General features: G+C 42.1%; 2 protein-coding genes across 2 annotated transcripts in view; both read left to right on the top strand.

Moving 5' to 3' along the window:
• The window catches only part of ABHD10 (abhydrolase domain containing 10, depalmitoylase), a 21,583-nt gene extending 15,286 nt beyond the window's left edge, over positions 1-6,297 (top strand). Inside the window, exons 4-5 of the mRNA XM_040337863.1 lie at positions 2,595-2,732; positions 5,628-6,297. Of these exons, the coding sequence (XP_040193797.1) occupies positions 2,595-2,732; positions 5,628-5,969 (480 nt within the window). The 3' untranslated portion in view covers positions 5,970-6,297. The remainder of the gene's footprint in view (positions 1-2,594; positions 2,733-5,627) is intronic.
• A 6,852-nt stretch (positions 6,298-13,149) lies between these two features.
• On the top strand, positions 13,150-62,976 carry PLCXD2 (phosphatidylinositol specific phospholipase C X domain containing 2). The gene is made up of 4 exons (XM_040337862.1): positions 13,150-13,510; positions 45,024-45,481; positions 58,990-59,231; positions 62,643-62,976. The coding sequence occupies exons 1-4, from the start codon at positions 13,426-13,428 to the stop codon at positions 62,797-62,799; spliced, it is 942 nt and encodes a 313-aa protein (XP_040193796.1). The 5' UTR covers positions 13,150-13,425; the 3' UTR covers positions 62,800-62,976.
• Positions 62,977-72,089: the final 9,113 nt, after the last annotated feature.

The following is a 72,089-nucleotide window of genomic DNA, read 5'->3' as shown; positions in this document are numbered from 1 at the left end:
TTTCACACTGCCAGCGCCCGAAAAATGCTGGTAAAGCGCTGCTAAGACCCCTTTCACACTGAGGCGCTTTTCAGGCGCTTTGGCGTTAAAAAAAGCTTCCTCAATGGGAAGGGGGCTTTAGGAGCGGTGTATTAACCGCTCCTAAAGCGCTGCAAAGAAGCTGCATGCAGGACTTTTTTTGACGCCCTGCCAGCTCAGCGCCTCAGTGTGAAAGCACTCAGGCTTTCACATTGGGATTGCAGATGCAGCTTCTTTCAGGCGCTTTTTTTTAACGCTAAGATCACTTTCACACTGGGGTGTTTTTTCAGGCGCTTTAGTGTGAAAGCACTCGAGCTTTCACATTGGGATTGCAGATGCAGCTTCTTTCAGGCGTTTTACAGGCGCTTTTTTTAACGCTAAAGCGCTTGAAAAATGCCCCAGTGTGAAAGGGCCCTTATACTGCCCTGTCCCCCTTACTGACATACTAAGGCAGGCTGCAAATGATGGGCATTGGCAGGCTGCATTTAAAGGAACCTGGTGAGGCTGCATTGATCTCCTGTACCACGTCTCTGACCATCTAGGTACTGTTTTTGGTTTTCGGCATCTTGTATTTTTCATTTTTGGTATCGGCACCAAAAAAACATTTGTTGCATCCCTAGTTATAAGGAGTTTGATTAAACCTGTATATGTTGACTTTTCATACAATGGTTCCTCCTGCAAACAGGCAGCAGTGTTCAGTACACAAGAAATTAATGTAAAGACCGGTGTGCAATGACCTCCTGCATGTGGTTTTAAAAAAGTTTAGAATATTTACAATTTTTCTTGTTGATCACAAGTCAGGGTGAGTTCAGGTTTCATGTGAACTTAGGTTCAGACCAAACCTGGAAAGAAGCTCTCACTTCTGTCCACTGCCACCCAATCACTCGCCGCCAGGGTATTCCCCAGGCCGCAGCAACCCATACACAAAGCTGGAAGGTGGTTGATTGATATTTTAGGTCAATATCACAAGCATACCAATCCCTTTTTGTACATTCAGCTAGGAGGTGGAGAATGCCATGGCCATAGTTGATTGGATGGCTGTGTACAGGAGTGACTGCTTTCTCCTGGGTGTGGTCTGAACTCAAATTCACACCAAGCCAAGAGTTCATCCAAGTCCTCATTCTTTTCACCTCTTGTCCAGCAGTGGGCAGTCTTTGGTACTGCATAGAGCAGTGCACATGTTATGACATCTGCTTTGCTTCCTGACATATTATGCTGTGAACTGATATGGTGATACTTGGAACAATGGGTACACAGGAATTGGTGGCGTGGTAGTAAGATCCAAGATTGGTGAGTTCAGCTTTTATTAGGGTGGAGTTCTGTTTAGATTTTGTATGGACTGTATGTGTATTACACTAATTTTATATTTATATATATATATATATATATATATATATATATATATATATATATATATATATATATATATATATATATATATATATATATATATATATATATATATATATATATATATATATATATATATATATATATATATATATATATATATATATATATATATATATAGTACAGGCCAAAAGTTTGGACACACCTTCTCATTCAAAGAGTTTTCTTTATTTTCATGACTATGAAAATTGTAGATTCACACTGAAGGCATCAAAACTATGAATTAACACATGTGGAATTATACATAACAAAAAAGTGTGAAACAACTGAAAATATATTCCATATTCTAGGTTCTTCAAAGTAGCCACCTTTTGCAGCAAACACATCTCTAGAACTGGTAAGAGGAGACTGTGTGAATCAGGCCTTCATGGTAGAATATCTGCTAGGAAACCACTGCTAAAGAAAGGCAACAAGCAGAAGAGACTTGTTTGGGCTAAAGAACACAAGGAATGGACATTAGACCAGTGGAAATCTGTGCTTTGGTCTGATGAGTCCAAACTTGAGATCTTTGGTTCCAACCCCTGTGTCTTTGTGCGACGCAGAAAAGGTGAACGGATGGACTCTACATGCCTGGTTCCCACCGTGAAGCATGGAGGAGGAGGTGTGATGGTGTGGGGGTGCTTTGCTGGTGACACTGTTGGGGATTTATTCAAAATTGAAGGCATACTGAACCAGCATGGCTACCACAGCATCTTGCAGCGGCATGCTATTCCATCCGGTTTGCATTTAGTTGGACCATCATTTATTTTTCATCAGGACAATGACCCCAAACACACCTCCAGGCTGTGTAAGGGATATTTGACCAAGAAGGAGAGTGATGGGGTGCTGTGCCAGGTGACTACCTCTTGAAGATCATCAAGAGTGTACCAAGCAGTAATCAAAGCAAAAGGTGGCTACTTTGAAGAACCTAGAATATGAAATATATTTTCAGTTTCACACTTTTTTGTTATGTATAATTCCACATGTGTTAATTCATAGTTTTGATGCCTTCAGTGTGAATCTACAATTTTCATAGTCATAAAAATAAAGAAAACTCTTTGAATGAGAAGGTGTCCATACTTTTGGTCTGTACTGTATTTATATTATTGATAATAATAATATTATTTTATTATTATTATTATTATTATTATTATTATTTATTTAATTTTTTTTTCTTTTAATTTAAGATATTAGTTGGGTCAAGCATGGGAGGATGGCTAATGTTGCTTGCTGCACTGGCTCGTCCAGAAAAGATTGCAGCCCTTGTTGGTGTCGCCCCTGCTGCGGATCATTTTGTAACTGCATTTAATCAACTTCCATCAGAGGTAAGTGTATCCATTTTAATGTAGCAATAAAGTATATGTAAAGCCAATAGGGAATAGGGGAAGGTTAAAACCAATGTTGTGGATTTTATTTATAAATTCCATTTTTTCCCATCTCTTGTCTCATCATGGACTCGAGAGGAATTGAGAGGATATTTTTCCAAAGTGAGGGAAATCCACTTTCCACCAAGCCTCGTTCACACAATCTAATTGTTGGCAGGAGATTGTCTGACAGACTGTTGTCCTAAAATCTGACCGATGGTATGCTCATTTTCACAATTGTTGTCCAACTTTCTGCCAACAAATATTGAATGACATTCTAGTACATTTTTGGTGGACAACGGTTGGTTGTCAGGTTTTCTGATGGTCAGTACACAAGTCCGTCACACAAATTGAAAGCACAAACACGCATGTTCGGAATCCATGCTCACCAAACAGGAAATTAGCAGAAGGGGCCCAAAGGGTGGCGCTCAAAAGCTGAAATTCCTCGTAGTACATCACTACGTTCGTGTTTGTGGCACGACAATTGTGTACCGTTAGTATGCAAGACAAAATCCAGGCACATGCCCTGAAGACAAAAATCTGACACTCGGTTGGCCAACAATTTGATCGCGTGTACGAGGCTTTAGACTGGGTTAACTCTATGGCGCATTGGATGCGGATTCCAATTGGCATGACAGGCAAGTGTGACTGGCTCTCAATGAAGCCGATTCACACATCTCTGGGGTGGTCGCGGTGCGCACAGCAGAAGAGTCCTGTGCATCTTTGGCTCTGTTTCAGGTCCGAATTCAGCGAGAAATTTGTACCTTATTCAGATGTGAAACTGTGAATGGGGACACTCCGCACACAGTGTGAACCCAGCCTTGTATAATAATCATTTGAAGATTACTCCTCCTTTTCCACTTTTGGTGGCAACTCAGTTTTAGGTTTACCCTAGCTTTCATTCCCGGTGAAATTGGTAAGAGCGAGTGAATCTCCCTCATTTACCTCCATGTGTTGCAGCCTTGCTAAGCAGATGAGCCATTGCTGGCAAGTGACATTTCTCAGAGTCTCTGGCAGCAACGAAGCAATAAGGCTCATCCATACAGCAACAGAACAACACATGAAAGTAGGTGAGTATTTTTGCTGCTTTCCCTCACAATCCTAAACAGTATCTCTAATGTGCCATGGCACTTATGCAACATTGAATTTGTATGTTTCAATAATCATGGTGGCAGCTAAGCATCAGTTTGGTTAGTTGAGCAAATTTTTTTTAGCTTTTTATTATGCGAACTGGTCGCCCTTGCACCTTTTATGTTCTCTATTATTGATGCTGTGTTTCTTAATGGTTCAGGGCCTTTTTTGGGGCCACTTCATGTACAGTGGGGAAAACATTTTTTTACCTGCAGATTTATCATAGGTGTATTTCAAATGATAGAGACAGAATATCAACCAAAAATCCAGAAAAAACACACGATACAAATGTTATAAATTGAGTTGCAATTCATTGAGTAAAATAAGTATTTTATCTCCTACCAGCCAACAATAATTCTGGCTGCCACAGACATGCTACAGTAAGTGCTCATGTGGTACACAGATTAGTCCTGTCATTTTAAGAAGGCGCTCCTAATGACAACTCGTTATGTGTATAAAAGGCACCTGTCCACACAATCTTTCTTGCATTCAAACCTTGCTATCATGGGCAAGACCATAGAGCTGTCAAAGGACGTCGGGGACAAAATTGTAGACCTGCACAAGGCTAGAATGGGCTACAAGACCATCAGCAAGAAGCTTGGTGAGGAGACAACTATTGGAGCAATTATTCACAAATGGAAGAAATCCAAAATAACCACCAATCACCCTCAGTCTGGAGCTCCATGCTGGATTTTGCCTCATGGGGCAAGGATGACCATGAGAAAAGTGAGGGATCCGCCCAGAACTACACAGGAGGATTATCTCAAGACAGTTGGGACCACATTCGCCAAACAAACCATTGGTAACACAATATGCCACCATAAATTGAAACCCTGCAGGCCTGTCCGAAGTTTGCCATCGAACATCTAAATGATACATAGAAGGATTGGGGAGAAAGTGCTGTGGTCAAATGAGACCAAAATTGAGCTCTTTGGCATTAACTTGACTCACCGCGTTTGGGGGAAGACAAAATTCTGACTATAACCCTAAGAACACCATCCCTACATTCAAGCATGGAGGTGGAAACATGCTTTGGGGCTGTTTCGCTGCTAAAGGTACAGGCTGACTATGCCCCATTGGGGGGCCATATATTGTAAAATATTGGATGAGAACCTTCTTCCCTCAGCCTGAACACTGAAGATGGGTCGTGGATGGGTCTTCCAGCATGACAATGACCCAAAACAAACCACCAAGGCAACAAAACAAGTGGCTCAAGAAGAAGCGCATTAAAGTCATGGCGATGGCCTAGCCTAGCTCCACACCTTTAATCCTATAAAACATTTTTGGAGGGAGTTGAAACTTTGAGTTGCCAAAGTTTTATTATGTTGTATATAGTTGGTTTGTGTAGTGGTTTTTATCTTTTTAATCTGTTATTTTCATAATGATGTACTGTACAAAATCTGTTTGTTTAGACTTCTTCATCTTAAGGGAGTTGTAAATTATCAATGTGTAGAAAGTGCATTGCAATGTATAATCTTTGATGCTGCTCTTCTTTTTTGTACCATCTACACTTTTGAGCTGTTGTAATATCCATTTCCATTGTATTTCATATAAAACTATAAAATATATATCCATGCCATTTCCCTCCATAAGGAGATGCTAAAAGCACCAGGCATGTTTTAACTTGGAAGTTTTATTTTTTTGGCCTGTTAATTGATTGTAATATTTACAATATAAATTGGGTGTATTTTATCTTTTTTTTTTTTTTTATTTTTCTCTTTTCAGGAAAAGAAGGCAATTGAAGAAACGGGGGAATGGAAATTGCCTTCAAAGTATTGCGAATCTGGATTTTACGGCATACCTTATTCATTTATTAAAGAAGCTGAAAACCATTGCATACTAAATGGTCCTATACCTCTAACGTCTCCTGTTCGACTTATCCATGGCATGAAAGACGAGGATGTGCCATGGCATGTGTCCTTGCAGATCGCTGACCGAGTTATTAGTACAGACGTAGATGTCATTCTTCGTAAACATGGTCAACATCGGCTGAGTGAGAAAGATGACATTAAACTTCTAGTGTATACAATTGATGATTTAATTGATAAACTTATAACACTGGGATAAAGTGAATACAATAAAATACACTGTACCATAGGCAATAGTCTACACCCAAGTGTTCTTCCCGCCAAGCATCCCATATTATATAGATGTTTGCACAGGTCAGGGCCACAAAATGTTATGTGGGAATGGAAAAGACTGTTTACTATTTTGACTTCAGTATTTACAGTGTATTTTTATACCACCCCAATCTTCCTCATTTTCTACTTGCCCTTTAGTAAATGTGAATTTATTTTTTTTTTTAATTGTACAGACTTGCTTGCAGCCACTTTCAGTACCACTACTTATTTTGTGTATAGGCCGAAAAAATTATAATAAAATAATATATCCACAATTTTTTTTTTTTTTTTCTAAATGTGTTTTAATTTAATACAATATTTTCAGAAATTAATGGGAGGATAGCTGAGAACAGTAGATAATTGGACATATGTGCATGTTTGCTCCTATCTATTGCCTCTGAAGCCTTATTCTTTAACCACTTAACCCCCGGACCATATTGCTGCCCAAAGACCAGAGCACTTTTTGCGATTCGGGACTGCGTCGCTTTAACTGACAATTGCGCGGTCGTGCGACGTGGCTCCCAAACAAAATTGGCGTCCTTTTTTTCCCACAAATAGAGCTTTCTTTTGGTGGTATTTGATCACCTCTGCGGTTTTTATTTTTTGCGCTTTAAACAAAATTAGAGCGACAATTTTGAAAAAAATGAATATTTTTTTTGCTATAATAAATATCCCCCAAAAATATATAAAAAAACTTTTTTTCATCAGTTTAGGCCGATACGTATTCTTCTACATATTTTTCGTAAAAAAAAAATCGCAATAAACGTTTATTGATTAGTTTGCGCAAAAGTTATAGAGTTTACAAAATAGGGGGTAGTTTTATTACATTTTTATTAATATTATTTTTTTACTACTAATGGCGATCAGCGTTTTTTTTTTTTTTTTTTGGTACTGCGACATTATGGCGGACACTTTGGACACTTTTTTGACACTTTTTTGGGACCATTGACATTTTTATAGAGATCAGTGCTATAAAAATGCATTGGATTACTATAAAAATGCCACTGGCAGGGAAGGGGTTAACACTAGGGGGCGGGGAAGGGGTTAATTATGTTCCCTGGGTGTGTTCTAACTGTAGGGGGGGGGGGGGGGGCTCACTAGGGGAAATGACTGATCGCTGTTCAGGCATTTCTCCCCTGACAGGACCGGGAGCTGTGTGTTTACACACACAGCTCCCGGTCCTCGCTCTGTAATGAGCAATCGCGAGTGCCCGCCGGCGATCGCGCAGGGGAGCCGACCTGCCGCCGTAGAACTGCGGCGGTTGGTCGGCAAGTAGTTAAACAATTTAATAGTAAAAACAGTAGACATTGGCCACTCACATTTTGGTGGTTGAAATAAGCATGTCAATTCCCAGACAAGGGAGGGAGGTCATCAGGTCCGTCGATCGATTCCTGGTCCTGCTGGGGCGCTGTGTTGCTGGAAGTGTAGCTCACACCGCTGGTGGAAACCATGTTCCTGGAGAACTGGAACATGGCTTTTGTTCCCCTCTGATGGCAGCCCTGAGAGTGTAGTCCTCACCCCAGCTAAATTTATCCTTTCCCGGCCCCTGGACCCTTTATGCTATACTATCAGAGTTTGGACTCTCACCGCTTTCTGACTGTACAATTTATGATGTACACCAAGTTAACCTAATACTGACTTGATACCTGCTGTTCTGGTCTTTTGCGCATTTTTACTTGTATACAATACCTGAATGAAGGACTGTTATTAAAGGTAAGTTTATTACTAAAATCTAAGTCTATATTTTAGCATATCTTTTCTGCAGTGGTTACCTGCACTGAGCCATAGACTTCTGTCTGAAAGTGCACCACACCTGCAGGATATAATGGAAGTCTAGAAAAGCCACAGGTGCACTGCACATCCATGTGAAACCAGCCTTGGGCCCCTTTTCACAAGATTGGTCTGAGTCAATTGGACCCTTCATTCACCTCCTATGGAGCGGCAGATGTAAATGGACTTGTCTGTTTACACTCGCCTACCTTCAATCTGATCTGCTAAAAAAAAAAGAAAACAGAAGGGGACACCTGGGTGGATCTGGTCGGAGGGTCCAGAGTAGAGTGGGCTGTGCCCGTGTCTGCGCTGCATATACAGTGTGGACATGGACCTGTTATCTGCCCGCTACGCTTACCGGTTACCAATTCGCTTAAGTGGCCCTCGTTCTTCAAAAGGTTGAGCACCGCTGCTCTAGATTCTTGCTTGGTACAAATAAAGTTGATTGCTCTGTCGGGGGCTATGCCTCCAAATTAGACCATTTACAAACCTACAGAAAAGCCTTCCAGGTACCTCCATCACAAATTCCTGAAATATAAGCTTTATTTGACTTGCCTTCACGTCACCTAGACACTTATGCATTCCATGATATCTAATACCACTATGTTATAAAAGAGCAACCAACTTTTTTTTTTTTTTTTTTTCTCCATAGTAAACCCAAATAGCTATGGAGGGGAGAAAATAGGGGTTTGAATAGGTCTGTATAACTTCTGGAGTAGGAGAAAAATCAGGTAAATTATTATTTTTTTTGGAGATGCCTGCCCAACAGCTGTTAGGAACACCATGTCAAAGTCTTTGCCAGCAGTAAAACCAATGGGCAAAAAATGTGAACACGTTTTGAGACGTGGAAGTTTAACGTGCAACAATGCACATGGGACTCTCTCAGCCGTGTGCATGTGGATGCAAAGGCACGTCCACAGAACGCTTTGTGTGGTGGAAAACGAACACTGGACCCACTGTGAAACATGGTGGTCTCAGCAGCATCATGTTGTGTGGATGCTTTTGTTCAGAAGGGACAGGGAAGCTGGTCAGAGTTTATGGGACGATGGATGGAGCCAAATACAGGGCATGCTTAGAAGAAAACCTGTTGGAGTCTGCAAAAGACTTGAGCCTGGGATGGATGTATACCTTCCAGCAGGACAACGACCCTAAACATACAGCCAGAGCTACAATGAAATGGTTTAGATCAAAGCATATTCATGTATTAGAATGGCCCAATTAGTCTAAACTCTGGAGTTCTACTAAAATAAAAATATTAAAAGTCAGCAGCTGCTAACTTTTACTAACTGGACACTCACCTGTCCATGTTCCAGCGATGCAGGCGTACGAAGCCCCGCTCGTCTCCCCCTCCTCTCTGCGGTGCCGGCATCGGGAGTGTGGCTTCACAATACTCATGTACTAATATCACACACGCTACCTCACGAAAATGAGTAGACTCCTCACATTTTTGTAAATATTTTATTATACTTTTCCATGTAACAACACTTAAAAAATTACACTTTGCTGCAATGTAAAGTAGTGAGTGTACAGCTTGTATAACAGTGTAAATTTGCTGTCCCCTCAAACTAACACACAGCCATTAATGTCTAAACCGCTGGCAACAAACGTGAGTACACCCCAAGAGAAAATGTCCAAATTGGGCCCAATTAGCCATTTTCCCTCCCTGGTGTCGAGTGACTCGGTGTTACAAGGTCTCAGGTGTGAATGGGGAGCAGGTGTGTTAAATTTGGTGTTATTGCTCTCACGCTGGCCACTGGAAGTTCAGCATAGCACCTCTTGCCAAAGAACTCTCAGGATCAAAAAGTAAATAAAACTGTTGCTCTATCTAAAGATGACCTAGGCTATAAGATGCTTACCAAGACCCTTAAACTGAGCTGCAGGACAGTGGCCAAGACCATACAGCAGTTTAACATAACAAGGTCCACTCAGAACAGGCCTTGCCATGGTCGACCAAAGAAGTTGAGTCCACATGCTTGGCGTTATATCCAGAGGTTGTCTATGGGAAATGGATGTCTGCCAGTGCTGCCAGCATTGCTGCAGAGGTTGAAGGGGTGGGGGGTCAGCCTGTCAGTGCTCAGACCATACGTTGCAAACTGCATCAAATTGGTCTGCGTGGCTGTCGTCCCAGAAGGAAGCCTCTTCTAAAGATGATGCACAAGAAAGACTAAGAACATGGATTACTGGAACCACTTCCTGTGGTCTGATGAGACCGAGATAAACATATTTGCTTCAGATGGTGTCAAGCTTGTGTGGCAGCAACCAGGTGAGGCGTACAAAGACAAGTGTGTCTTGCCTACAGTCAAGCATGGTCTGGGGCTGCATGAGTGCTGCCAACACTGGGGAGCTACAGTTCATTGAGGAAATAATGAATGCCAACATGTACTGTGACATACTGAAGCAGAGCATGACCCTCTCTCTTTGGAGACGGGGCCGCAGGGCAGTATTCCAACATAATGACCCAAAACACACCTCCAAAACAACCACTGCCTTGCTAAAGAAGCTGAGGGTAAAGATGATGGACTGACCAAGCATGTCTCCAGACCTAAACCCTATTGAGCATCTGTGGGGCTTCCTAAAATGGAAGGTGGAGGTGTGCAAGGTCTCTAACATCCACCAGCTCTGTGATGTCGTCATGGAGGAGTGGAAGAGGACTCCAGGGGTAGCCTGTGAAGCTCTGGTGAACTCCATGCCCAAGAGGGTTAAGGCAGTGCTGGAAAATAATGGTGGCCACGCAAAATATTGACACTTTGGCCCCAATTTGGACATTTTCACTTAGGGGGTACTAACATTTGTTGCCAGCGGTTTAGACATTAATGGCTGTGTGTTGAGTTACTTTGAGGGGACAGCAAATTTACACTGTTATACCAGCTGTACACTCACTACTTTTACATTGTAGCAAAGTGTAATTTCTTCCGTGTTGTCACATGAAAACATATAATATTTACAAAAAATGGGAGGGGTGTACTGACTTTTGTGAGATACTGTACCTATACTACCCTTCCAATAGGGTCCAAGAATAAGCTTGCACTAGGGTAATGATCCAAACGAAACTGTGTTTTTTTCCTTTGAAGCCTTTAGAACAATTAAAAATGAGGTATACTATGAAACATGAGTCCAAAATGCCAAACCTTTCAGATAGCTTGTCTCTGAAATTCAAGTACAGAAGGAGATAGTTACATAGTTAGGTTGAAAAAAGACACAAGTCCATCCAGTTCAACCATAAAATAATAGTAATATCATACAATCCCATATACAGTTGAACCTTGGATTACGAGCATACTCCGTTCCAGGAGTATGCTCGTAATCCAAAGTACTCGCATATCAAAGCGAGTTTTCCCATTGAAGTCAATGGAAAATAAAATAATTTGTTCCGCATTGACTTCAGTGGGATGCAATACCGCATGCGGCCAGAGGTGGGGGCGCCAGAGAGTGCCGAAAACAGGCTATTTCCTGCGCCCGCGTACCTCAGGCCAAATGAGGTACTGCAGGCCAATGTTCGGCTTTTCTTGGATCCTGCGCTCCCGTACCTCAGGTCAAATGAGGTACTGCAGGCCAATGTTCGGCTTTTCTTGGATCCTGTGCCCCCGTACCTCAGGCCAAATGAGGTACTGCAGGCCTATTTTCGGCTCTGCTCGGCTTCTGCGCCCCCGTACCTCAGGCCAAATGATGTACTGCAAGCCTATTTAGCTTGAATTCTGCTTGTCTTGCAAGTCAACACTCACAAACCGAGTCAGAATTAAAAAAAAATGTTGCTTGCAAATCAAAACGCTCTCACACCAAGTTACTCTTAAACCGCTGTTCCACTGTACCCAAATCTATACCCACAGTTGATCCAGAGGAAGGCAAAAAAAAACAGCAATGCATGATCCAATTTGCTACAGAGGCAATCGGAGATAGAGTTGTTGGAGACTCGGATATGCTTCAGGAGACCTGAAAGTTCAATTGGGCTTTACATATGGCTGCAGCACTTTCTGAGTCATTGACCTGGAAGAGACAAAAACGGCGGCCACACAAAATATTGACGCTTTGGGCCCCAATTAGGACATTTTCACTTAGGGGTGAACTAACTTTTGTTGCCAGCTGTTTAAACATTAATGGCTGTGTGTTGAGTTATTTTGAGGGGACAACAAGTTTACACTGTTATACAAGCTGTACACTCACTACTTTACATTGTAGCAAAGTGTCATTTCTTCAGTGTTGTCATGAAAAGATATAATAAAATATTTACATAAATGTAAGGGGTGTACTTACTTATGTGAGATACAATTTTTTTTTTTTAAATTTATATAATCCTTTTTTTTTTTTTTTATGTTGTAGGGTATGTAATAGATGCATATTGGCACCCAATTTAAGGCACCACCTAGCATTTCTATGAAAAAGTAAATTTTACTAGAACTTGGTCCAAAAAAATAAAAAAAAAAGTACATTTTACTAGAACTTGGTCCAAAAAAAAAAGTACATTTTACCAGAACTTGGTCCAAAAAAAAAAGTACATTTTACTAGAACTTGGTAAAAAAAAAAGTAAATTTCACTAGAACTTGGTCCAAAAAAAATAAAGTACATTTTACTAGAACGTGGTCCAAAAAAAAGTTAATTTTACTAGAACTTGGTCAAAAAAAAAGTACATTTTACTAGAACTTGGTCCAAAAAAAAAGTACATTTTACTAGAACTTGGTCCAAAAAAAAAGTACATTTTACTAGAACTTGGTCCAAAAAAACCTCACCTGGTAAAACAACCCATTCAGTTTAAATTTTATTTTTTATTTTTACTAGAAGTTGGTTAAAAAAAAAAAAAAAGTAAATTTTACTAAAACTTGGTTAAAAAAAAAGTAAATTTTTCTAGAACTTGGTCAAAAAAAGTACATTTTACTAGAACTTGGTAAAAAAAAGTACATTTTACTAGAACTTGGTAAAAAAAAAAGTACATTTTACTGAAACTTGGTCCAAAAAAAAAAAAAAAGTAAATTTTACTAGAACTTGGTTAAAAAAAAAAAAAGTAAATTTTACTAGAACTTGGTCCAAAAAAAAAGGTAAATTTTACTAAAACTTGGTCCAAAAAAAAACTCACCTGGTAAAACAACCCATTCAGTTTAAAAAAAAAAAAAAGAAATTAAAAAGTAAATTTTACTAGAAGTTGGTTAAAAAAAAAAAAAAGTACATTTTACTAGAACTTGGTCCATAAAAAAAAAAAAAACTGATTCAGGATCTTCTAATACAAATGAATGGATTTCTAATACTTCTGTGACAGAGGATATTTAGAATGAAATGGGTTACTGTGAGCTCATTGTAAAATAAAGCGTACAGCTGCCTGGACCGGGATTAACCTTATTTCACCTCAAGGTGGCGTGCCAGCAGTCATGGCTCATGATGTCACATCTTTGTGACAGGCTGGATGAGAGGTACAGCCCAGCTTACTCAGCAAACAGACATAAGTCGCTTAGCTGTGCAGTCATGCTCAGAGCTGTCTGTGGTGCTGACAATACGGAAGGCTGCTTTCCCCCAGTGTTCCAGGAAATACAATCAGACAGCTGAACTGTATAGATCAGCCTCCCCCTGAATCAGAGATGCTGGGATACCAACACATATAGACTGACCTTGAATTGAAAATTTCTGAAAGACAAGAGGAGTAAATAATGGCAGTGAAAAGTTATGAAGATTGGATGGGCACTCTGCCAGTCTGTCTGAGTACATTGCCTCTATCTACCTTAGCCATACCAGGTACGTCTTTTTTTTACCTTTTAATAAAATAAAATAATTATATTTTATTTCTGTATTGCCAATTGTATATGCTTCATGTATGAATGGTATGCAGTCCTGAATACGTTGCAATTAAAGGTGTAATTAACATTGTTACATTCATAGGATTACCGCCGGAGGAGGAATGTGAGGTGTGTCATGAGCTATCATCATTTCAGTGAATGATTCACTCCAATATTATGTGACAGCATGGAGCTTGTAGTCGGCAACACTGTGATTTTAGCGTAGCCGAAACAAACAAACAAATTGTGATTTTGGCATTAGAAATGTGGTCATTTACATAATTTGTACTGTTTATGTTAAAAATGACATCTATGATGCAGTTAAAGAATATGTTACAGCAACATTTCATATTCGTGATATGTCCCTGCTGTACTATGTACTTGTATGAAAAAGTATCCTGTTCACTTTGTATTACTTTCTTTATGTGAAATCCCACTGCTTCGCTATTAAAAACTGACCACACTTAGCATGAGAGCACACTGTGGCTGTGCTGAGAACTCAGCCTTCATTCCTCTAATGATCAGACTTGTGCTGACATGCATATCCCCCCCCCCACAGCCAATTACTGGGAAGATCAGTGTGCTGTTGTTTCTCCTTCCCCAGCTCTCTGAGCTCTCTATGCACCTGAAAACAGAGGGTATGCGATTAACTTATTTTTTAAAAAAAGAGGGGAAAAATGAATTTATATATTTTTTTAATATCTATACACAAATGTCTTGCCTTTCATTTATTTTTTTAAAACTGAATGGGTTGTTTTACCAGTTTTTGTTTTTGTTCCCCCCCCCCCCCCCCAACATAGTTTAATTCCTTGTTGGTCCTGCCAGTAGATTTATTATTTTTCCATTTCTTTGCCATGGTGACAATTTTCTGTGCTGGAATTGTGCAAGTAGAGTCGACCCTATGGAAAGGTGGTCTTAGATAAACATGTAGTTAAACAAATAATTAATTTTTTGACACATTCACTTTTAAGATCTCATCTAGGTGAAGATTATGTATCCAGCCACCCTCTACATCCTGGGATGTCTACAACCGGCATCCAATGCCCCGTACACACGATCGGATCTTTGTCCGACCACATTCACATCGGAATTCCGTCGGAGGAAAAGAGAACATGTTCTCTGTGTAAACTTCGATGGAATTCATCGGAATTTCCGAAGGAATTACTCTGACGGGGAATACACATGGTCGGAATTTCCGATGGAAATAGTCCGTCTGACTTTTTAAATCGGAAATTCCGATCATGTGTACGGGGCATTAGGAGGCAGTTTGCAAGACAGATCAACCTGGTAGAAAACTACAGTGGTCTGCACATGCGCAGGGGGGTCTGGCACATGTGCAGACATGCAGTGGCCAGAGAACTATGGCATTTCTGCTCATGCGTGTGTTCTCGCAAACTGCCTTCTGGGATGCCTGACGATTCAAGGACTTTTTTCAGGGGAGCAGAATAGAGCAAGGGGAATTGCATCTGCAAGGAACAAAATTCTGTATTCCATGGACTAAAGTCATATTTACGGCAGAAGATTTTTTAACTTAATGCATTCTATGCATTAAGATAAAAAACCTTCTGTGTAGCAGCCCCCCTAATACTTATCTGAGCCCCATCTCGATCCAGCAATGTGCACGAGTGCCTCGGCCATCCGGGACTCTCCCTCCCGATTGGCTGAAACACAGCAGCGGCACCGTTGGCGCCTTCTGCTGTTAATCAAAGTCTGTTAGCCAATAAGGAGAGAGAGGGGGTGGTGCCGAACTGCGACTCCATGTCAGAATGAATGGACAGTGGAAAAAAGAAATGTTCCTGGACTGCCGCACTCCGATAGGCGATTTATTGAAACAAAATTAACAAAGGATAAAATCCAAAGCTGTATAACGTCCAAAAATTCATGCAACACTGCAATCAATGGTAGAAAGTGGACATAGGGGACAAAAAAGCTAACATGTTTCACATCATGGATAGTCATCCATGGTCATAGCTGGAGATGGCTGCGTTGGATGTGGATGCAATAGACGCCATGCACCCAGGGAGATCCATGGTGCCAAGGCACTCAAAACTGGAGAATGACGGTGGAGAAGGTGGTGGACTGAGCAGGTACCAAACTGGGCAAAGTCCAGGAAATGGCAAACAATGGAAAAGAGTACCGCTCCAAGCCCTGCGACTTATGCTGTGCTCCCGCCCTGTAGTACTGACAGGTGCAGACTCTGCGCTGATCCGTGGAAAAAAGAAATGATCCTGGACTGCAGCACTCTGATAGGTGATTTATTGAAACAAAATGAACAAAGGATAAAATCCAAAGCTGTATGACATCCAAAAATGTATGAATGAATGGACACACAGAGCTGTGACTTGGCTCGGGTGCCCCCATAGAAAACTGCTTGCTGTGGGGGCACTCGACAGGAGGGAGGGGCCAGGATCACAGAAGAGGGACCCGAGAAGGAGGGGATCTGGGCTGCCTTGTGCAAAACCATTACACAGCTTAGGTAAGTACTGATAACATGTTTGTTATTTTTAAAGAAAAAAAAAAGAAGACTTTAGTATCCCTTTAAGACATAGAAATAAAAGTTGACCATTTTAAGCACGCCACCAGTTTAATATGTTCCAACCCTGTAATTGACACTTTTGCTAGACAGCGTGATATGTTACAGGAAAATTAACAGATATACAGATATTTGCGGCGGCGTAGCCTAGCGTGTTTACACTATGCCGCCTTAAGTAAGAGAGGCAAGTACATGATTCTCAAAGCACTTGCCTCCTTACTTAGGGCGGCGTAGTGTAAACGCTGCGGGCGTAAGGGCGCCTAATTGAAATGGGTTGGAGGGGGGCGTGTTTAATGGTAATGAGGCTTGACCTCACATTTTTGACGTTTTTTGGATACTACGCATGCGCCGGGCGCCTACATTTCCCAGTGCGCATTGCGGCTAAGTACGCCGTACGGGCCTATTGATTTCGACGTGGACGTAAACGACGTAAATCCCGATTGGCGGACGACTTACGCAAACAACGTAAAAATTTCGAATTTCGCGGCGGGAACGGCGGCCATACTTGACATTACTATTCCACTAGGGCCTAGCTCTAACTTCACGCGGCCTATCTCTAACGTAAACGGTGTAAAAGTACTGTGTCGGCCTGGCGTACGTTCGTGAATCGGCATATCCCCTCGTTTACATATTCTACGCCGACCGCAATGGAAGCGCCACCTAGCGGCCATCCACAATATTGCAATCTAAGATAGGACGGCGCAAGCCGTCGTATCTTAGATATGTTTAAGCGTATCTCTGTTTGAGCATACGCTTAAACATAGGTCGGCTTAGATTCTGAGTTAGGTCGGCTTATCTACTGATAAGCCGGCCTAACTCTTTCTGAATCTACCTATTAGTGCGCGGAACCACAGCAACCCATTTAAATGTATATGGCTGCATCAAAACCTGTTATAGATGAGTTGCCAGCAGTGACAGGGTCACTAATGTGACATGCCCCTGGTTACGGTGCAATGGTTAAGCTTTTTTGTAAGGGTTAAAACAGGTGGTAAAAAGGCAACATATCACCTCTACTGCGCTTGTCAAGCGCCCTATCCACTGTGGATCACGTTTCGCAAGGGCTGCCGCATGTGGAAGCAAACTCCTAATGTTCGTGACCGACTGTATAAAATTTGTAATTTTTTTTTTTTTGCTACAGTTCTGCTTTAACCTGATTAATATTACATTATTATTAATCAGGAACATTGGCATACAATAATAATACAGTACATTTACGGATTATAGAGGTTCTCTAGGAAAGCATTAAGGTCTTCCTCCATACTTACAGAGAGAGGCTGTTAGGTGATTTACAGGCCTCAGCTCATTAACTTCCACAAGAGGCTAAGGATTATAAGCCTAACAATAGACAAAGACAACCCAGCAACAACTTTCTACATTTTTTCACAGTTTCAAAAGATAAAAAAAAAACTATTGGTGGTCAGTTGGTTAGATATATTCATTTATTTTGCAATATAAATAGTGGAACATGGTCCATGTTGCTTGTTAATTGATGTGTGCATGGCCAAAATCAGACCTTACGTAGGACAAGGGCTGTTGCTAGCAACAATCACTAGTAATGAGATCAATAAATAGAGCACTTACCTGCATGGCATTGGTCCTTTCCAGGCTGAAACATTGCAGAATGTCACTTGCCAACAAGAGAGAGGCAACAGAACAAAAGCGAGGGAGCAAAGCAATAGGAACAAGTGAGTGTTCTTGCCACTCTCTTGGCAATCCTGTCGCAGGTGAGTTGTCAGCAGTGACAGGATCACTAATGTGACGTGACCCTTAGCTTGAATGAAATGGACTGGTTGTTGGATGATTCTATACCACATTGAATTTGGAGAAGTAAAAATGTATCCATGGCAGTACCTACCTTAAAGCAGAGTTCCGGCCACAATTTCACTTTTTAAATATAAATACCCCTGTAATACACAAGCTTAATGTATTCTAGTAAAGTTAGTCTGTAAACTAAGGTCCGTTTTGTTAGGTTGTTACAGCATTTAGACACTTTATAAAATAGAAATTGACTGGGTCCATCTTAAGTGTGGGCATCATGAAGCCAGACTGTATGACTTCCTGGATTTCAGCCTTGCAAATCTCGCACATGCTCAGTGCTGCACAAGCAGTGTCAGATCAGGTTTCAGCACCTGTGCTGTCCAAGTCACATGATTCTTTGAGACTGGGGAGTGCACAGACTCCTGGAAAGTTACACCCACTACATTCCCAGGAGTCTGTGCGGTGTAGGTTAGGAAGCTTAAGCACCTAGGTGCAGGAAGTGGGAAGATTAACTATTCTGCCTAGCAACAACACTTTGAAGGCATCTAAAAAAAAATTTTTTTTTCGGAAAGGACTAATGACATTTTTTTAAAACTACTGATGTAATGTTATATTTATGGGTGGAACTCCACTTTAACAGCCATTCTGTCTCGGCATGATTAATCTCGGCTCTCTCTCCTGTGAAAGTTAATTAACCACTTAAGACCCGAACCTTTGGCCAGTTTTTGCGATTCGGCACTGCGTCGCTTTAACTGACAATTGCGCGGTCGTGCGAAGTGGCTCCCAAACAAAATTGGCGTCCTTTTTTCCCCACAAATAGAGCTTTCTTTTGGTTGTATTTGAGCACCTCTGCGTTTTTTATTTTTTGTGCTATAAACAAAAATAGAGCGACAATTTTGAAAAAAAATTCAATATTTTTGACTTTTTGCTATAATAAATATCCCCCAAAAATATATAAAACATTTTTTTTTCTCAGTTTAGGCCGATACGTATTCTTCCATCTATTTTTGGTAAAAAAAAATCGCAGTAAGCGTTTAACGATTGGTTTGCGCAAAATTTATAGTGATTACAAAATAGGGGATAGTTTTATTGCATTTTTATAAAAAAAATTTTTTTTACTACTAATGGCGGCGATTTTTTTCGTGACTGCGACATTATGGTGGACACATCGGACAATTTTGACACATTTTTGGGACCATTGTCATTTTCACAGCAAAAAATGCATTAAAAATGCATTGTTTACTGTAAAAATTACAATTGCAGTTTGGGAGTTAACCACTAGGGGGCGCTGAAGGGGTTAAGTGTGACCTCATCTGTGTTCCTAACTGTAGGGGGCGGGGCTGGACATGTGACATCATTGACCGTGTTTCCCTATAACAGGGAACACACGATCGATGTCAGCGCCACAGTGAAGAACGGGGAAGTTGTGTTTACACACGGCTCTCCCCGTTCTTCAGGGACCGATCGCGGGACTCCAGCGGCAATCGGGTCCGCTGGTCCCGCGGCCGCGGTCATGGAGCTTCGGACCGGGTCGTGGGCAAGCGCCGCGACCCACGGCTGGGCATTTAAAGAGGACGTACATGTACGTGCTTGTGCCCAGCCGTGCCATTCTGCCGACGTATATTTGCAGGAGGCGGTCCTTAAGTGGTTAATGTGTAAACCAGAGAATATGATTCCTCTGTAAGTAGTGAGGCCATGCACATGCAATATTCCCTTCATTTACTAAATATTTTTTATGCACAAGTCACATAGTTACTGTACATAGTATGAAAAAAGACACAAGTCCATCAAGTCCACCCTATGTGTGTGATTATAGGTCAGAATTACATTGTATATCCCTGTATGTTGCGGTCATTTAGGTGCTTATCTAATAGTTTTTTTAAACCATCGATGCTCCCCACTGAGACCACCGCCTGTGGAAGGGAATTCCACATCCTTGCCACTCTTACAGTAAAGAACCCTCTACGCAGTTTAAGGTTAAACCTATTTTCTTCTCATTTTAATGAGTGGCTGCGTGTCTTGTTAAACTCCCTTTCACGAAAAAGTTGTATCCCTATTGTGGGGTCACCAGTACGGTATTTGTACATTGAAATCATATCCCCTCTCAATCGTCTCTTCTCCAGAGAGAATAAGTTCAGTACTCACAACCTTTCCTCATAACTAATACTCTCCAGACCCTTTATTAGCTGTGTTGCCCTTCTCTGTACTCACTCCATTTCCAGTACATCCTTCCTGAGGACTGGGGCCCAGAACTGGACAGCATACTCCAGGTGTGGCCGGACCAGAGTCTTGTAGAGCAGGAGAATTATTGTTTTATCCCCTTTTTAATGCATGCCAATATTCTGTTTGCTTTGTTAGTAGCAACTTGCATGCCATTGATGAGCCTATCATCGACTAGGAACCCCGGGTCCTTTTCCATCCCAGATTCCCCCAGAGGTTCCCCCCTAGTGCAGTCATATTTTTGCCGCCCAAATGCATTATTTTCCAATGTAATGTGAAATTATCTGTGCAATCCAAAATGTATGTTTATGCAAAAAAAAAGGTAGGTAAGTTGGCCATACACCAGAAGATTTTTGAACAGATGTTCATACAAATATTCTCAGAACACTTGACGAATGTTGTTCGAACGTAGGTTAAAAACATTAGCATTAACATTTGATTTTGGAGCGAATGGACTCCCCCGAAACAAAACCCCTATTCACTGTTAGAAATTAAAGTGGTTCTAAAGGTTTGATTTTTTTTTCTTTTACCACTTCAATACCAGGCACTTTACCCCCTTCCTGCCAAGGCCAATTTTCAGCTTTCAGTGCTGTCACTTTGAATGACAATTGTTCAGTCATGGAACTCTACCCAAATTAAATGTTTATGATTTTTTAGAGCTTTCTTTTGGTGGTATTTGGTTGAACTAGATGGATTTGTGTCTTTTTTTCAACCTGACAAACAATGGCCCAGATTCAGGTACAATTTGCCCCTTTTTTACGGAGGCACAGGGCAGCGTTTTTGCCCTGCGCCCCCGCAAATTATCTGTGCTGCGCGCGATTCACGGAGCAGTAGCTCCGTAAATTGCGCGTGCGCTCTTTAAAATTGCTCTGCGTAAGGGTGCCTAATGTAAATGATCCGTAGGGGGCGGGAATCATTTAAATTAGGCGCGCTCCCGCGCCGAGCGTAGAGCGCATGCTCCGTCGGGAAACTTTCCCGACATGCATTGCGGCAAATGACGTCGCAATGTTGCTTCAAAATTTCGAACGTCACGACGCGGGAACGACGGGTATCCTATAGCATTGCCTGCGCCTGCTATTAGGATGTGAAACCTTACGTGAAACCCGACGTACGCAAACTACGTAATTTGCGTACGCAGGGCTCGCGCAACGTTGTGAATCGGCGTAAGTATGCAATTTGCATACTATACGCTGACCACAATGGAAACGCCCCCTAGAGGTCATCGCAAGAATGCAGCCTAAAATCTGCGTGGCATAAGAGCCTTATGCCACGCAGATTTTAGGCTGCAGTCGGCGTAACGAGTTCTCTGAATCAGGAGAACTTGTTACGCCGGCGCAAGTCAGCAATTGCGCTGCGTAACTATGGTTACGCAGGCGCAATTGCTTACTGAATCTGGGCCAGTATAACTATGTATTTAATCAGCGCTCTGTTTTTTTTCTTTTTTAATTAAATAAACGAAAAAGACAGAAGATGTTGAAAAAAAATGTGTTTTTCTTTCTTTCTGTTATAAAATTTAGCAAATAAATAACCATTCTTCATGAATTTAGAAAAAAAAGTATTCTGCTACATTTCTTTGGTGAAAATAACTCAAATCACAAAGTCCACAAACGATGGTATATACTGTATATATCTGAAAATCGATCAATTCTGATATACTGACCTAATTTCTTGAGGCCCAAAAGCGCCAGGACAGTACAAATACCCCAAAGAGGGATGAGGTGCCGTATCCTTATTTGGACTATCGACCACTAACTACCCAGTACAAATACCCCCTTTTTGGAAAGTAGACAGGCCACGGTATCTAGTAAGAGGCATGGCAAGTTTTTTGAAGTTGTATTTTTTTGTCACAATTTTTTGAAAACAAAGAAATTTAAATAAAAAAGATTTTCAACTGTTTTTATTTAACAAACGCCACCAGTGCAGTACAGCATCATCATATAACTGTTATTTTGGTGATCAGGGACACTGACTGGTGACAGTATAGAGAAAAAAAAACACAGACGTTTTTTAATCGTTTTCTAAAAATGTTTTTATATATTTCTTTTTTTTTTTACGATTTGTTTGCATACTGTGACCAGAGCAACACAGTAACACTACTATTCTGGAGATTATGATTATGATTTTAATTTTGCACACTATGATTGCTTATAACATTGAAGATCCCTGTTATAAACAACCATTTTACTAAATGAAATTAATTCATTCAGTGTTCACTATTGTGATTAGCTGTAATTGGCCACATCTAAGCTCATGGTACAGATGGGCTGTGATGGGCACTGTCTGTACCATGTGATCACTGTGACCAATGACACAGATCAACATAGTAGTACACAATAAATGGCATGAATGGAAGCCATCTATTGTGCACACTTGTCATATGATCGCTTGTCACAGCGATCACATGGTACCAGCAGGAGGCCACAATGTGCAGAGCAGCTCTGAGCCTCCTCATCTCAGGTACCCTGCCAGCGCTTCTTGCCCCTCCCTCTTGCTCTAGGGGCATTTACGCATGCTCCCTCCTGAACTGCCTGTGTCTCAGTCCCACCCCCCGCTCCATCCTCACTGGTTGTGATTGACAGCAGTAAGAGCCAATGGCTCCCATAGACTGTGTCTCAGCCAATGAGAAGGGAGAGACCCGCTGCTCTGGTGCACATCGCTGGATCAAGATCATGCTCAGGTAAGTATTGTGGAGGGGCTGCAGGGGGGGCTGCAAAGAAGGGGTTAAAATCACCCGTGTTGCGGCACTTCCGAATCGCTTTTCAGGTGGTTCGGAAGCGATGCCAATTTATTCCAATGGGCAGGGGCATTTAGGGAACGATGTATACAGCGCTCTCAAACCGTCCCAAAGATGCTGCTTGCAGGACGTTTTCTAATATCCCACAAGCGCACCGCCCCCCAGTGTGAAAGCACTAGGGCTTTCACACTCGGGAAGCACGAGAGGCAGTTTTCAGGCACTTGAAACGCCTAAACACCTGAAAACTGCCTCAGTGTTAAAGGGGTCTTACAGCAACTAAATGTAAAAGCTGTAATAAATGTAAAAGGTGTGTAAATTCCCTGTAGAACAGCTGCATTTATAAAATTGCATCCTTACATCAAAAAATATGCTCACGTACCCTGCCCTGCCCTGCCAGATTCCATTGTTACTAGTAACAGTATATTTAAAGTGCTTCATATTTAAACTGTGCTTCAAAGAAAATCTTTAAATGGCCAATTTAACAAACTCGTGTACAGTTTAGACTGTAATATAGAAATGGATTTATGGCATTTATACGCATACCTGGAAAGATGGTGTGCACTTATGGAGACTAAAGACAAGCAGATTAAGTCACGTGAAGATTTAACCCTGGATCAGAACAATGCTCCATTCTCTCCATCCATCACTTGCTAACGCCAGTCAGTAGGTGAGTGGGATTCAAGAGTCATCCCATTTTTGTTAAGCATTGGCTGTGCAGGGAATAATGGGGCAAGTAAATTGATTCAATAAGGAAAGACCATGGTAATGGTGACTCTTGAAGGAACTAGTACACTTATACTATTTATTAGTACAATAGTATTGGACCGTCTGCCTTTACACACACATGAACTTTAATGGCATCCCAGTCTTAGTCCATATGGTTCAAGTAATTAATATAAAATACTGTGCTATACACATAAATAAACAATAGCAGCCAGCCAGGGCCGATCCGCCCTATAGGCTCACTATGCAAGCCACTTAGGGCCCCGCAAAGCTGCGGAGCAGCTAGAGGCTAGAGGCCCCGCCTGGTGAGAAGTCATTTTCAGCCCCTCACCCCGCTTCTCAACTTGCTAGCTGCATGGGAGAAGAGGTAAGAAGTCAGCACCCCCCGCTTCTCACTTTAATGTAAGATGTCATTTTTTCTGACAGCAGAAAACCCCCTCCCCCCCGTTTCTAAACTTTAATCTTTAATGTGACATGTGACTGAATAACTGCGTGAATGAATAAAGTAAAAACAGTGCAGTGCTAGAAATCAAATGTTGAGTATTGACATGCCGTGGTATACAAAATAAATTGTGATAAGCATATACAAAAAATTCTAAAGCCTCGTGTACGCAATCGGATATCTGATGGAATCTAGTCCGATGGATTTTTTCGACTTTCATCAGTCTTGCCTACACACCATCAGTCAAAAATCCGACCGTGCCAAAACGCGGTGACGTAAAACACTACGACATGCTGAGAAAAATGACATTCAGTGCTTCCGAGCATGCGTCGACTTGATTCTGAGCATGCGTGGATTTTTGACCGATGGACTTCCACACAGACGATTGTTTTTTTTCTATCTTTTTTTATCCATAGGAAAAATTTAAAACATGTTCTATTTTTTTCACCGATGGAAAACAAACCGATGGGGCCCACACACGATCGGTCCGTTTTAATCGGACAAACCGATCGTTTGTACAGGGCTTAAAGCGGAGTTCCACCCAAAAATTTAACTTCCGCTTATCCCACTCCTCACCCCCTTACATGCCACATTTTGCATGTAATTTTTTTGGGGGGGGAGTGGGGGCTTCAGGAGAATGGGACTTCCTGTCCCACTTCCTCCTTCCGCCGAGGGGCTGCAAAGGCGATTAAGCTTAATTGCCTTTTGGCAGCCGCTCCCTGTGGGCGATTGCCTAGGACACGTGACAGGTCCTAGGCGATCTCCTGTCCAATCAAACAGCGCAGCGCCGGGCCGCGCGCGCATGCGCAGTGCCGCTCGCGCATGCGCAGTGGGTGCCCGGCCGTGAAGCCGAAAGCTGTCACGGCCGGGTGCCCACAGTGACAATGAAGATGCCGGCCAGGGAGGGGGGGAGCGTAGCGGAGCCCCGGCCGGCGCGTCGCTGGAACGCCGGAGCAGGTAAGTGTCTGTTTATTAAAAGCCAGCAGCTACACTTTTTGTAGCTGCTGACTTTTAATAAAAATAAATATTGGCTGGAACTCCCCTTTAACACCATCATTTAATTGATAGTATCTCTAAATGAAGTGCACTGTGCAAATAGTAAATCAATATTATTTGTATAGTCCCCTAAAGGGGTCATCGCCCTGTGTGCATCCTCCACCCAGGGGAGAAGATTAAATATGCTAACCAGAAGGTAGGATCAATCAGGCATATGATATCAATGCATTGGATAGCAAGTAGTGCAATTCCTCCTCCTCAGCTGAGCCACTTCAGGCAACCTCGACCCGGAATGTGGGAATATGGATCAGGATGGTAATGTCTAAGATGGTTTTTACCATCTTGGACATTACCATCCTGATCCAGAGCATTGATATCATATGCCTGATTGATGCTACTTTCTGGTAAGCGTATTTAATCCTTTCCCCTGGGTGGTGGATGCACACATGACGGTGACTCTGTTAGTCCTACACTCCTGGATTACTTCCCATTAACTTATATAAATGGATTACCGTTTTAACCTCCCTGGCGGTAATCATGAGTGTGGCTCAGGGTGAATTTTCATTACCAAAAGCTGTAACCCCAAGCCACACTTGGGACTGCATCGCAGTATCTTGGGAAAGTTACTTACCTTATAGCTGCAAAGGGTGTGCCAATTCAATATTGAACCCTACAGTCTAAGACTGGGGTTCCATTAAAGTTCATGTGTGTGTAAAGGCAGGCGTCCCAATAATTTTGACAATATAATGTATATGGATTGAGACAAGTAGCAATTATTCAATATTAGAAAATCTGCTGCAATGGTAGTTTAGCAGAAAGGACTCTATTATTCACTCCACTGGCATAAATATTAGATTCACACCAGCCTTAAAGAGGGGTTCTGGGCATCATTTTTAAATTTTTTTTGCAAACTTAAATGTATCACATTAAATCAGAGGCGTATCTAGTGAAAATGGCGCCTATGGCAAGCACTGAAACTGTGCCCGTGTCAAAACATTTGAAACCTTTCAGATAACCAGGGACAGTGCGACGAGGACAGAGAGGCACACTGGGGACCACTGGCGGCTGGTGCTGAATTTTTTTTTGGGGGGGGGGCGCAAGCAAGCTGAAAAAAAAAAAACAATTGCAGCCACTGTGCCAATCAAATGCAGCCACTGTGCCATTAATGGCCAGTCATCAGCCATTATGGGGGCACCTGTCACTCCCCTCCCCAGGCCAAGTAGCAATATTAGCAATTGCTGTGCCAGCACCGTGCTTCAGCAGGCCAGCCGCGATGCCGGGAGCTACATTAGTGCGGGAGGCGGCCACAGGAGGACAGGTGTTTTTTTTTTGTGCGGGGGGTATCTTTTTGCCGCCCCCCTCCCCATGGCGCCCATGGCACTTGCCATGGCTGCCATACCCTAGATACGCCACTGCATTAAATAGTCCCTAAAACATATTAATAGCTCCCCAATCATTCCAGAAATCATTGCAAACACTTGCCTTATATCCTCCAGCTCATGTTGTGGCTGTATCCATCATATGTGTGGGCATGTGAAGCCCAGTTCCTTTTCTTCCTGGTTTTCAGGGAGAGGTGCATGCTGGATGATTTTTAGGCACAGTAATGCCCAGAGACTCCTGGGAAATGAGTGTCATTATTTCCCAGGAGGCAATGGGGTCTTAGGACAGGAAGTTGAACCACCTAGAACCAGGAACTAGGCAGATTTTGAAATATGCCTAGTAACAGCCAGATAGAAGTGAGTAAATTTTTATTTATTTTTTTACATTAAAGGCAAGCTGTTAATAGAAAGTACATTTTTAGGGTGTAACTCCGCTTTAATGTGTATATACATATATCCCAAAGTAAAGGTTCAATCCCTGCAAATAAAACCTAAAATCAACGTCAATGCTCAAGTGTAAAAAGGATACAAACTGTTGAGGTCACGAATGTCTTAGGGCTTTTTCACACTAGTGGTTGTGGGGCAGTAAAACCTCAACCCCTCTGTAAGTGCCCCAGAACCACGTGCAATGCACACAGTTGCGGTGTCCTAATGTGGAGTTTGAGGGGTTAAAGCAGGCTGTGAGGCGCCTGTCAAATGCTCTCTAGACTAGATTCACACTTGTGCAGTCTCCCTGGGGCCACATTCCTCGTGCATTACGGCTTGTTCATTTGAATGGGCCACTGTATCAACTGAATAGGCAGGGAAAAGCAAATGAGGTTCCCAGCGAGGAGCTTCTTCCAGACTGGGAAATCCTTAAACAGTACACCAAGATAGAGAGCACATCTGTGCTGGGTAACATAAAATCCATAAAATTGAAAATCTCCTAAGCCGATAGGCACAGATGTTAAACCCTTATAGTAAACATAGGCACTGCCTCAATTGTGCATAATAGCTTACGCATTTCAAGGGCATATCCCTTAAAGGGGTTGTAAAGGATTTTTTCCCCCCTAAATAGCTTCCTTTACCTTAGTGCAGTCCTCCTTCACTTACCTCATCCTTCCATTTTGCTTTTAAATGTCCTTATTTCTTCTGAGAAATGCTAATTTCTTGTTCTTCTGTCTGTAACTACACACCGTAATTTAAGGCTTTCTCCCTGGTGTGGAGAAAGCCTCTTGAGGGGGGAGGGGACGAGCAGGCAAGTCAAGACACTCTCTACTTTGCAGATAGAGAAAGGAGCTGTGGGTGAGTGGGCGTCCTGACACACCTGCTCGCCCCCTCCCCCCTCAAGAGGCTTTCTCCACACCAGGAAGAAAGCCTTGCATTGCGGTGTGAAGTTACAAACAGAAGAACAGGAAGTGAGTATTTCTCAGAAGAAATAAGGACATTTAAAAGAAAAATTGAAGGATGAGGACTGCACTAAGGTAAAGGAAGCTATTTAGGGGGAAAAAAAATCCTTTACAACCACTTTAATCATAGCCCTTCCAGACAGTTGTCACTGGAATAGGTTCTCCCATTGAAATAATTACCCTCATCTCTTGCTTTAATGAAAATTATAATATGTGGGATTTTCTCTAATGTTTTGTCTTGGGTACAAGAATAAATAGTGGGGTGAATCTCCCCAGCGAAGACACATGCACCAAAAATAAATAACAAATGAGGCGGAGGTTCTAACCCTTCCACACTCTATCCAAAGAGTGAAGATAAAAAGTGTTTGCCTTTTCATTTGACCTGTTACTAATTTATGTTGGTGTCCATGCTGAGTGTTCAGCACCCTCTCTTCCCCCAAGAGAAACCCCAGGAGCCTCCTTTCACCTACCAGTGACCACCAATTACTGCCTGCAGGGCTGGCCTTAGGTGTTCAGGCGCCCTGTGCGAGCTAATCCTGTGGCGCCCCCCCCCCCCATCTTCACCCCTCGCCCCCAAGACATTGTGCAATTTGCCGCCCCCCTGAAAGTGCCCCCTGGTACATTGGTGCCATTGGGTCCCATGTGATCATGTGAGCAACTCACTGCGACTTACATTCTGCGAGCTGTGATGGCCGAACGGCGCCCCTGTTGCCCATGGCGCCCTGTGTGGCCGCACAGCTCGCACACACCAAAGGCCAGCTCTGACTGCCTGTATGGTGTTATGAGTGTGTTCCCTAATAGGGAAGTAGTATACTTCATTTTGAGGATCTGTTTTAACAAGGAAATTACTATTTACCTATTAGTGCCGTGGTTTCACATAGAGTGAGAATTCTCACTCAGTAACTCCCCGTTGTTCCTTCTCTTTACATTGCCATCTGTTCGAAAAGTTGTCCATGAAGTACACATTATTTTTGAGTACATTGAGTAAATGGGAATATGTAACAAACATGTAGTGGGGGTATCTCAAACTTGACTGCAAAGGTGAAAATACACGTTAAGCCTATATAAGATGTTAGTGACTGGATTTACATATGCCTTTGGTGTGTAAGCAGCTTGCCACTTTGTGACTTGGTATAAAAAAAATGCATTGCATAAATGTAAGCAAAATCCACATTTATGCCTTGAGGATTTACACTCTTTGCTCATTGAACTATAATAGATTAAAGCAGTTAATACAATCCTTTGAACATTAGTCTTGCTATGTTAATTAGAAGACCAAAGAGTTTAATCTGTAAAACGTGCAAATCCATGTAATGCCATTTAATATGTACACCTGTGTGCAATAGCAAGCTACAGCCAACCAGAAATCAGCTTCCAAGGCTTAAAAAACAAGTCATCTGGTAATACAGTCCAGCCTTCAGCTATGAACAATTACAGTGCCTTGCGAAAGTATTCGGCCCCCTTGAACGTTGCGACCTTTTTCCACATTTCAGGCTTCAAACAAAGATATGAAACTGTAATTTTTTTTGAAGAATCAACAACAAGTGGGACACAATCATGAAGTGGAACTAAATTTATTGGATATTTCAAACTTTTTTAACAAATAAAAAACTGGAAAATTGGGCGTGCAAAATTATTCAGCCCCCTTAAGTTAATACTTTGTAGCGCCACCTTTTGCTGCGATTACAGCTGTAAGTCGCTTGGGGTATGTCTCTATCAGTTTAGCACATCGAGAGACTGAAATTTTTGCCCATTCCTCCTTGCAAAACAGCTCGAGCTCAGTGAGGTTGGATGGAGAGCATTTGTGAACAGCAGTTTTCAGGTCTTTCCACAGATTCTCGATTGGATTCAGGTCTGGACTTTGACTTGGCCATTCTAACACCTGGATATGTTTATTTGTGAACCATTCCATTGTAGATTTTGCTTTATGTTTTGGATCATTGTCTTGTTGGAAGACAAATCTCCGTCCCAGTCTCAGGTCTTTTGCAGACTCCATTAGGTTTTCAACACTGGATCATTCAGAGATCCTCACTGAACTTCTGGAGAGAGTTTGCTGAAAGTAAAGGGGCTGAATAATTTTGCACACCCAATTTTTCAGTTTTTTATTTGTTAGAAAAGTTTGAAATATCCAATAAATTTCGTTCCACTTCATAATTGTGTCCCACTTGTTGTTGATTCTTCAAAAAAAAATTATAGTTTTATATCTTTATGTTTGAAGCCTGAAATATGGCAAAAGGTCGCAAAGTTCAAGGGGGCCGAATACTTTCGCAAGGCACTGTAGATAGTATTCTTTAAGGCCAGGTTCACACTTGTCCGACAAACGCTCCAACAGCTCATGTCACATGATGTGTGAAAATCAATGTTTCCCTATGAGAGCCGTCTTAAAGTGGAGTTTCCATCCCATCCCATTCCATCATTATTGTGCTCATTAGACCTAAAAAAGAAAAAAAAAAAAAGTTTTTACTCATCTGGAAATGCCTGTTGCTATGCAGTCCCACGAAACCTGCCTTTGGAATCACCTAGGATCCTGACATCATCTCGCTCTAATGCTCCTGGGAAATGTGTGTCATCATTTCCCAGGATGCAGTGCACTACCCAATTATCACTCCCCATCCAAGTAAGTGCTTGTGGGCTTCACAATGCCCACAAGCAAAATGACAACAGTGTGGACATAGTTTTATAAACTATCTTTTTTGAATAACTATGCGGAACGGCGGCAGATTGTAAAATAGTAAGTGACCGGATTTATATTATAAAAACGCATGATCAAAGGACATACATTTTAAAAATGCTAATTGTGGTTGGAACCCTGCTTTAACTGGTCTGACACAAGTCGGTGCGACTTTGAAAATGCTCCCTGTACTAATTTGGTCTGACTTTGATCCTACTTCAGCCCACTGAATATCATTGAAGTTGGATCAAAGTAGGAGCCTTATCATTACGATCCGACTTTTGACATCCGACATGGTGATTACAGCAGCAGTAAAAGGAATTTATCTCACTCTGGAATTGTATTGATTGGTCAAAGAACAAGTCAGACTATCACAAAGTCGGAGCAAAGTAGTATCCTGTTCATGAAAGTCGGATGGATGTAGGACCAATGTAGGATCAATGTAGGACCGATGTCGCAGAGAAAAGTAGGATGAAAGTCATACTACTGTTGTGTAGTATAGTGTGAATCCAGCCTTTGGCTGGGTTCACACTGATACACACGACAATCATCCGACTTTCATCCTAATTTGCTCTGCGACATCAGTCCTACATTGGTCCTACATCCATCCGACTTTCATGAACAGGATACTACTTTGCTTCGACTTTGAGATAGTCTGACTTGTTCTTGGAGGTGGAGTCAGGGAGAAGTTCCATCTTGAACAATTTAAGAGGAGTAGAATGTACTCTCAACAAGATGTACAGTTAGAAAAGTCTCAGAGAGGAATTTAAGGAACTATCATGCACCGCTTCCAATGCCATCTCCCATTGCTCACTGGTCATTTCCCCCAGATCAGCCACTGTTCCATTGCCTTGCAGGGATACACTTCCGAATAGATGGAGAGTAAGGATGTGTAACAGCTAGCTATAACATTGCAACATATCAAAAATGAGAGTTGGCCTCGGGTTACGGTACATTCCCCATGCTGTCTAATCGCTCCCTGCATCCCAGCCCTGACATTATTTTTGTCATAGTTATTACTACCCTGGTTCCTGGCCGCAGCAGGCTCCCAAAGGGGCGTCCAGGCCACGGGTAGTCTCTGCCCGACGCTGAGCTGCGTTGTATATATATCTGTTTGTATCACCAAAGTGCCTACTTAACATTTGTTTGTACCTTTTTGTCTACTTGGTATGGCAATGTAACTGTTTACTGTTTTTTGTTTCTACTTTTATTGATCGGGTCACCCTTTGTTGGGTGCTTGACCTGGTTTATTCTGTTCTGTCTGTCTAAAAATTGACAATAAATACTTATTGAACCTAAAAATGAGGGTTGGAGGAAGAGAAACGTCTACCGATCTGTTTTTGGCTGTGACTGCATGGTGCATAGTAGAAGTGCATAGACTGTGGTATATGATATATAGTTTCAGTTTGTAATGAAGAAAATTATAACAATTTACCTGCCCTAAAGATACGTTTTATATTTAGTGTGTTGTTTTCAACCAAAAGACTTGTACAATGAGAAGGAACAATGCAGATAAACCATGGTGTAGCGATGAGTGTGTAGTGTTAGGACATATCTAAATGTGTATCATTTGAATAGAATGTTAAAGTGGATCTCCTCCCTTAGAACAGACTTCCCTCCAATCCACCCTGTCCTCCCATGTGCTACATGAATAGGCACATCACTCGCCTAGGCAAATGACGTGCACAATGTGAGCTGTGCCTCCTGGGATATGCACGTCACATATCACAGGAGGCATAGCCGTTTATTCATAAAGGAGGAGGGGGGCTTGCATTGCACCCGTCAGCGAGAGGTGTGCTGGCTGAACCTGGAACAGCCGGAGAGTCTCTTGATGATATCAAAAGGAAAATGGCAACGTTGAACCTAGTGGTGGCAGAAGACCAGAGGATCTCTGTGGGACAACACTGCATCATCTGGATAGGTGAGTATCTGAAACTAGCACAACTAACCAACCAGTAAGTGGGGGAAAAAGGGGAAGATCCACTTCAGTAATAGATTAGTGGATCCAAACTTGATCACAGTGTGTCTCTGGCATAAAGAAGATTTTACATGTATGTGTTCAACTTTATATTACTGAGTAGCCAACTGGGCCTAGTTTTCATATGAGTAAAAAGTTAGCATATATCAGTTCCAGTGTTTGCAGTTTCTATCATATTTCCAAAAATAGGCACCATAGACTTTGTAAAATCACGGTCTCATAGTGTTGATATTGGCAGGATTTGGTGATCTTTGGAATGTCTATAAGGTACCTCCAATGTTTAGCAGACACCTCTAACCATGACTTCTGGAGAACTTCCATAAGAAAATACTTGGGGTGTTTTTTTGCTAAGAACATAGACATTGACACTTACACAATTCACAAGGGGTGTACTAAAGTGTATGCCGGTGGAGAGCCGTGTTTACTTGCACAGGGATGCAAAGGTTTTACCTTCTTTCTCATGCAAGCAGTCCTATTGATATCAGTTGGGAGGCAGAGGCTGTACGAACACAGACACTGCTCCCAATGTGACATTAGTGCAGGTACAGGTGCACAGCCCCAAAAGTAGACAATATGCGTTTGGGGCCATGCACCTGCATGGATGTCGGATGGGAGTGCTTTCACAGAGGTACACAGAACACCTCAGAAACCCTGTGTGGGTAAAAATGCACTCTCCCCCATGGGCATAAGCATTCAACCACGGGTTGCAGGAAATAATTTTGCTTGATTCCCCCATCAACACATACAGTGTTTATGCAGGAAACCCTCCTGCCGGGCCATTGTCTTCTCCCAGTGGGTGGGTGGATGAAGCCCTCCCCCGGGAGAAGAAAGTGTTTATTGCTATTAGTTATAGCAGCCGCTAGCAATAATCTCAGGTAAAACCCAACATGCTGGACCTAAGTTGAATGATCGATTAATTTAGTACATTCAGCCTGTCCATACATGGTTTGAATCTCTTGTGTGTATGGCCTGCCTAAATTTGTACTAGCTCCTGATCTACTGCTGATCTTCCTGATTTTTGTACTACCTCCTGATCTATTACTGATCTTCCTGATTTCATAATCAGGGCAGATGTAATCCTAAGGCTCCATTCACACCTAGGCGTTTTTACGCCCGACGCTATTGCAGCCTGAAATACGCTGGAGGGGTGATTTAACATTGTCGGCTATGGAGATGGTTCACATCTCCACGCCGAACGCCAAAACGCCGTACGCCTGAAGCTCAAAACAAGTCCCGGACCCTTTTTTTCAGGCGGCTTCGGCGTTCGGCATAGCCGACAATGTTCAATCACCCCTCCGGCATATTTTAGGCAAAAAAACTACGCGTTTTGTCGTGGCAAATCGCGGGACAAAACGCCGCAATTTGTCGCGGCAAATCGCGGTACAATACGCCGCGTTCAGGTATGAATGCAGCTTAAAAAATATATTTTGAAGAAAAGTCAGCTCAGAGCAGCACAAATGGCAAACCAGAATCTTGTTGTGGTGTGCGGTATTTTTGTCGCATTGAAATTCAAAAGCTTGCAAACCACAGAGTAAATTGTATTACATACAATGGTAGGGGGGCACAGAAATGTTAAATTTAGGCCAGTAAAACTGGAGAAAAACATAACCAATTGATTCTTAAACTTGATTTGTACTCAGTTGATTGAAGAATTGGAACAAATACCGGTTTTCTTGACCAACAATATTGATCTTTAGCCCATAAAATCGAGTTACTTGTTTCCCTTTCCAGTAAACAAATTCAATAAAAAAATATTTACTGAAATGTTACTTACCATTTGTGTGTTGGAACATCGTGCTTTCATGGCTGGATTAGATAAAGAGGTTTTTCTAAAAAGATAATCCATTAATTAGAAGATTAACTGTAGATTGTTAGTGACCTGAATCCAAGGACCTTTTCCTAGCGGACTTGCTTTGCTTCTATGATTTCTTGGTTGCTGCTAATGTTTTAATGATGTATATCAGATAAGTGTTTTTTATTCAATATTGTCTTATGAGCAAAGGTAAAAACTGTTAAGAAGATTTGATGTCTCAAAATTAAATGGGAGTCTTTGAAACAATAATTAGTTTATTTTTGAAAAAAAGCTGTGTTCACCAGTACCGTTTTCCATCTGCCTACATAAATATGTATATATATTAAAGTATATGTCCAGGCAAAACTTTCTTTTTTCAGTTTTGGGCAGCTTTATTTTACCTTATAATTTGGGGGATGAGGGTTGTCTTCAAATTGGATTTCGATTTTTCATGTGACATTCCCTTTAGCTTCGTAACTTAGCCTATCCACTGTGAGCAAAAGCAGGAAGATCACACTTTGTAGGAAAAAGGGACAAGACATAATCTTTTACTCCTGCAGGGATCTTTAAAGTGTTACTAAACCCACAACAGTAAAATCTGTCTGTATATGCAGCATAGCATGCTTGTTATACTCACTGTGGAACTTAAGGGGTTAATCCTCTGCATTGTGTAAAAAGGCTGTTTATCCTGTATACAGAGATCCTTCAGTCCTGCACTGTACATCTGGGGAAAGCCCAATTGCACATGCTCAGTTGTCTCTTTTATGCTGGAGAGAATAATTACTTGTTAATCAGAGCTAGCCAGGTCACATGATATTGGCATCACACATGTGGGCGTGTATACAGGCTGCAGTGGAATCTCTACCTTCCTGAACTCTCAGCACTGGAAAAACTTTTCAGTTTATCAACAGGGTATATAGTGGCATTATTTTAATGTAAAAAGATTTATATGTTGTGGACACTGTGGGAGGGGGGGGGGGGGCAGATTAACTATTTTCAAATTACTGGGTTTAGTAACATTTTAAAGCGGAGGTTCACCCTAAAAACACGTATATACAATTACATTCAGCATACTTCCGACATGTACAGTATGCTGTTTGTTTGTTTTTTTCCGCTGTACATACCGTATTATTGTTCTTTTCCACCCGGGTTCTCACTCTCGCGGGAGTAGGCGTTCCTATGCAATGTCACCTGGGACTTAGCCCACATGATTGACGTGCTTCCCCCCGGCGGATAAGGCGCGTCTCGAGTTCCGAAAATAGCCGAACTGGGAGTCAGCTCTATACGGCGCCTGCGCAGTCAGCTCTACACGGCTCCTAGTCTGCGCAGTCGCCGTATAGCGCCGACTCCCAGTTCGGCAATTTTCGGAACTCGTGACGTGGCTTATCCGCCGGGGGGAAGCACGTCAATCATGTGGGCCCAGGTGACATTGCGCCGCTGCATAGGAACGCCTACTCCCGCTGGAGTGAGAACTTGGAAGCCAGGTGTAAAAGAACAATAATACGGTATGTACAGCGAAAAAAATCAAACCGCATATTGTACATGTCGGAAGAATGCTGAATGTAATGGTATATACATGTTTTTAGGGTGAACCTCCGCTTTAAGCTCCTAGAGGAATAAGCATCTATACTCACCCTATTCCTCACATTCCACAGCAGCCAGCACTTTCTTTCTCTGAGTTGTGAGCAGGCCATTCACCATCTTCGTGTAGAATGCAGGACTGCTGGTCCCTTACTGTAAATGATGACTTCAGGAAACGTGCTACCAACAGCGCAGGGAAGAGAAATGGCTTTGGGGGACTGGTCATATTGTGCAGAGGAGGCCTATGGGAGTGAGCAATAAGGTGAGTATAACTGCTTATTCCTAACCTAAACAAAACAAGCTTGCAGTGTAAGGGGGGGGGCACTGGAAGGGTAATTTTTTTTACTTCCAAGTTCAGCCTTAAGCTGGCCACAGATGGATCGAAATTTGGCTGGTTCAGCGGGGATGGGCCGAATGTCAGTTCATCTATGACCTTTCCCGTTCAGGAGGATTTGACCTAGTGATCAACTCTCGAACAGGACTGTTGGAAAATTTGTGTTCGATCAGTGCATGCAGTTGATCAGTTGCAGTGCTGATTAGTGTATTATGACAGCAGAGGAGTCCCACTGTCAGAATACAACAGTACAGTGGGGAGGATTCCCTCATCCACCTAGAAAGTGTTGATGGGGGAATCTCTTCATTCTGAAACTTGATTAAAGTTGGCCATAGATGACTCGTTTTTTTTTTAATCAGCTAGCTGATTGATCAAAAACAAACTAAAAACAATCATCCAGCTTAAGACAGTTATTTTAGTATATCATGAATAAACGAAATAAGAAATCAATTTTGTATATATTTTTATCTGTAATTTTAATTTACCAAAACAAAAAGCCCTATCATATCTAGTATTAAAGTGGTTGTAAAGTCTAAGGCCCCGTACACACGACCGAACATGTCTGCTGAAACTGGTCCGCGGACCAGTTTCAGCAGACATGTTCGGTCGTGTGTAGGCCCGAGCGGACAGGATTCCAGCGTACATTTGCCCGCCGGGCCTTTTTCCAGCGGGCAAATATTTCTGAACATGTTTTAAAACATGCCCGCTGGAATCCTGCCCGTCAGACATGTTCGGTCGTCTGTACATACCTACCGTACATATCCGAGCGGCCGCCATCCCTCTCATGCGTCGAATGACTTTAACGCATGCGTGGAAGCATTGAACTGGCAGGGCCGCGCACGTCGCCACGTCATCTTCGCGGCGACGGCGCGGCCTTGTCGCCGCGTATCGAGTACGGGCGGATTTCTGTATGATGGTGTGTACAGCCATCATACAGAAATCCCCGGGCAGACATGTACACTGAAAACGGTCCGGCGGACCGTTTTCATCGTACATGTTTGCCCGTCTGTACAAGGCCTAAGGCTCCATGTACATTGGAAGCTAAAAAAGATCTATAAAAAACGGCAGTAGCTTTGCAGGGAGCCTTTCAACGTTTTTTAGGGTTTTTGCAATATCGTTTATTGGCGTTTTTCAGTGTAGCGTTTCTTAAAAAAAAAATGCTGGCAAGCGTTTATTAACGTTTTTCTGCGTTTTGCGGTTTTTTTCCTGTGTTTTTTCCCGTCGAAAAACAGCACTTTGAACGTGATTTTCGGGCGTTCAGAAAAAAGACCATAATCTCCACTGCTCATTAACGCTAAAAGACTTCCATGTGTGCATGGACACATAGGCTGACATAGAATGCAGTTTATGGGCTTTTAAAAAAAAATGAGTTTTTCACTCTATTACATTCTATGCATTAAGGCGTAAAACCATCTGTGCTGCAGCTCCCCCAAGACCCCCCCCCTTTTTCTTACCTGAGCCCATCCATTCCAGCAATGGGCACGAGCGCAGCTGCTGTCGCTCTCTTCATTGGACAGCTTGCTAGTAGCAGGAGCCATTGGATCCTGCTGATGTCAATCAAAATCTGTGACATAGAAGCGGGGGCGGGTCGAGTCCCGCTGTCTATGTCAATGGATGCAGCAAGGGGACTCAGGAGTGAGCCCGCATGGCCCCATGATGAAAAAGAGGATCCTGGAGCGCCAGAGGGGGGCGCCAGAAGAAGAGGATTGGGCTGCTCTGTGCAAAACGTGTTTGTTATTTTTATTAGAAAAAAAAATTCAAAGCTTTACAATCACTATAAGTCATATACATGTATTCAAATGTTATATTTTATAATAAGGAAAGCATTGTTCAGGGCATTAAAGTGTAACAAGAGGTAAATGTAATAAAATATTTACCTATACTACCCTCCCAATATGGTCCAAGAATAAGCTTGCACCAGGGTAATAATCCAACATAAAACATAAACTGTGTTTGTTTTCTTTAAAGTCTTTAAAGTCTTTAGAACAATTAGAAATCCAAAATGCCAAAGCTTTCCAATAGCTTGTCTCTAAAATTCATGTACAGAATGAGCGTTGTAGGAGACTTGGATATGCTTCAGGAGAACTGAAGTTGGGCTTTACATACGGCTGCAACACTTTCTGAGTCATTGACCTGGAAGAGACATTCACATTGGGAAAGTCAGAGCTCCTAAGATCTATGTTCCTGATTAGCTGCACTCTTCTGATGTCTTGTACACACGGAATTCCCAGCGGTAAAAAGTCCGGGGGGGGGGGAACCGAGGACCTGCTCGGTAACTTTCCCCCTGTACACACCAGAGGTTTTTCTGTCGGGAAAACTGCAAAGAGAGCTTTGGCCGGCCGTGTGTATGCTCCACCGCAGTGTTTTCCATAGGGAAACTGCCGGGAAAAAGACCACCGGGAATCGCCACAGGAAAAAAGAAAACATTTTCTTATTTTTCCTGCAAGGATTCCCGGCGGTTTTCCTGTCGGGAAAACTACAATGGAGCATACACACGGCCAGTTTTCCCGGCCAAAAGCTGTCATGGCAGTTTTCCCACAGGAAAAAGAGAACATGTTCTTATTTTTCCTGCAAGGATTCCCGGTGGTTTTCCTGTCGGGAACTAAAATGGAGCATACACACGGCCAGTTTTCCCGGCCAAAAGCTGTCATGGCAGTTTTCCCGACGGGAAAACTGATCGTGTGTACGAGGCATCAGACTTTATTGTACACTTCACATTGTGGGGTACAACAGGACAGGGCAAGATTGACGCGTTTCGTGCTCTGACATCCGTAGTTGCAACCTGTTGAAGCACACTGACAAGTCGTGGTATGCACGTTCCTCTTCTACAAATTTGTTCTAGCTTTATGATTCTAATACTGAAGCCATGGAATCAATATCATAGGACAGCCAAGGATCTACTTTTTTCAGTAGCAGGTTTAGAAATGGCAAGCCCTGTACATCCTCAGTTTCCCTTTAAAGCTGCTCTGGTTGTTTCTAATATGATTTTAAAAGCCTGGCATTTGATAGCTCCTTGTTCTGCTGCACTTGATCTAGAGGATTAGCCTACAATGTTCTCCTAATCGCCACTTGATGCTGATTGAATCCAGATTTTGTTTTCAGCATACGGGCAAACTAGCTGATAACATTTTGACTTTAGGAACCCTTATATCATTCAGATAATTACAGGGTGTTAACCTCCTGCATCCTAAAGGGTATGTTAAATTTTTTTTTTTTTTTTTTAATATACAAAAAACTGAGCTGTAAATAAAAAGTATACTACGCCCTTTTTGATTGTTCTGAGCAAAATCAATAAAAAAAAAATAAAAAATTATGAGACTACAATCATACAGGAGGAAAGAAGAGGAAAATCACTTGTGTATAATTGCTTCTCCTCCATCTGTTCGAACTGAAGCAGGAAAAAAAAGTCTCATTGCCTGATGAACAGTAACTCCCTCTGTTCTAGCCTTTATTTTCCTAGCTGTTAATAAGTTGATGTGACAATTGAGAAAGCACAGACACAACATGTTGCAGGTGTCAGCTTCATATTAGCCTCTCTCTCCCTCCCTGATTGTGTTATACAGAGCAGCCCTGGGTGTCAGATTTAACCATGAAAGCATGAAACACAAAAGCAGACTTTTATTACATTGCAGCTTACCAATTCTTAGATGTAATGGCTGCATTAGTTTTCTTTTTAGGCTTCTCACCTGGTGATCCAGCCAGTGATACATTTCCTGCATTAGGGTGCCCCCACTCTGGATTAAGGGGCAACAGAGACATTTTAGGACAGCAGCATCGTCATGGGGGGGGGGGGGCAGTGGCGTATCTAGGGTATGGCAGCCATGGCAAGTGCCATGGGGAGGGGGGCGGCAAAAAGCTACCTCCTGCATGGAAAAAACCCCACCCATCGTCCTGCGGCCGTCTCCGGCACTAATGTTGGATACACTAACAAATTGAAGCCAAACTCCAGCTCACACATTATAAGCAGTTACAGCAACAGTTTTGTTTAATTTTGGGATAAGGTTTTTTTATAAATAAATAAATAAAAGCTGATCATTGTAATCACATCTTGTCAGTGTTAAATGGTTTGTTAAATGGTTCGTCTCAACTAGGATTGTCCCAATACCACTTTACAAGTACTGATATTTTTTTTCAAGTACTCGCCGATACCGATTACCGATCCTTTTTTTACATCTCATGTGACAGTGGTACATATGTTAGTATTTTTTTTTTTTTTTTTTACAATTAGTTTTTTTTTATTTTTACAATTTTTATTTTTTACTATTTTTTTTTTCACAATGCTTTCTTTTTTTTAATGGGGGGGGGGGGCAGTGTGTTTTTTATTAAACTTTTTATTTTTTACAATTATTTTTTTTATTATTTCTTGCAATTATTTTTTTTTTATCAGCCCTGTTGGGGGGCTTTGGTGAGATATCAGGGGCCTCTGACATCTCCCCTTTGAGACAGGGAAAGGGACTAGGGACACAGATTCCTCAGTCCCTTTCTCTGCAGCTTCAGCTGCGCTGAAAATGAATGGAGAGAAGACAGCAGCTCCTCTCCATTCATAAACAGTTTACGATGTTTCAGTTATGTGAATGGACAGAGTCAGTGATCACTGACTCTGTACATTCGGAAAAGGTAGGAGCCGGATTTACCGGCTCCTATCTCTGCTCTCCATCCTGACAGATCGAGGGGGTGGAGGAGGAGAACAGAGGGGGACATCAGCGTGGCAGAACGGAGGGGGACACGGCAGCACGGAGGGAGACAGCAGCACCGAAGGGGACACAGAGGGAGACGGCAGCATGGAGTGGGACATGGAGGGATAGAGCAGCATGGAGGGAGACACCGAGGGAGACGGCAACACGGAGGGGGACATGGAGGGATAGAGCAGCATGGAGGGAAACGGCAGCATGGAGGGGGACATGGAGGGAGACGACAGTATGGAGTGGGACATGGAGGGAGATGGCAGCATGAAGGGAAACACGGAGGGAGACGGCAGCACGGAGGGGAACACGGTGGGGGACAGCAGCAGAATGAAGGGGGGCTGGAGGAGGATACGGGGACAGTCAGCAGGGATCGGTGCTTGTAACTCCCCCACCGCACTGATTACCCTGACTGTCCAGGTACAAGTACTCGGGAAAATGCTTGGTATTGGTACCGATACCGATACTAGTATCGGTATTGGGACAACCCTAGTCTTAACCCTCTAAGTGCTTCAACTGCAGGACAGCTTGTTCTGTAGAAAAACAATAGGATCACCAGATGAAACTAGAGGAAAGCCTAATAAGAAAACAAATGCAGCCACCACTTCTAAGAATTGGTAAACTGCAATATCATAAATGTTTGCTTTTGGGTTTAATACTGCTTTAAACTATTTGACACCTATTGCTGCTCTGTATAACATAATCATGTTCAGTAATAATAATTAAAGGAAACAAAGAATAAAAAATAGTGTTCTTTCACAATAGTGGTTCATGGAAAATTGTCCGCTTACATTAGTGGTCAGTGGAGAAGGCCTCCCTTAAGCCTCATACACACGATCAGATTTTCAGGCGGGAATTGTGTGATGACAGGCTGTTGGTGGAAAATCCGGCCATTTGTATGCTCCATCGGACAATTTTCCATGGACAATTGTCTGTTCTCGGATTTTCCGATTGTGCGTACACAAGTCCTTCGGACAAAAGTCCAATGTACAAACACGCATGCTTGAAATCAGTGGTCACCAAACACGACATTAGCAGAAGTTGCCCAAAGGGTGGCGCTAAAGAGCTGAAAAAACACATAGTTTTGTGTTTGTCGGCCGACAATTGTGTGCCGTTTGTGTGCAAGACAAATTCCTGGCCAACGCCCTTCTGACAAAAGTCCTACGCTTTGTCTGCGGAAAACCCGATCGTGTGTATGAGGCTTTAGATTTGTGGTCAGTGGGATAATTACCAACTTACATTGGTGATCGTTGGTAGACAAACCTGATTACACTGGTGGCCATTGCGAAGAATCCCCCCTTACAGGTAACGAAAAAGTGGGGACCATTGGTGCCAGTGGTTACTTATCTGAGAGGCAGAAATTGTTTGTTGGCCAAGGAACCCCTAGCAACATCTAGAGCAGGGGCCGGATGTGGCCCTTTGCTAGCTTTCATCCAGTCCTCGGGGCAGTATTGCTCCCAATTATATGAGGCACTATTCCTTCCAATGGCACCAACTATAGGGCACTATTAGACTAATAGCAATGATAGAGCACTATTCCTCCTCCTACTGCCCACCAACACTGGGGCCATGTTTATTCTCACTGATGCTCGGCCCTGGAGCATTTTCTACCCTGACTGGTCAGAATCCGCCCCCCCTGAAGTCTGAAAGACCGTAAACTGGCCCTTTGCTTAAAAAGTATGGAGACCCCTGGTCTAGAGGAACCCTGACTGATAAAAGGCTGCTGTGCAGAGCAAGGAAGCAATACTTTTATGATCATAAGGACTCACAACAAATATCCATTAGATGAGAGTTCTCTTTTATGTATAAAGCATTTTTTTTTTTTATGATTCTAATCTAAAAGTGGCAGGTCTGTGTGTCCTTTCTTAAACAGGCAGAATGGCAGTTTGCCTATGTAAAGTAGGAACACCGATCCATGCCTTCCACTAGTAAAAGCACCTCCCCCACTACACTGAATCACCAGCTAGGCACACATTTAACCATTTGATCGCCTCTGATGGTAACCCCTTCCCTGCCAGTGTCAATAGTACAGTGACAGTGCATATTTTTTAGCACTGATCACTGTAATAATGTTATTGGTCACCAAAAAAAGGGTCAAAAGTGTCAGTTAGGTAACCGATTTTTTCACTGCAAAATTGCAGTCCCTCTATAAGTTGCTGATCTCTGATCCCAAAAAATGTAGCAGAATACATATTGATCTAAATTGATGAAGACATTTTATTTTTTATTTTCTTATTGGATATGTTTTATAGCAGAAAGCAGAAAATATTGATTGCAGAGGTGATCAAATACCACCAAACGGAAGCTCTATTTGTGGGGGAAAAGGGGACATTTATTTGAGTACACTGACGCATAACCGGGCAATTGTCAGTTAAAGTAACGCAGTGCCGTATCTCAAAAAATGGCCTGGTCAGGAAGGGGGGATAAATCATCCGGAGGTGAAATGGTTAAACTAATGTTGTATTGTGGCACAATTTTATCTGTCTGAATTAGGACCAATCTCTGGCAAAATCTAACTTGTGCAGGTAGTTTTTTAATTTGCCTTGACAAGCGACCACCTAAATTTGCCTGTATAGGTCCCTCACCAGTGCCATTTCTGGTTGCCGGGACAGGCAGTCTGGCACATCAGTAATGCCAAAGCCGGACATTTTCCAGTGGTCCCCTTGCATGACCTACATGCTTTTTTGTCTTGATCCTGAAAGAAGCTCTGCACTGGAAATCCATTAGGAAATGTCCATTTATTGCAGGCACCCAAAAATGGAATCCACCACCTGTAAACCAGGGGCGGACTGACCATTTGGGCACTCGGGCACTGCCTGAGGGCCCCATGCCACCAAGGTAAAGTAAAACCAGGGAGAGTATGTAAAAATCTGTGTTTTTTAACTGTATGTATACTGTATGTGTGTATACTGTGTGGCCCCATAATCTCCTATTGCCCGGGGGCCCCATAATCTCCTATTGCCTGGGGGCCTAATAATATCCTATTGCCCAGGAGCCCTATAATCTCCTATTGCCTGGGGGCCCCATGATCTCCTATTGCCCGGGGCCCCATAAGTTGGCAGTCCGCCCCTGCTGTAAACAGAACAAGATAGTAGACTCAGTCTTGGATTCCACAATTTAGTTTAGTAAAAGTTTTTTTGCCAGCGATCAGGTAAAGTGAAGGGCCCGAAAATCAGCATTAGAAAAAAAAATTTTTGTTTAACTGCTTGCCGACCAGCCGCCGCAGTTATACGGCGGCAGGTCAGCTCTGCTGGGCGAGAACACGTAGTTTAATGTCACCTCGCCCAGCAGCCAATAGGGGCGCGCGCGGGCACCCGCGATCGCTCGTTACAGAGCGAGCACCGGGAGCTGTGTGTGTAAACACACAGCCCACGGTCCTGTCAGGGGGAGAAATGACTGTTCGTCTGTTCATACAATGTATGAACAGCGATCCGTCATTTCCCCTAGTGAGTCCACCCCCCCTACAGTTAGAACACACCCAGGGAACATACTTAACCCCTTCCCCGCCCCCTAGTGTTAACCCCTTCCCTGCCAGTGGCATTTTTATAGTAATCCAATGTATTTTTATAGCACTGATCGCTATAAAAATGTCAATGGTCCCAAAAATGTGTCAAAAGTGTCTGAAGTGTCCGCCATAATGTCGCAGTACCGAAAAAAATAGCTGATCGCCGCCATTACTAGTAAAAAAAATATTAATAAAAATGCCATAAAACTACCCCCTATTTTGTAAACGCTATAACTTTTGTGCAAACCAATCAATAAACACTTATTGCGATTTTTTTTTATGAAAAATATGTAGAAGAATACGTATCGGCCTAAACTGAGGACATTTTTTTTTTTTATATATTTTTGGGGCATATTTATTATAGCAAAAAGTAAAAAATGTTCATTTTTTTTAAATTGTCGCTCTATTTTTGTTTATAGCGCAAAAACTCAAAACCGCAGAGGTGATCAAATACCACCAAAAGAAAGCTCTAATTGTGGGGAAAAAAGGACACCAATTTTGTTTGGGAGCCAGGTTGCATGACCGCGCAATTGTTAGTTAAAGCAACGCAGTGCCGAATCGCAAAAAGTGCTCTGGTCTTTGACCAGCAATATAGTCCGGGGGTTAAGTGGTTAATTGACAAAAAAAAGTGAGATCCTCTATTTTAGATAGTTACTGTGTTGTCTTGATATCTTACACTTAACAGCTCAACTGCATGATTATTCTGATTATTGCACAAAGATATTTATATATAGTTTGGCGTGTTTTATATTTTAGGATCACACGACTCGTTCAGCTTTTGGGTTGATGAGAAATCTCCAGTTGGACCAGATCAGGCAGCATCAATCAAGCGCTTGGCAAAAATCTCGCTGGTGAAAAAGCTGATGAAGAAATGGTCTGTTACACAGAATTTGACTTTTAAAGAACAGCTAGAGTCAGGTATTCGCTATTTTGATCTACGTGTGTCTTCTAAGCCAGAAGAGGGAAGAGAGATCTACTTTATACATGGCCTATATGGAATACGGGTATGGGATGGACTGACGGAAATAAACACTTTTCTGAACAATCACAGCAAAGAGGTTGTATTGCTGGACTTCAATCACTTCTATGCCATGGAACACGAGCACCATTTGTATCTTCTCAATATGCTGCAAGAAGTATTTGGAAGTAAACTCTGTCCAGCTGAATGCGTTGAAAATATAACATTGCAGTACCTCTGGGAAAAAAATTACCAGGTATTTCATCAGAATCATTTTACTAAATTACTATGCACTTTTTTGATTAATAGTAAGGGTGAGGGCACTCACAAAAGATGAAACCATTCCTACGACTTCCGCACTCCAGCTCTTAGGCGCGCTCTACTTCGGGGTCCTTTTCTTCAACACGCAATTCAGCGATGTTCTGGAACCACACACCACTTAACAAGGTATAAAAAATCAACTTTATTGTTTAACACAAGCAAAGTCCACCCAAGTTCCTCCTTCTTACATTTTGATTCCTAATAAAAAGATTATAGGAAAGTTTTGAATATATTTTATTTATTTAAATATGGAAAAGCATTTTAAAAAGGTAAAGAAATACGAGAATTTGTGAAACATATTAAACGTCCTGCATAATATTAATTTTGCAATGTAAATATACAGTTTTTTTTTTGTGTGTTTTTGTAATAAATATGTACATTTTGACATGGTGAGAGATAAATGGGCATAATGCCTCGTACACATGGTTGGACTTTCTGAGAAAAAAAATTGGAAAGTCCGGCCGTGTGTAGCCTCCATCGGACTTTTTGGTCGGAAGTCCGACGGACCTTAGATAGAGAACCTGTTCTCTATCTTTCCGTCGGACCTCCAAATGACTCACGGTGGACTTTTGTAATGGTCAAAAGTCCGACCGTGTGTACGAAGCATAATAGAATGTTTGGTAATAATTTGAATACTATGTATACTTTTATTGGTATCAATGAGAGGTTAATATAGCTTTAACCGCTTTCGGACTGGCCCATGTGCATTTACTGCGGCAGGGCGGCATGCCTGAGCAAAATCATGTACCGGTGCGACGATTCCACTGTTATTGGGCACAGTGGGAGCCAATCAGCGGGTCTGGTGGGCGCGATGGCCACCTCAACCCGCCGATCGTTCACAGGAGAGATGGATCAGCTGTCTGCCTGTGTAAACTAGGCAAACGGCGGATCTTTCAGGAAGGGAAAGAGAGATCTTGTGATTCAGCTAAGCTGAATTACAAGATCTCTCTTTTCCTTCAGAGTGACACTGCCCCACACACTTAGTGTCTACCTCCCTAGTAGACATTTAACCCTTTGATCACCCCCTAGTGTTAACCCCTTCCCTGCCAGTGCTATTTATACAGTAATCAGTGCATTTTTATAGCACTGATCACTGTATCAGTGTCACAGGTCCAAAAAGTGTCACTCAGTGTCAGATCTGTCCATTGCAATGTCGCAGTCTCGCTAAAAATTGCAAATTGCCACCATTACCAGTAACAATAAGAAATAAAAGACCCTAAAACTATCCCGTAGTTTGTAGACGCTATAACTTGTGTGCAAACCAATCAATATACACTTATTGGGATTTTTTTTACCAAAAATATGTAGAATACACGTTGGCCTAAATTGATAAAAAAAAAAAATTTCAGTGGGTGGTACTGCCTGCTAGGTGCAACAGGGGGGGATCATTTCCATGTGTACACCCCCTGCTTAGCGCCTTTGCAATGCAGCTCAGCTGTGTGTTTTTACCATGCCCCAACCACAAGTGTAAAGGCCTAAATCTTTCCCTCCCCCTTGTTCTACGATTAAGCTTCAGTAGGGGGCAAAACATGTTAGATGGAGGTTCCTGGGTGGAATTATTGTGCTTGTTCTGAACATTAAAATTGACTGTACCCTTTGGAAGTGGTGTACAGTTCCAAATATTTATTGAAGGTAGAGAGTGAACAGATACCTTTACTTTAAAGAGACCCTGTCTTAATTTTTTTGACTAATTAAGTAATTGTGAAAAGATATTACTGTACAATTGATATCTGTTTTCCCTTTTTTTATGGTGTAAATGGTATGAACATTTAGCATTTTGTTCGTCATGTCAGCAGCACAGCTGCTGTCAATGAAAAAAGATAGATCTGTACATGTACAACCTGTTACTATGCGCACTCCCGTACAGATAACCTTGATGCTGGCTTGATGAGTAGCACCAGGACGTGTGCGAAGAATTGTAAATAGCAGTGGCCAAAGAACTGTCAACGAGCCAGGGATTACAGATAGGATTGCCACACCTCCAGAAAATGTAATTTTTAACACTACTTGAAAAAAGCTAAAAGATATGGGAAAAGCACATTTTAAAATAAAGTACGAGCAGAAAAAATTATTCATTTAATTGAACCTTGTCATCCTGCAGTTTATTTGCAAAGTAAGTGTTGACGGGGTCATTATTCAACTTTTCATTAATGTTTATCAACAAATAAAATGCAGGAAGCCTGCCTACCTCTTTATCAGCTTTTAGATCCCAAAGGCAGTTTGCTGGCATGAAAATAAGTTGAATAGTGATTCATTTAGAGCGTGATAGAGCAGCCAGGTTGTCATTAGGCGATCCTGCTGCCTGTTACATACCTGTTTTTTTTTTTTGGGGGGGGGGGGGGCTTTTTTCTGTAAATTCCAATGAAGATTCTGGATTGAAATGCTATGCCACAGCCCTAAACCAATTGTTTGGCTAACAGTAACAATGTGTTCCCAATGACATTTATGATTGTGTTTGACAGGTGGTGTCACCTGTAAAACTCTGCAGGCCAAGTTAAGATTGCTGCAGCCAGGGCAATGGTAGGTGGGCAGTCAAACCGGGCCTGTTTTTAGCACCCCCTGACCACCCATGTGAAAAGAGCTTTAGTGTTATATTTACTAAGGGGTAATTGGGAAGTATTTACCCACTATCAACCCACTCTAAAGATGGCTACACATTATACAATTTCTGTTATTCAATTTCCTTTTTAATTACCTTCAACTATGTAATGCCTGCCTGATTAAATACATTTTGAAAGTGTTTAGGTCTGACCTCATATTATATGGTTTTGGTAAACCTAAAGAAAAATTGTACCCGAAGATTGTATAATATGTATCCAGCTTTTGGTAAACAGTGAGCATGAAGGAATCTCCACTTCTGGCTATTATATTTAGACAGCCCCAACATCCCCAGCTGCCTGACTTTACAAACAGTGACTATATCTGATAGGATGCAGTTACTTTTCAGCCAACATTTTTCCACCCAGCTCATTTCATTCAAAATTGTGTATAGCTGGCTTAATGAAACTGTAATTGTAAGTACTCAATTGGAAAGTTGTGTCCTGAATTTGGTCCACAGTACATAGGTTGCAAATGGTTGCGAATTGGATAGATCAGTTTGCCTAAGGTAGCAATTTGCACAGGGTAGCATTTACGTATCTCTGCAGACCCATTTGAGGGTATGTACTATTTATATATGTGGAGAGAGAGAGAGAGAGAGAGAGAGAGAGAGAGAGAGAGAGAGAGAGAGAGAGAGAGAGAGAGAGAGAGAGAGAGATATCATGCAGAAAGCACATAGGCAGTTGATGGGAAGATGGATGGAGCTAAATGCCAGAGCTACAATGGAAGGATTTAGATCAAAGCATATTCATGTGTTAGAATGGCCCAGTCAAAGTCCAGACCTAAATCTAATTGAGAATCTGTGGCAAGACTTAAAAATTGGTGTTCAGAGATGCTCTCCATCCAATCTGACAGAGCTTAAAGCGTTAGTAAAGGAATTTTTTTTTCATTTAAAATAACAAACATGTCATACTTACCTCCACTGTGCAGTTTGTTTTGCACAGAGTGGCCCCGATTCAAGTCTTCTGGGGTCCCTCGGCGGCTGTCTCTGTCCTCCCCGCAATTACTCACCACAGTCATACGAGAACTCGCATGGTGGTTAGTAATTGCGGGCGCGCTCCCATGATACAGCGAGCGGCCATAGCCGCTCGCTGTATCACTCGGCCCCGCCCCTCGGCGCGCCGCGTCACTGGATGTGATTGACAGCAGCGCCAGCCAATGGCTGCGCTGCTCTCAATCCATCCGCTCTAGCCATCCGCTCTAGCCAATCAGCAGCCAGGCTGAGCGGCGAAGGGGATCTCGGGACCGTGCGGGACTTTCGAGGGGTCGGGTAAGTATAACGGGGGCATGGGGGGGGGGGCTACAGTTTTTCACCTTAATGCATAGATTGCATTAAGGTGAAAAAAAATTTTTCTTTACAACTCCTTTAAGCTATTTTGCGAAGGAGAATGGGCAAAAATGTCACTCTCTAGATTTGCAAAGCTGGTAGAGACATCCCCAAAAAGATTTGCAGCTGTAATTGCAATGAAAGGTTGTTTTACAAAGTATTAACTCAGGGGGGCTAAATACAAATTTACGCCACACTTTTCACATATTTATTTGTAAAAAAAAAAATGTAAAACATTTATAATTTTTCTTCCACTTCACAATTATGTGGCACTTAAAACCCCAATAATATACATTTAAGCTTTTGGTTGTAATATGACAAAATGTAGAAACTTTCAAGGGGTATGAATACTTTTTCAAGGCACTGTATGTGATAACAAATCTGTGTCTGTTCATGAACAGGTTAATTTAGGCCAGTGTTTCTCAATTCCAGTCCTCAGGCCCCCCCCCAACAGGTCAGGTTTTCAGGATTTCCCTCAGATGAAAAGGCTGTGGTGATTACTAAGGCAGTGAAACTGATCAAATCACCTGTGCAAAATAATGGAAATCCTGAAAACCTGACCTGTTGGGGGGGCCTGAGGACTGGAATTGAGAAACACTGATTTAGGCTGAATGAGATTTGACCTCTAAGTGATTTATGGTGTACTGGTATGCATTACTGCCCTTTTAGACAATACTTTAGTTGAGACATCATAATAATATACTGTATATATTTTAGGTAAGATGTGCCATCTAAACTTATCATAGTGGGGAGAAAGAGTGGAAGCTACTTGTGGTAAGGGTGAAGAAGGTAGAGGAGGTGGGGTAAGAGGGATCTGGCAGATGATCATGGACCACTGGGAGAAGAGGCAAATGGGAGACGACTGAGCCTATGAGAGGAAGAGAGTGAAGAAGCTGATTGTAGATTGGGTTAGGATAATTGGAGGAAATAGACAACTGGCTGATGAAAAAAAGGAATATAAAGAGGCAGGGGACCTAAACAAAATTAAAATCACAGATTGTCAAAAGTCCTTGGAAAAAGAAGGGGTCCATTAAGAATAACGCAAGGACTAGTGTGAGTAAAAATAGGAGATATTTTAAAGAATATAATATGCCCAATAAAGTAGATAACTGAATCCAACAATAATATGAGCTACAAAGGGCTTAGCAGACAAGCAGGTAAATGATAAGAAATATTAGCAGTGTGAGAAACAAATAGTGAAAGGGCATGTTGGAAGACTGGCTGAGCTTGTAAATATATTGAAAAACTGGGTGAGCTGTAGAGATTGGAGCTTGCTGGAGAAGTGACTAAACTGCGGAGCTTGGAGTTCTGTTGGGGTGTGGCTGAACTGGCCAAATTAGGGTACAGTAGAAGAATGTCTAAGTTTCATCGATCAGAACACAGTGGGAAATGGCTAAGCTGCCAGGATTGAGGCATGGTAGAAAAGTGGCAGAGCTGCAGGAATCTCTGCACTTTGGAGGTCTGGTTGAGATATGAAGATTGAGTGGAATAGTGGCTAAGCAAAAGGGATTGGGGCATAGGAGAGCGCTGCCTAATTTTTATTACCACGCAGTGAAAAAAACGTCAGGGCTGTCAGGATCTGGATGACTCTATGAGCTATGGGAATCATTAGAGGAGTGGCTGATTTTTGGGGCCTGGGCACAGTGGAGGACTATCTGAGCTGCATGAATATGGGCTATGTGGAAAAATACTGTACTGTGAGTGAAGATTGGCACACAGTGGGAAACTGGCTGAACTGTAAAGACTTGGGTACAGTGGAGGAGTGGCAAAGCTACAGGAATGAAGGATACAACCCCATGATACAGACATGGGGTTCTGGCTTTGTCAGCAGGTTGGGCAACAGTGACTGAGTGTAAAGTCCAAGGAATTTGTTACAACTGGGGGGGTGAAAACAATTAAGGAGGACGAATAGTGAGGTGGTGAATGCATTGTAATGCATTTAAAGCTCAGCTTTTGTAAGTAGACTCTCTAGGGGCAATGGCCAGAAGTCACCTGGACTTCTCTCTCTCCATATTGCAAAGGACATATTCACAGAAGGACACATAGGGCCAGATTCACATAGAATCCGGCTACGCTGCGGCGGCGTAACGTATCCCATTTACGTTACACCGCCGCAAGTTTTCAGCGTAAGTGCTTGATTCACAAAGCACTTGCCTGTATACTTGCGGCGGCGTAGCGTAAATCCGCCCGGCGCAAGCCCGCCTAATTCAAATGGGGCGGGGACCATTTAAATTAGGCGTGTTCCCGCGCCGAACGTACTGCGCATGCTCCGTCCCTAAAATTACCCGACGTGCAATGCGCTAAATGACGTCGCAAGGACGTCAATGGTTTCGACATTAACGTAAATGGCGTCCAGCGCCATTCACGGACGACTTACGCAAACGACGTGAAATTTCAAATTTTGACACGGGAACGACAGCCATACTTAACATTGGCTAGACCACCTAGAGGGCAGCCTTAGTTTTACGCTGTGTATCTCGACGGAAACAACGTAAATTTAGAGCGACGGGCAAAGCGTACGTTCGTGAATCGGCGTAACTAGTCATTTGCATATTCTACGCCGACCGCTATGGAATTGCCACCTAGCGGCCGGCCTAGAATTGCAGCCTAAGATCCGACGGTGTAAGTCAATTACACCTGTCGGATCTTTGTGAGATCTATGCGTAACCTGATTCTATGAATCAGGCGCATAGTTACGACGGGCGGATCTCAGAGATACGACGGCGTATCAGGAGATACGCCGTCGTATCTCTTTTGTGAATCTGGCCCTAAGTGCTCACGTCAGTGCTCACGTACACACACATGTTCCAGCATGTTGAAAAAGATCTATATATAAATAGCAAGTGCTTTAAGCATCAGACACCTTTGCAGAGATTTTAAATATTCATTATAAGGGATGCTCAGCTGAACACATTGCTTGCAATTATTGGGATGGGAAGAGGCTGTTACAATAGGTTAAGTGGCAATTAGGATGTAATATCAGTGGGATTTTATTCAGCTTGTATGATAGCTCATCTTCATGCTCAAAAAAATATATGCAGTATGATGGTACTTTTCTATTCATTTCAGCTCATTTTGTGTTACTTTGGATGGCATATGTTTAAGTCACCATCACTAAACTGCTCCAGTGTTCTAGACAAATATATTTTCACACATTATCCCTGCAGCAATTATTGCTGGGTTAGCATCAGTCATCTGCCCACAGTGACACTTTGATATCATATGTATTACTAGTTTGCATTTATACAGTTTGTCAGCTTTCCTCACCTCTAGCAACACGTTCCTTGATCTGTCACGAGGGCTGCTACTAATTAACTCTTAAATCGAACAGCTTGTGCAGCCTAAATCCATGGCAAGGTACACGGACTCAATCCTATCAGTCTCTGAAACAGTATAACTCCTTTTTGGCAATAATTAGAGAGACGAGTTTGCATCTCCAGGATTCTGGAGCATCTGGAGAAGTGGAGCAAAAGGTCTAGTTAACATTCAAGTTGATGAATTTAGTACACACCCAATATAAAATCAGTAATTAAATTAAAAGGTAGGTATCTAGCAGAATAGGGTGCAGAATAGGGTGCAACATAATCCTAAGTAGTTTTCTGTCTTTAACCGAATAGATGGGTTGATCGAAATTATTAAACGATTAAATCCAATAGCTGTTACCTTCAAGACTTTGCCACAAGTTCCAGAATGTAAAACTGTTTAAACCTTCACCTTGTTTCCATACCTTCACAACTTCATTCCTCATACCTTCACAACTACTCTTCCTTTATACCAAATTTTCTAAATAACAAATTCAATAATTATGCAGTTAGATAAACAGTTTACTAAAGCATTTTGATATTTAAATAATACATTTTATAGAGGCCTATCAAATCAGAAAGAGGGACAACTGAGAAAGAAAGAGGGTCAGAGGGACAGTTAAGAGCTTTGTTGCTACTGACACACATCAAACGCCCTGCCAAGGTATATTATGAAAAACTTGATGTCATTGGATTATGGACCGTAAATAAAATCCATTGCTGTCTATGATAATAGAATGATTGTGTGTTCAGGAAGTCACTGATGTAGCGCTACCCCTGTGGGGGGTGCTCAAAGATTCTGTAACCCACTCATTGCCTTGACCTTGCAAGTCCTTCGACACCTCTGACACTCTGGGTTCTGACATTTTTGGTTAATAGCAAAGAATTTAAAGGCACACATGTAAAGTGGACCAGTTGTATTTGCTTACTGATAGACTTATGGCAATGAATTCAACAACAAAGAGTTTGTACTGTAACATACGATAGATGAGTTACAATCAATGAGTTGATGGAAAACTCAATTAGGAAATAAGCAATTAGAACACTCCAAGAATATATACATAGCATCTTAACCCTGTATGTAGTCTATGGTAACAGGCCCAAAAAGGGTAGAGAAGTGACTAGGCTTCCGTCAAACCCAGAGACGGTACAAGGGGTGGGCAGAAGGGGAGGGTGCCCTGGGCGGAGTGTGAGAGGGGGCGGGTTCAAGGCCGTCTTTAAAGCAGGGCAAAAGCAGCTGCCGCTGAATCCCACGCTGCCTTAGAATAGTTCTCCTGCTGTCGCGGTCACGAGCACAGCTGTGCCGTCCGTCCTCCCCCATTTGCTCTCCCGGCCGGGTTAACACAAGAGGCCACACTGTGTGTGTAAGAGCTGAATCATCCTGCTTCTCCCTCTGTCAGGAGCTGCAGGATCGGAGTGGCTGACCTGTGACAGGGAGTGAGGCAGAGCAGTTGTCTGTGGAAGGCTGCCAATCTCCACAGTCTTCCAACCTCCTCCGTTGGTACCATCTTTAGCTATCAGTGGGACTAACAATCTTCTCCCCCGTTCAGTGTTAGTTCCAATCAGCTCCCAGGGGGCTTAGGGTATACTACTGCCAGGGTGTCAATGTCTCCACCTTCCCTTTTTTCTCTCTGACTAGTTTCATGAGTTCCGTATAGGTGGGGACCACCTACGTCCCTTTGAGTAGCAATCATAATATGATTGGGTGGTTGGGCCTGGCTCCCTGCAAAATTCTTTCAAGCCTGACTTTGTCAGCATCCCGAGGGTTGATTCCCTTCTTAAGAATGATCTGTTGTAGAATCCGGTCCACTCTGTCAACATAATCAGACAGTCTTTCTCCCTTGTATTGGTGTCTGTGCTTGAACTTGTACATCAGATCAGACAGTTTATCCACTCTACCATAAACAGCACACAGGGCCTCAATGTAATCCATGTTCACAGTCCAGCTTTTCCCTCTGCAGACTCTGTATGACATCTGCCGTGGGGCTTCTGAGACTCTAACTCTGTCTCTTCACCACTTCTGGCACACTACACTCTTCTACTGCTTGTAAGGCTTGATCCATTCAGCCCTCAAACCCTTCTTCTCCTCCAGCGGTGGGAATACGGACTGAGAAGAACTGCAGCTTTCTGTACCCTTGATGGGCTGAAATGGTACTGTTCTTTACCAGGCTTTCGACTAGTTTACTCATGTCAGCATAGAAAGAGGCAGGTGGCATGTCAATAGCTGGGACATCAGCATCTTCAGAAACTGGGCCTACTGACCCGAACTGAGAGCACTGTTCCTCTGGATCTCCAGCTGACAGTAATGTTATTACTTGGACATCCAAATCTATGGCCAAGCTCACAACATCTTTCTGAAACCTGGCCAGTATACTCACCTGCCACTCCAACAGGGCGTAAGAGCAGTCACCATCAGGCTCAACTCTCATGTCCACAAGCTGGGCCCTATTGTCCAGTACAGCATTTCTCACTAACTGGCGGACCTTTTTTTCAGCCCACCCATTGCCATGTATTCCCACCACCGTACACAACTCCAGTTGACCAACCTGCTCTCGCCCCCAGGTGGTGGCCATTCTTCTATCATCTCTCGGCTCTTCACACGACTTGCTCAAATAACCTATGAGGAGTATCCCATATTTAACGCTGCCTCGGTGGGGGCTGCTCAAAGATTATTCACCCCATTGGTTGCCTTGACCTTGCAAGTCCTCCGACGCCTCCTACACTCTGAGTTCTGACATTTTGGTAAATAGCAAAGAATTTAAAGGCACAAGAATATAAAGGCACATGCACATGTAAAGTAGACCAGTTATATTTGTTTACTGAAAGAATTATAGCAGTTAATTAAACAACAAAGTGTTTGGAACATACAATAGGTGATTCACAATCAGTGAGCTGATGGCAAACCCAATTAGGATATAGAACATGCCAAGAACATATAACCAGCAGTACTTAACCCTGTATGGAGTCTATGGTTACAGGTCTAAAAAGGGTAGAAGAGTGACTAGGCTTCTGTCAAACCCCTCCCTTTAATCCCCTGACACCACAGTCCCAGAAATGTGTAAACCCTCAAATCACACTAAGAAAAATACTTTAACGTTTTTTATAACTAGTCTGTAACAAATAGGTACTTGGTTTTTATAGGGACTAGGTAGACACCAATTGTTCTTATGCCTTGTGTGTGTGTGTGTGTGGGCGGGGGTATTCTGTAGTCCTTTGTAGAGGAAGGCTATTGTCTTCAGCTAGCTCTTTAAAATGTGAACAATGTACTCTTGACATACAAGATGTACACTAGATTCTCTCAGTGTGAATTAAAGTGTGACAAGGATCCCCTTGCAAGCTTAGTAGAGTGAATAAGACAACAGTGTCTGCATGCAGTGTCCTTTGGTATAGAATGGGCAAGTGCCCGCTCACCAATCTCTGCAGAGTCTAGCTCAGATGGATCTGATGTGGATCTGATGAGGGTGGCCTCCAGGCTCCCGCTGAGCAATCAGATGTGGCTGGCAGCAGATGCAACCGACTCTCTCTTCCTGTAGCGTAGGCCGCAACCAGGCCGCAGCATAGTCCACCGCATGAGTCTTTGCTTGCAGAACCAGGCTGTGGTCCCGAGAGATGCTTTGCTTCACTTTTAGGTCCTAGAAACTCTGTTTTCAGGATGTTATGACATGAAGTCCAGGCTGAGCACTAGGAGGGAACAGTCTCACTGTAGCAAGTGCTGAAAAGTGTCTCCTGAATATGCAGGCAATCTTAGCTACATTGACAAGGCTTTATCTCCAGAATGATGTATAAAGGGCCAATAATAGAGAATGTCAGGCTTAAAGGATACTGCCATTTGTGACCTCCCTCGAGTGCTAGCTGTCTAGCCATGGCTGAAGTTACCAGACCAGGAAAGTCTGAATTAAGTCAGAACTCCTGATCTGCATACTTGCTCCAGACCAGGTGCTCAGAAAATGCAAACACACTACACTCTACACTTCCCCCCACACTTGTTAGGGAAATTTCCTTTTACTTATTCCCCCATTGTAAGCTTTATTATCCCTTGTTCCAGTAACAACTCTAAAGTTTTGTATTTACCCTCATTTTTTGTTTTGGTGACAATGATCACCAGGACCAAATGAAAGGTAAAGAGACAGCTATACAAACCTGATAGGGATTTTAACCCTTTCCTCCTTTGATGAAAATGTAGGGAACAAATGTGTCTTTTTTGTGTGTTATGGTGCTGATTCCATTCCAGTCAGATCCCTACTCGCCACTAGAATCTACAATAAGGTACTTTGCGCAAATTGATTACGTACAAAGGTTCCTTGTTCCACAAACACATTTGCCTGCATGACCAGGGTACATTTTCCTCTGGGAGAGGAATGCTGCAGTGCAGACATTAAAAATCCAGAAGAATAAAACATGGTATAAGACAGATTTATGTTAGATCACAGTTTGATGCATACATTCCTCACTGTACTGCTAGCACTGTGCCAATTGTTAACATACCACAGGAGAATTCTTAGTTGTTTACATGTTTTACATGCAAATCTATTGCAATGCTAAATCTGTCAAATATGTTAGCAAGATTATTAATTCCATCTGTCTTGGACTACAAGTGCAAAGACTGCAAAGACACACAGAATTGGTTACTGATCAGTTTCTAAATGACAGGCGGACCAATTATTGGGCCTTATTCTGTTAGTAACTTGCATAATAAACCCCCCTCTGAGGGCTAGCACATTATTTTTCAGCAAAAAAGTCCTTCTCTCTTAAATTATGCCATACACGCATGAATTGACTGAAATTAACTCAGTGGGAGGCCCTGTTGGTAATGCTGTGACTGATAAAAGTTGTTTTTGCATTTGGCTTTTGTTGAAGGAATTGGTGGAATATTAATGGCCTAACAGCGCCTGTATCCAAACAGCCACTGTTTAAGTATTCTGACAGGTGCCCAGGGCCGTTTGAAGGAATTTGGGGGCCCCAAGCAAGAATCGGGGGGCGGGGTGTTGTGAGTTTTAAGTAGAGGGGGGGACACCTGCCGCCGAACACCGAGATGTACTTCCGTCATTGCTTGCAAGCAAGATGATAAGCGGGGGGGCCTAGGGGCGCTGTGTAAGCATTTTTTTTATCAATTTGATATGAAGTGTATATAAACCGGGTAGTACTTCTACTTCCCGGCCGGACTAAAAGGAAGTGAGCACTGAGTGTGTGCACTTCCTGTCAGTCCGGCCGGAAACAGGACACTGAATCTCCTGTACCGCGCGGCTACGGTACCCGGCCGGACTGCAGGAGGAGGCTGCAGCACTTATAGGGCTGGGGCCCCAAGCAGTTGCTTGCTTTGCCTGTCCTGTTCCGACGGGCCTGGTGGTGCCAGCTGTCAGGATACAATAGCCCATAGGCCTCATCCATCCAATCTGTTAGCATGTTTTTTCCCCCCATTTAGCCTGCAGCCAAAAATCTATATTGTTCAGCTTGAAGAAATCTACACCTGTACTTGTTGACAGTATGGGGCAATAAGATTATAACATAGAATTGTGTAGGCCATGCAATTTTGATTGTAATCTAAAGCGGGGAGCCTATGTGCATACCTGGGAACTTTTAAATCACTTTGTGTGGGGCAGAGATGAATAGTAGCACACAACATATGCCATTCAAACATATTTAACTGCTAGGTGGCATGTGTGATGTAGCATATGGTGTTAGCCACAAAAAGAAAATGTGGTGTACCAGTTGCCATGGTCTGCTATTGATGGTGTAATAGTAATTACCTGTTGCAGTACATATACATAGGAAATTGTAGCAATTCACAAGCAACTATAACATCACACCAGCGTTTGTGATAACACGTGGGAAAATGGACAAGTCTATGGCCTGGCAATTTTGGCAAACCATAAGGAGGCTCTCCTGACTACACTAACTACATTTGTTCCTAGGCAGCATTTTCTTCTTCTTCTTCTTCTTCTACCTCCAGTACATATGTCTCCTTAATAGCCTATAAAAGATGATGGAGGTGCTTAGCCATGCTACTACTATCTTTCTTCTTCGACACAGAATCATCTTACTCCTCTGGCCTACTTAGGGGTACACTTAGGAAAGCACTACACAAGGCGACACTTTCACCCTATACCTCTTAGCTTTTGTATCCTTTGCTTTCTCACTTAATAATATATACATCTTCTGTTATATATGCAAGAATGTGGATGTTTTTTAAAATGTTTTTATTTTGTTTTTTTTAAGGTTTTGGTTTTCTACCACTACAATTTATGGAATGAGTACCCCTTTTTATGGGCAGGAAATAAAATGCCAGCACCCTGGGCAAACACAACCAACGTTCACAAGCTGCTTCAGTTTCTAGAAACAACTCTTGGAGAACGGTCTAAGCGAGGGACTTTTCATGTATCACAAGCTATTCTAACCCCGCAAGTTAAAACCATTGTAAGAGGACTGAAAGCTGGATTAAAAAATACTCTTGTCCACAGGTAAATGTTAAAATACCATCCATTGCACTGGGTAAACCAATATCAGTTATATTTGCTTATTTATTAAAAAATATACATATGAAACAAACTGTTTACTACAATTTAATGAGACATTTTATATATCCAAAAGCAAAACATGCATTTCAAAAGCTGATTATTTCAAATTTTACCAAGCATCATAAATTAGACAGACATTTCACTAATATTGATGTCATCTCTATTAATTAGCTCCCCTCAATGTAAAGCTACTAGCCTAAAGAAAAATTGCAGTGAAAAATAAAAAAACTTCCCTCAGACCCTTGTCAGAAACCATGAATCAGACTGAGACAGAAGTACAGTTAAATCACACTTGTTTAATAATAAAAGTAAATAGAACAAACGTAGTCAAAACATCGACAAATTTCGGTAACCGGAATGGATAGTCAGACAAGCCATAAAGTCAGGAAGCCAGGGATCAGCGTAGTGGAATAACAAGCAGGCTCTGGAGCCAGAAGGAATGTCAGCCAAGCAAGTCTTTAACAGGAACTCAGGAGATAGTCTCTGTGATGTTGACCAAGGCAAAGGCAAAGATCATCTGGGCTGGACAGCTTAACAACTTCCATACAGGGCACTTATACACCTTCCTGCACTTTGAATGACAATTGCGTGGTCATGCTACACTGTACCCAAACTAAATTTGTATAATTTTGTTCCCACATATAGAGCTTTCTTTTGGTGGTATTTGATCACCTCTGGGATTTTTATTTTCTGCATTTTTTTTTTAAAAAGACCGAACATTTTGAAAAACAAATGCTTTTTTTTGTTTCCGTTACAAAACTTTGTAAATAAGTAAATTTTCTCCTTCACTAATGGGGCTGCACTGACGGGCACTGAAAAGGCGGCACTGATGGGCACCGATGAGGTGGCACTGATGAGGTGAAATTGATGGGCACTGATGGGCACTAATATGTAGCACTGATGGGGCACTGATAGGCAGCATGGATGGGCATTGATAGGCAGCACGGATGGGCACAGATAGGCGGCATGGATGGGCACAGATAGATGGCACGGATGGGCACAGATAGGCGGCATGGATGGGCACGGATAGGCAACACGGATGGGCACAGATAGGTGGCATGGATGGGCACTGATGGGTGGCACGAATGGGCATGGATGGGCACTGATAGGTGGCACGGATGGGCATGGATGGACACTGATAGGTGGCACGGATGTACTGTATTATATTGTACTTATGGATGCCAATCAGTGCCAAACAACAATGCCTGCCAATCAGTGATGCCCATTGTGGGCACTGATTGGCATCCATTGTGGGCACTGATTGGCATCCCTGGTGGTCTAGGGTGGCATACCTGGTGGTGGGCATCCCTGGTGGTCTGGTGGCATCCCTTGTGATCTAGTGGTATCCCTGGTGGTCTAGTGTGGGCATCCTCGGGGGGGCTGTGCTGATAATTGATCGGCTCTCCTCTACTCGCGTCTGACAGACGCGAGTGAGGAAAAGCCGATAACCGGCTCTACTTGTTTACATCGTGATCAGCCGTGATTGGACACGGCTGATCACGTGGTAAAGAGTCTCCGTCAGAGTCCAGTCAGGATATTGAAACCACTTTGCCGCCGTCATTTTGTAATAGGGCGTGCGGCAAGTGGTTAAGTAGGCAGGACTGATGAGCAGGATATAATCAACCGGTTGAGTCACTGTGGAGAGATAGAAGCTAGCAATTAGCCGGAAGCTGAGCGGCCAGTTCAGAGAAGGAAGGGCGGAGCCCAGCCCTGACAACCCTGTCTTGACAAAAGATTGCATTGAGATTAACTCCACGTCATTGGTGCTTGTATTGCTTTACAACAGCATTATTCAAACTGAAACATTAAAGTAAACCAAGATATTTACATTTAGTGGCGATTGTGAAAAATGACTGCTTACCTAGGCAAGCTATATATTGTATCCCCCAATCCTTTCAGATTGTTAATTTCTGGTGTGTCTGGTCTTCATAATACATAAATAGAGAGGACCACTCCATTTTAAACGCTAGAGGGGGATGCAGACTTTAAAGGAATAATCCATTCTGTACTTTGTTTACCCAATGCAGAATTAGTGGGTTCTGATGGACTAAGGCTGGCCATACATTGTAAAACTTTCTTCTATAGATTTCCTTTAGATTTACCAAAACCATATAATAGAAGGTCAAATCTAAACACTTTCCATTTGTATGCAATCAGGCAGGCCCCTCTTATACACAGTTAAAGGTAAATCTAAAGGAAATTGAATAAGAAAATTGGATGGTGTATGGCCAGCTTTAGACTTTAAAGCTAAATGCCAGACAAACATATGAAAAATATTTAAATATAGGGAATGTTTTACTTGCCAAAGAAGTTGTAAGTAACAACTGGTTTTGTAATCTAGGTACCATATATTATTGACAAGACTAAAGCTAATCAATACAGCTTAGTCCAGGATTTGTGAAGGTCCTTATAACCATAACAGGACCCATAACCCATATCGCAACATAGCATGCACAAATAAATAATTTATAGGAAAAACCTCTGCACTGCTATGCAAATGTACTTCAAACTGTGAATTAAATTTAAGTGACCAAAAACAGCTGCTCCGATTCAGTAAGTGAACATACACTCATCAATTAATAAGATATGCAAATAATGGTGCGCTTATTGAAGACTAAAAACGATACAACACTAAAAACTCCACAAATTAAGTAAATGTAAATGCAAAATTTAAAAACCACAATAAAAGTCCAACTATGCAAAGAAAGTCCAAGAATTGTGATGATTCTGAAGTAAGCAGATATCCCTCTCACTTGCAGGTAAAAATCCAATACGTGCTTTAACATAAATGTGCAATCATCACCACCACCTTTGAGTGAATTGGCCGCTAACCTCACAGAGAGACCCACCAGGGTCTATTCAAGCCTTGTTTAAAAGTATAGGAAGATCCTCGATAGTCAGGAACATCAGCTCCAATAATAAAGGACACATGCTCTCTTTGGAAAACGATTTCTCAAATGTTGCTCAAAATATATAAGAAGAGTTCATTTAAAATGTGATTGATTTAAAACATGAGAATCGTGCACTCACACTTTCCACATCTTGTATAAATGCAAGTATTGTATCCAAAATGCGAGCTCCTCACTGCTAATTCCGATGTATGAGACACCGGAAATTATGTCACCAGCTCTACCCGACGCGTTGCGTCTCCTGTCATGTGACTTCTTCAAAGTCCAATACCTTTGAAGACGTCAGGTGACAAGTGACACAAGGTGTATCGGGTGGAGCTGGTGACGTGTTGAATAAGTGCACCATTATTTACATATCTTATAGCATGCCTTTTTAACATACAGGATATGACGGTTACACAATTTGTATGTATTATGTTGTGTCACTATGTCTTTTTTTCCCTAGGAATCTTCCAATGATATTGAACTGGGTGAAGATGCAGAGGCCAGGTGCCATGGGTGTTAATATCATTACATCGGATTTTGTAGAACTGGTTGACTTTGCCGAGACAGTAATTGGACTAAACTATCTTCTACTAAGAAACAAAAAAGACGACAGTTAGCAAAAAACATCAGCTCTGTATTTATTTATTTGTGTGGCGAAGACGCAATATGGAATATAACATGAGACAAGATAATATTCTTATCATTGCTGTTCCTGGTATTTAGAAATACATCTACCTCTTTCTTGCATTTTCATTTTTCATGTTTACTATATAAAGATCATCTTTGGATATCGATTACTAGAATGTTCTTTTCTCATTTATGAGTTAATAGAGCAACATACATGCCAGTTAATTAGATGTCAGCTTTCAATAGGCTAAACACAAACAGAGTGATAAGATGAAATTAGATTGAATGCTATGGGTGACTGCATACTGCTGACCTTCACAATGGGGGTTATTTGCGAAAGGCAAATCCACTTTGCACTACAAGTGCAAACTACGGTCCAGATTCACAAAGCACTTACGCCGACGTATAACAAGTTACGCCGTTGTATCTGTGCGCCATTTCCACAAACTAAGATGCGCCTAAAAACAGGCTACACCCCGCCAACGTATCTTGCTTACGCCGGCGTAGAGTGGGCAGACATTTAGGCTGGAAGCATGGTGCCGCTCCCATTGATTAGCCATTCAAACATGCAAATGAGGGAAATACGGCGATTCACAAACGTACGTGCGCCCGACGCAGGCTACGCGAGGTGTGCGTAAGTTGTACGTCCAGCGTAAAGTTATTCCCCATAAAGGAGTTGCAACCCAGCAGCAGACATGCAAAGGTCTGCACCAGGGAACACAAGCTGGCATATTTTACGTTGGACGTGTGTCTGGCTGGGCGTAGGTTACGTTCACGCCGTACGCAGTGATCCGGCGTAGTTTAGGCAGTCGTTCCGATGTGGTTGTGAGCAGGCGCAGGGGGATGCGTCCACGTCACGGCGCATGTGCAGTTCGTGATACGTATCTGTCTGGCTCTCGGCCCATCATTTGCATGAGGTCACGCCTCATTTGCATGGGTCACGCCCACTTCCACCTACGCCGGCGTAAGCCTTTGAAACCCACACCGCGCTGGCGCAGCGTTGGGAGCACTGGCTTGCTGAATTCCATGCTTGCCTCTCTGCACTGCGTTGGCGTAGCGTACATTGGTTATTCTACAGTGGCGTAATGTGCGCCATGCTCTCTGTGAATCTGGGCCCATAAGTGCATTTGAAATTGCACTGAAAGTGCACTTGGAAGTGCAATCGTTGTAAATCTGAAGGGAAGATCAAAAATAAGGGGAAGCTCTGCTGATTTTATTATCCAATCATGTGCAAGCTAAAATGCTGTTTTTTATTTTCCTTGCATGTCCCCCTCAGATTTACAGCGACTGCACTTCCAAATGCACTTTCAGTGCAATTACAAGTGCACTTTGCACTTGTAGTGTGCACTTGTAGTGCAAAGTGGATTTTCCTTTCGTAAATAACCCCCAATGCCTAAATAAATAAGTCCAATTGTGCTGTATGATTGATATAAAAATATAAGATATAAACATCAGTTTTTCTCACCAGAATGCATGCTGCTAAATAACCCAAATGTGGGGAATATGTAAAAAGGTGATGACACTGTTGGCCAAAAAACAATTGTGCAAAAGCTACCAAGAACTTGATGTATGAAACAAAATAAAAGGGAATAATATTTTATTTTTATTCCAAGATGTCAGTACAGATAAAGACTTCCATATGCTTCCTTCTTGATCAAAATGAGTAGGGGCTGGCAACTAAGCACTGAGAAAGTGGAAATGCCAAATGATACATTTGTGTGCAATGTCAGAGAAGTAACCATAGGGAATCAGCTGCTGCTACTTAAATTAAGTAATAGAAAGTGATACTCTGTTAATATAAAATAAATATTAGACAATATATATATATATATATATATATATATATATTAGGGCTGCAACTAACGATTATTTTCATAATCGATTACTTGGCCAATATTTGTTTCGATTAATCGGATAATAGCCTTAACAAAAATAAGCATTTCTAATTTTTTTGGGGCCAATTTGTTGTTGGGAAGATTACAAAACACAAATTGCCGCAAAAACACATTACATGCTTTTCTGCAGCTTCTCCATTGAAGTATATTGAACCAAAAAAAAACTAAATAGCACTGTTTTGTGTTAAAAAGTCCTTGCCCTTTCCAAATACGCAGCAGCTATCCACACCGATCCACAGTCCTGCTCAGTTACTGGGCAATCGCGGCTGCCGGGCACGTGCATCGGGCCCCCTAGTGGCTTAAAAGGGCGCAACGTCATATGACGTCCACCCAGAACAATGGGGTCTGCCTCCCGCCGTCATTTGACGGCAGGCGGTAGATAAGTGGTTAATATCAGTTTTGAGACAGACAGAGCTTTTCTTTTGGTGGTATTAAATGTATTATTTGCTACTATATAAAAAAAAAACTGAAGTTTTTGAAAATAAATGTTTTTCTTAGTTTCTGTTACAAAACTTTCAAATAAATAATCATTCTTTATAAAAAGAAAAAAAAAAAAAAAGAAGAGCAGCATGCTTCCTTACTTTATTGTATTTATGTGGGCATCCCCTAAGACTTGATTTACAATTTGTATTTAAATACACTTGAATTAGACAGTTGTTTATAAAACAGTAAAGTCTAAGGAATGCATGTGGATTTTTTTAAATGCCTAATATTGTTCACATTCTGATCCAAAACCATGCCATACAGTAAAATGTAATTTTGTATTTTTTAATGAAAGTCAAATTTGTGTGAAGTGTCAAGTAAAGTAAATGTATTTCAATTTCCTAAAAGTCTTTTTACATATGAAATATGGAAGGACGTGGCACACATATGCTGAGATTTATATGCTAAGACGCACGGAAAAAGTCTCCCACAAAGTATTAGACTTTTAACTGTCACAGCTGGTGCCAAACTCTGACCTGACCCAAGATAAATGGGGGCAAGTGTTGTCTACTTTCTCTCATAATGTCATAGTTTACAGTTCTGTCCTATCATAAAAGGCCAAGAATATGCTTTCAGTTTTGTAATAATTATACCAAAGTGTTGTGTCCCCCCCCCCCCCCCAACCTCCATTTAATCTTTCACTTTCCCCTTCTCTCTCTTTATAAAGCAGTGGTGTTTTTTGAACAAATACACAGCAAGACAATATTAAGCATAATAGGTTATTTAAATAAGTGAAGAGAAGCATTCCAAGTAAACCCTGACGTTTGGCTTACAATGATCAGGCTGGGATTGGAATGTTCAGAGAGGAGAAGGAAGAGAGCAGTGCCAACTAAGTGCAGCAGTATGACAATTTACTAGACTAAAATAAGTGTTAGGCCCCGTACACAAGACCGAGTTTCTCGGCAGAATTCAGCCAGAAACTCGATCGGAGCCGTATTCTGCCGAGAAACCCGGTCGTCTGTACACTTTCGGCCGAGGAAACCGACGAGGATCTCGTCGGGCCAAATAGGGAACATGTTCTCTATTTCCTCGTTAGTCAATGAGGAAACTTGGCTCGCCGAGATCCTCGGCGGCTTCACAAGGAACTCGACGAGCAAAATGATGTGTTTTGCCCGTCGAGTTTCTCGGACGTGTGTACGGGGCCTGACACTCACAGAGATTGGAATCTTAAAAATACATCAACTTCAATTGCTGTAAACAGATGTCAACCAGAAATAATTTTGAAAAATATTATGGACACTAGAAAATTTGTTTTAAGTTTTACAGTGTCCACTAATTCTTAAGCCAGCCATAGACGCTTTGAATCTCAGCCGGTTTAGCAGTGACTGGCCAAGATTCAAACCATGTATGGGCAGGCTCTTTGTACCCAAGTTGATCGATCGATCAGCTTGGGCACAACCAACCTGTCAGATTTTGTCATGCGATTATTGCCAGTGCCTATAGCCGCTAGCAATAATCACTGTGAGTAATCACAGCCGAGACAGATTCCCTGCTCAGGGAGAACATAATAGCTTTGCGGAAGGGATTCCTCGCCCATGGTTGCAGGAAAGAAAATCTCACCGTCTATGACCGGCTTAATTTAGAACAGCTATAGACAATCCTAGTCAACCTTGCCTTGGGAGAACCCCTGACTTTGTAACAGCCATGTTTAAGAATATTCAGTGAACAAAGTCACACATGTGACCTCTGCATTGGGATATTCTAGAATTCTGTTGTCAGCATCAATACTTCTTTTATTCAGAGATTTGGGAGGCATTTAAACTATAGAGGGGCGAAGGTGGTAGGGAAGTGCTTCAAGGCAGACAGTTGCTTCACTCTCAGGACAGATGCTTCTGGAAACTGGAGAACCTACAGTCAAAATCCAAGAAACAGTTCTCAACCAATCTTGGAGGCCTGAGGGTGGTTTGTTTAGTCCTTTTAAATTAGAGCTATGTTTAGCAGAGAAATAAGCTATATCAGCCAAACAATTCCACCACAGTTGCCTTGCTGAACCACAAAGTCAGATACAAGGCCACAATACGACCACTTTGAGCTACCTTCCTTGGAAAGTTCTCTTATGAATTGTTAAAGCTCATGATTGTCATGCTGTCCATATGTACATATACATATGCACAAATGTATGTTTCTTACCACCACCACCACCACCACAAAGTATATTAGAGTGAATCTGTAGCAAAATATAACAAAATAGTAAGCTAGCTTTTTCAGAAGTGAGAAGGCAGCATAGAGTGCCAGTGCATATTCCAGCTCTTTGGATCCCTGAGGCCCCGTACACACGGTCGGACAAAACCGATGAGAATGGTCCGATGGACAGTTTTCATCGGTTCACCGCTGAAGTGGCCTGACGGCCTGATGTGTGTATACACCATTAGTTCAAAATCTAATCGGGTCAGAACGCGGTGACGTAAAACACACGACGTGCTAAAAAAAAGAAAGTTCAATGCTTCCAAGCATGCGTAGACTTGATTCTGAGCATGCGCTGGTTTTGAACCAATGCTTTTCTGTACTAACCATCGGTTTGGTGCGATGGGGCAGCGGTCCATCGGTTCGGTTTTGAAGCATGTTTTAAAATTTTGGACCGAAGGAAAACAGATCGATAGCCTATACACACGGTCGGTTTGGTCCGATGAAAATGAACTTCGGTTCATTCTCATCGGACCAAACTGACCGTGTGTACGGGGCCTTAAAGTGCCTAGGTGTTAACTTTTTGAAAGCTGGAGCAGAAGCATGCCAATATGTCAATGTTCAGTCCTGCTCATAGGCACCAAGGCGGCAGTGGAGAGGTTGGTACTTTGGAAGGAGGTTGGTAAAATAAAAGGTATACTCTGCTACCCTATGCTGCCTACTGTTCTCCAAAAAAAAATAGTTTACAAAATTTTACAATAGTTGTCAAATTACACACTGCTAGGATTTATGCCTTGAAGTGTTTGGTAAAAAGGCAATTAGTATTAACTCAAATTTGAAGAGTCTCTGTCTGCTTTGCCTTCGTTTGGTTGACCTCAGCTTCTAGTTGAGTAAATTACAAAGTCTGAGTGTTACTTTATTATGATATTTTGCAAATATGCTGATCTGAACCATGGGGTTGAATTTGTTAATTTGTTAAAACTTCAGAGAAGTTTTTAGAACAACCATCACATTTTCTTCGATCAGTTTCCCAGTGAAGTTTAGAAAATGGAGGCTATGTAACTGGTTGTTTCAGTCAGTAAAAAAAGACCCTTTGTTTTACTTTAACTTTTATCTTCCCGTTTACTAGGTGGGTTGTATAATTTAAGATAATTAATCCTATAATAGGCTGTTCAATGGTAATGCTAGGAGCTTATACTGGGGATGCCTCTGTGAACTTGTAACAAAATAGAAGAACATTTGTTAATTGTGATATTCATAAGAATGGGTCTTTCTGATTATATATCTTGGGTATTGTGTGTGTGTATGTAAATAAACTAATATAGTTGTACATGCCTTGATATTTAAAGTTTGTAATAAAATATAACTCTAAATACAATTAAAATAACATATTTTACTTACTAAAGACTTGGTGTTTGATTTTTGTATACTGTACTGCTGGGTGCCTGGTTCATGTTATTGTATTTTTTTTTCTTTTATTGTCCATTGTAAATATGTAAAATCTTATAGGCGAGGTAAGATTTATGCCGTGTACACACGATCAGTCCATCCGATGAGAATGAACCGATGGAGCGTTTTCATCGGTTAACCGATGAAGCTGACTGATGGTCCGTCGCGCCTAAACACCATCGGTTAAAAAAACTATCGTGTCAGAACGCGGTGACGTAAAACACGACGACGTGCTGAAAAAAGCGAAGTTCAATGCTTCCAAGCATGCATCGACTTGATTCTGAGCATGCGTAGTTTTTTAACCGATGGTCGTGCCTACTAACGATCATTTTTTTTCTATCGGTTAGGAATCCATCGGTTAAATTGAAAACAAGTTGGCTTTTTTTTAACAGATGGTTAAATAACCGATGGCTCCCACACACGATCGGTTTTGACAGATGAAAACGGTCCATCAGACCATTCTCATCGATTGAACCGATCGTGTGTACGCGGCATTACACTACATGATACTAGACTATAATTTTGTATGTAGAAAACTAAGAAACAAAATCAAAATCAGTTGTATTTTTACAGTAATGCTGTGATTGCCAAATAACAGTTAAAATCAGCGTTTTCCGTATCTTCTGTTTTTTAATTTCTGTGTCAAAGAGTTCTGTTCTTGTGGATAAATGTTGTTGTCATTGTAAGATAGAGCAACAATGCCTTCTAAAGATTAGGTCTTTGGTAGCAAACTATAGTACCTTTATAAACCTTCCTAGCCTCCAATGACGCAATGCTATCCCACAAACCAGATAATTCCAATTGGTATAAAATATAGCAGCACAAAGCAATGACAACTTACAAACAATAGCAACCTACAGCATCCGGAAATCTCATTAACTAACTCCAGTTATCAGAATTTATATCTTTAATGACTACAATCACTCACTACAGTACAATACAGTATGACTGGTTAATTGATTAATACATTTTAACCGGTCAGAAGATACAGACAGTATCTCATACATTTATGTGTGATGCCACAAGGCTGCCCTTCTAAGTCCTCAGGTTTTGATTATTTCAAAATGTCCGTATGTGTTTCTATACTCCTGCAGTGCCTGAAAGGCTCAATTTTATTCCTGGAGGGTGGTGGAGAGGAGCTTCCTCATGTAATGGTGATTGGTTTCTTCTTGATCACAACATGAAGCCCAATGCGTCCACATGTGCTAATTGTATTTCCATAACTCTTACATTTTCCTATCTAGGTTCAAGCCAGACTTATCGTTTTCTCTTCTTGCACTGCAGATAAGTCTCAGAATTTATTAAAGGGAAAAAAAACACATCATTAAATCTGTAGGTAAAGGCTTATTTGACTGGGAGAAACCCCCAAAACAAGCCTACATTTAATATTGTGTGCTTTTGTCATATTACAGGTGCACTTAACCACAAATAAAAGCAACCTACACTAAAAACCTTTACAATGTTATATATTTAACAATTTAGTAAAATATGTATTAACAATAAAAATGTGTAAGGCCCTGCAGTATAATAGGGGTCTCATGTATCTTGTTCATCATAACTGAGCGAACATCTATGTTATAGGAATAGCGGGAATAGAGGGACTTTTGAGGTGCAAAAAACAACAAAAACAATGTCATGTATAGTAAAAGTAACACATTTTAGTTAATACGTCAAATTAAAAAAGATATAACAATCTCAAATTAAAATTGCATGTTTGTGGAAGTATAACTACTGTACACAAACATTGCTATCGACATGTTTCGCTAGAGTATATAGCTTCTTCAGGAAATTTGTAGTTATCTGTACAGCGTCTTCACCCAAAAGAAGGTTGCTCTTGGGTTTGCATGCAAACATATCTGGGTCAGTGGGCCACCAATTCAGAGGATATCACCTACTTGGGAGCCACATGTCTTCTTTTGCAATCCTAAGATTTGGTCAGTTTGAAGCTGGAAATAATGTGATATGCAGAAGTCTATGTTGTTGTGTTGTACACCTGGATTCTGGACTGCTCTTATCTTTTTTTGCTGTGATTACTAGTAGGCCTTTCCTTTGGGCTCCCTCCGGTGGTTGAAAAAAGAAAATGCAGCTTCCCAATTTTTTGGAATTAAAGCGAAGTTCCACACAAAAATGGAACCTCTGCTTTTCTGAACCCTTCCCCTCCCTCCGGTGTCACATTTGGCACCTTTCAGGGGGGAGGTGGTGCAGATACCTGTATAATACAGGTATTTGCACCCACTTCCGGACGTAGACCCCCGTGGGGGTTACGCCACTTCCTGTCCCCCCTGCTGGGAAACACACGGGTCCCAGAAGACAGCGAGGGCCAGTGAGGAGGCTCAGCATGACTCGCACATGCCCAGTAGGGAACCGGGAAGTGAAGCTGCAATGCTTCACTTCCTGAATCCCTCACCGAGGGGGCAGCCGAGAGCCGAGCAATTGATCAGCTTCAGCTGCCGACATCGCCGGCACCCTGGACAGGTAAGTGTCCATTTATTAAAAGTCAGCAGCTGCAGTGTTTGTAGCTGCTGGCTTTTAATATTATTTTTTTTAGGCGGACCTCAGCTTTAAGTTTTTTATACATTAGATCTTTGTATGGGCACCTAGGTCCTTCTATGATCTGCTCATATCCTCTGAATTGGCGAGCCACTGACCCGGATATGTTTGCATGCTAACCCAAGAGCAGCCTTCTTTTGGGTGAAGAAGCTGTACAGATAACTAAAAATCCCCTGAAAACGCTATATACTCGAGCAAAACATGTCGAGAATGATGTTTATGTACAGTAGTTATACTTCCACAAACATGCAATTTTAATTTGAGATTGTTTTTTTTAATTAGATTGTTACTTTTACTATACATGACATAGTTTTTGTTGTTTTTGGCACCTCAAAAGTCCCCCTATTCCCGTTTCTACCTCTTTCTAACAATTTGGGATGTGGTGCCTAGCTCCACCTATTCTTGGCTGATTCAAATATACCGTTATCGGTGTTATAGGACCCGTGCACACATGCGATTAGGGCTGTACACTGCCCAGATCAGCAAATTTCTGCAACCGTTGAGGCCAGGTGTTTCCTATCAACCATGGACAGTAAGCTTGAACAAATCAATGACAGGCTTACACTGTGCCCAGCTATTGGCTTTAATAATGCACAGAGCAATTACCTGAGGTTAGGCTTGTAGCCATGGATGCACGTCCGTCCCTAACCATAGGCAACCACTCCATGTGTGATTACAGCCAACCTGATGAGGTTCATGTATGTCTTGCTCTAATCAAACCCAACCTGTTTGCAATTTGGCCATATCCTGCCAGTTTGCTCATGGAAACCTCCTATTGG

This window comes from Rana temporaria, chromosome 2 (genome assembly GCF_905171775.1).
Source record: "Rana temporaria chromosome 2, aRanTem1.1, whole genome shotgun sequence".
Taxonomy (NCBI): domain Eukaryota; kingdom Metazoa; phylum Chordata; class Amphibia; order Anura; family Ranidae; genus Rana; species Rana temporaria.
Note: the sequence above shows the minus strand (reverse complement) of the source record. Positions and strands in the feature narration are given on the sequence as shown.

Bases quoted from the DNA above. Each gene is read 5' to 3' on its own strand.
- PLCXD2 (XM_040337862.1), top strand. From the start codon at position 13,426: ATGGCAGTGAAAAGTTATGAAGATTGGATGGGCACTCTGCCAGTCTGT. The intron at 13,511-45,023 runs GTACGTCTTTTT...TTTATATTTTAG, and splicing joins ATCTACCTTAGCCATACCAG to GATCACACGACTCGTTCAGC. The intron at 59,232-62,642 runs GTAAATGTTAAA...TTTTTTCCCTAG, and splicing joins AAAAATACTCTTGTCCACAG to GAATCTTCCAATGATATTGA.